Source organism: Molothrus ater, unplaced genomic scaffold, assembly GCF_012460135.2.
Source record: "Molothrus ater isolate BHLD 08-10-18 breed brown headed cowbird unplaced genomic scaffold, BPBGC_Mater_1.1 matUn_MA505, whole genome shotgun sequence".
In the NCBI taxonomy this organism is placed as follows: domain Eukaryota; kingdom Metazoa; phylum Chordata; class Aves; order Passeriformes; family Icteridae; genus Molothrus; species Molothrus ater.
The window spans coordinates 61,749-119,626 of record NW_023416570.1 but is presented as its reverse complement, the minus strand read 5'-3'; the positions used below and the strand labels follow the sequence as shown (position 1 = coordinate 119,626).

The following is a 57,878-nucleotide window of genomic DNA, read 5'->3' as shown; positions in this document are numbered from 1 at the left end:
CCCGGGCAGGGCGAGGCGCCGGGCCGGGCTCGGGGTGCAGCCGGGGCTCTGGGGGGCTTCCCCGCCTGTCCCTCTCTCTAGCCCTCCTTCCTTCTCCCCGTATTCGCCTTCTCTCGCTCCCTTTCCCCCATTCCCTCTCCCCCCACAAACCCGGCTCCTTCCTGTCCTGTCCCTAGCCCGCTACTCCCTTCCCGTCCCGCTTTCCTGCGCAGCCCGAGCTCCCTCGCCGCCCTTTCTCATGCCCTGCTCTCGCTCCTCTCTTCCCGTGCCCCCTTTCCTTCTTTGCCCCGCAGCCGCGGGGCTCGGGCTGCCGGAGAATAAAGCCCCGAGGGCCGGAGCCCGGCGGCCCTGGGCCCTTGCAGGAGTCCCCGCGCGGGGCCGGAGGCTCTCGGCGGATCCCCCCGTGCCGCTCAAGCAGCCCGGCCGACAGCGCCGGAGCTGCGGCTTTGCCGGCATCGCGCTGAGAGCGGCCCCCGCCCTGTGCCGGGCCGTCCCCGCCGTCTGTGCCGCTCCCTCTCTCGCTGCCCCCGGCCCGTGACAGCGAGGCTGGGCAGGAACCTCAAGCCTTCTGGGGGCTGCCCCCGCTTTCTTGTTGCAGCAGAATCCCTTGCTGGGGCCATGCACGTGTGGGAAGGGCTTGGGGGAAGCGCTGCGCTGCTGTCCAGGGCAGTCGGATTCGTTCTGAGCCTTCTTTGGGGGTCAGGAAAAGGGGGGGGGGGGGTGAAGACTCGGGGCTCTGATGCCGTTGGGGGCACCCCAAGGTGCCCAGGAGAGGGAGCCCCACTGCGGTGCAGGAGCAGGTGGGGGGCGGGCGAGGGGCGGGGGTCACGCTGTGTGCCGTCCCCCAGAGGGACCCAAAGCTGCCACCAAATGCACAGGGAGGGAGGGGTGAGTGGGTGTAGGATGCTAAAACCTGGCAAGGCGTTCGGTTTTCTAGGTATTGCTAAAGAATAGGAATTGGTCTCTAAACTCAGCTGGGGAGAAACCCTCTCTACGCACTCATTTGTTTCCAGGAATGTAGAAGTTTCCGACTGGAGATGGGTAGTAGTTCTGAAGATATTGCCGTGAGGTTTTGATCTAGGAACGGACCGAGCTGTGCCCTGGAACCCTCAGAACAGCTGCAGGGGCTGAAGGCGATAGAAGGGGCTCTCTGGCACCTTTTGCCTCCGTTCTCTGCCAGCGCCCAAATCGTGTCGCAGTCCCGGAAGAGGCGCTTGTCATCCCGAGAGCCAAAAGGAAGACGTGTAAAATCCCAGCTCTGCCTTGGGTTTCGTGTGGGTTTTGTACTTCGTATCGATGTCATTCCAGAGAGCAAGGAAAGAAGAAATGTGACCGGGTCCCACTATTACTGCGTGAAGGCTTTCTTGAAAGGCTGCTGTATTTCTATTGTCTTTTTCCACTCCAAGCTTGACTTTTCCCTTTGTTTTTCGAGCTCTGCTGCATTGGGTGTCCCAAGGAGGGCGGGGTTCCTCAGCAGGGCTCTTAGGAGGTGGCGCTGATTCTGCTTTTTCTGAAGGCGTCTCAAAGCGTGCTACCAGAATGACAGTTTTGTGCACTGGAAAGCTTTCCCTCAGTGCCATCAGCGCACGTCCGTGTCTGAATTGTGGAAGCAGACGGACTAAGAACAGCCAGCACCCGGAGCAGATGTCTGTTGGCTCTGTGTCTGTGAGAAGCGGGCTGTGTGCTGGACGGGGAGAGGCGCTGTTGGAGAGTGGCATCAGCGCCAGGTGTGAGCTGTGAGGATGATGGGGGGCTCGGAGCAGCCCCAGGTGTGAGCTGTGAGGATGATGAGGGGCCGGCTCCTGCCGGGGCGGGGGGGGGAGGCAATTTTAGGGGGAGGCTTCGCCTCAGCTCCCTTTTGCATGGAGCTGCTGAGAAGAGGGGTTCATGGGGGGCTCCCGGGGCTGTCTCATGGAAGGACTGCGAGAGCTTCTCGCAGCGTCTGGGCGAACACCTGGATGCGCGCTTGGAGACGCGGAGCATCGCTTCAAGGAGGTGCCGAGGGACGAATCTTTGTGCCGGGAAGCAGCAGCCGAACGGGTGAGCGCGTGTGGATTTGGAGCGGGGACTTTGGTCCTTTCCCTTTTCGATTTGATCTTGGCAGTCCCCCCTCCCCGGTTCCCCAGGACCAAAAACGGAGCTTGTGAAGACAAAAGAAGGAGAGGCAAGCAGCTACTCTCCTAATATTGTCTGTGTTCGAACTGGGAGGGATCCGCCTTCACCTGCGGTTCGAAGGGTGTTGATGGAAGGAAAACCTGCCTTTTCCCGGCTGTTAGGGGTATCCCAGGGGTGACAGGGAATCCCTGCGTTCCATTTGAACGGGAATGGGCAAAGTATTGTTGTCATCTGAGGGGTTTGATTTGAAGGCAGCCAGCCCATTTTCATCATCCTAAGGTTTAAATGGAGGGGACAGCGCTGGTGTCCCTCCTTTGCAAGGGTTTGAATTGAGGTCCAAATCCCCCTTTCCACACGGCTTGAAGGATTTCATTGGAGGAAAGCCCCTTCTTTTCTGCTCTCCCAGGGGATGAACTTGAAGGGGAGAACCCATTTCTTTGCCCTTGTTGAAGCGAGGTGAGCGCCGCCCGCGGCGTCAGTTTCGGGGTTCAGTTGCGGGAAGCCGCAGCTCTGGCAGCGTTTGCAGGGCTGCAGTCGGGGCTGTGCCGCTGCATTTGAGGGCGCTTCTTGTGGCCGCGGCCCGGCCCGGAGCGTTGCCGCTCGGGAGCGCTGCCGGCCCGGGCCGGGCGGTTGCCGAGGCGCACGGGGAATTTGGCGCGGCAGCGGCCGAGCCGCTCTGCCGGTGCGAGCCGCCGTGCGGAGCCGAGGGCGGCTGGCGCCGGGCCGGCCGAGGGCGGCAGAGGCGGCGCGGGCGCTGCTGCGCCGGCCCGGCCGGTGCCCGCCGCTCTGTCCGCTCCGGGCGCGGGGCTCGGGCGCCGCCGGGGTCCCCCGGGCAGGGGGAGCGGGCGGGGGCGGGGGGGGTCTCCGGGGCGGCGCCGCCCCTGCGCGCCGGAGGAGCCGCTTTGCCGCCGGGAGCCGCGCTCCGTCCGGGGCCGGCAGCGCGGGGTTCGGCTGCCGCAAGTTCTTGGGTGTCGTGGTTCGGAGGTGCTCTGTAGGGATCGATCGCACGGTTTTGTGTGGGTCGCAGTGGGTGTGCGCTAAGGGCTCTGGCGTTCTTCCTGACCGGTACGGTTCTCGGTTCAGGTGGTGACGATAAAGGTTTGGTTTGAATCGAGTTCTGTAGTCGGATATTTTTTTTGCCGGGCTATTCTGTTTTTAAAGGCGTGCAATGGTTTCTACGGGTCGTTGCGCGAAGCAGCGGCTCGGATTTTAATTCTGTCGCGGTGGCTTTTATTAGCGTGGGCGTGTAGCGTTTGTTTCGGTGGGTTCGAGGTGGCGTCGTGTCGTTAATAGCAGCGGGGTTTTTAAAATCTCTCTAATTGCGTTCGTGTTTATCGTCTTCCAGGGCTTTTATTGATTTGGTTTGTTTGATTGTAGTGTATGTTGTATTGTTACGGGATCATTTGGGAGATATTGTTAATGGTTACGTTTCTCTTTAGGCTTTGTGTTTATTTCTGGGTGGTATTTTTATTTTGATCGAATGAGGCTCTATGCGTTTATTCTTCAGCTGGGAATAATTTTTTTGTTGTAAATTAAAGTTGATTTGGTTTGGGGGACTTTTGTTTTACAAATGTATTTTCTTTTGGTTTTTTCCTTTCTTTTTTTTTTTTTTTTCTTTTCGTTTTTTGTTGTCCTTCGACGTATTTGGTGGTTGTTGATCAGTTTTATTTTTGGGAACGTGGGTATTTATATGGTGGGTCTTTTTAAGTAGTTGTTTGTTTTTGTTGTTTTGTTTTGGTTTTTTTTTAATTTGGGTAGTTATTTTCTTATTTTTTAGTGGTTGAGATTTTTTGGTTTTTTTTTTCTATTTCGTTCATTAGTTCGCTTTCTAAAGTTCTTTTGACAGAGTATTGCTTATTCTTTGAGTTAGTGTAGATGTAGAATTTTGGTTAGTTTTTAAAATGACGTTCAGGGTCAGTGGCACTGATTGGAGTTGAGCGAGTTGGTTTGGGTTTTTTTAGAGGCTTTTGTGATTTGCTGCGTGTGTTTCTCCAGGGTTTTCTTTTCGTTTGGTTCCATTTTTCTGATGTGATGAGAACTGTCAGTGAAAAGAGTGTTGTGTGTTTTTTTCGCTGGCAGTTGTTTGGCTGGTGGAGGTATCTTGATGGTTTTGGAAGACATTGGTGGGAATTCGATGCTGTTTGTTTTGTCCTTGTATTTAGGAATTGGATTTTAAATGTAAAATTCTAAGGATAGCTATCTTTAAACAAAACAAGTAGCTGTGCAGAAATGGGAATAAACTTTTATTTTGATCTATTCGATCTATATTTAAAATTTAACAGGTAACATAAGTCATGATATATTCCAATAAGATATTGTATTTTTTAATAGAGCGTTGTGTATGTTTATAGATATATCAATAGAGATGATAAATATAAACACAGCTCAAAGGAAATTTTAAATATAGAAATGTGTTGCGAATCTATGCAGATATATATATATAAAATTATTAAAGGATTGTAAATCTAAAGTGACATAAATCCATACAACACGTAATACAAGTGATACTGTATATATCTTATTATGATCTTTTATAGGAAATAGCCATAAATCTAGTACATCACTATGATATAATATCTAAAACATTATAGATATGGTAAATGTAAATACAACAATATTATTAAAAGTAGTTTAAAAGAAAGGAAGGTTTTGTTTTTTACTTGGCAAAAGCAGGGGTTTTATGATAAAAACTACAAATACAAATGATAGAAAGGTAGAAATCTACTTGTAAAAATATCTCATGACTACATCAAGATGGATATAAAAATTGAAAATATTAGAAAAAAGAAGTTGTAGCAGTAGATTTGGTACATAATAAAAATAATAATTTATCTATATGATGTGAATAATATATATGTGATATGTAATTATGAAGAGAATGCATCAGTATAAACTGTGACTATAAAAGTGAGTATAATTATGCAAGCTATAAATATAAAACGATTTCAATATAGTTTAAAAGAAGGGTTTTTTGGTATTTGTTTGGTTAGAGATGGGATTTTTTTTGGAATAATAAAAGTATGATAGAAATCTAAATCAAAGTATAGAAATATGCAATCAATATATAATGATATTGATAAAACCACAAAATATGAATAAATACAGATAATAGGAATAGGCATAATAGATTGTATAAACGACGTAACACATCAATGTCCGGTATAAATATGCGTGTGAATAGAACTAGGAAAACTAGAACTATAAAATTTATTTCAAGAAGGCTTGAAAGAAAGGGGGCTTATTTGGTTCTTGTTTGGTGAGAGGCAGGTTTTTGGCATTTATTTTTAGAGGAGTTTTTTGCGGGGGGGAATCGCCCCTGTTCTTTTTTGCCGCCATGGCTGCCCGCAGCCCCAAGGCGCGCGGCGCCCCCGGCTGGGGTGGGCGGCAGTGCTGCCGCCTTGTGGGCAGAGCGCGGTACTGCAGCCCGCCGCCGCCAGGCAGCCCTCTTGGGCGTGGCGCGTGGCGGAGTTTGTTTGACCTTCTAAAAATGGCGGCCCAAAGGGCGGGAAACCGGAGGACCCCGGTGTGTCTATCCGGACTGCCTGCACGGAGCACCGACGCCGCCGCGGCGCCGGCGGAATTTTTGTGGCGTTTTAGGTGTACCCGAGACGGGCTGTGCGGTCAGCGGCGCCGCGGGCGGGCGTATTTCGGCGGTTTTCTGACCGGCATCTGAGTAACCGCCTCTCTCGGCCGAGGGGGTCCTCCCACGGCCGCCATGTTGGGAGTGGCGCGTCACCAATGTCGCGGGAGTTTGTTTGACCTTCTCAAAATGGCGGCCAAAAGGGCGGGGAAACCGGAAGACCCCGGTGTGTCTATCCGGACTGCCTGCACGGAGCACCGACGCCGCCGCGGCGCCGGCGGAATTTTTGTGGCGTTTTAGGTGTACTCGAGTCGGGCTGTGCGGTCAGCGGCGCCGCGGGCGGGCGTATTTCGGCGGTTTTCTGACCGGCATCTGAGTAACCGCCTCTCTCGGCCGAGGGGGTCCTCCCACGGCCGCCATGTTGGGAGTGGCGCGTCACCAATGTCGCGGGAGTTTGTTTGACCTTCTCAAAATGGCGGCCAGAAGGGCGGGAAACCGGAGGACCCCGGTGTGTCTATCCGGACTGCATGCACAGAACACCGACGCCGCCGCGGCCCCGACGAGATTTTCTGTGGCGTTTCGATTGCGATGATGGCATTCCGGTTCGCCTGCAGGGTTCGGCGTCGCGGGAAATCGTTTCTAGGGCTCGAGGTGGGTGTCGGCATTTTGATCAGGCAGCTGGCAAAACGCCTACGCCTTGGGGTCTTTCCAAGGGGCGCTGGGGGCGTGGCCGGGGCGGGGCGCCGTGTTGACGAGGTGACGTCATTAGGCGGCACTCTGCCTGCAGTGCGCCCATGCAGACGGCAGGGGGCGCTGTGCATGCAGTGCGCCAAAGCAGGCGGTAGGGGGCGCTGTGCCTGCAGTGCACCCATGCAGACGGCAGGGGGCGCTGTATAAATAGAGTATTAAGTATCAACTATCTAGAAGAAGAAATAAAAGCTCTATGTCACCTGCAGCTGTAGAAAATTTCAGGCTCCCATGGAGGAAATAGTTTTCCTAAAATCATTACCGTTTTGGGGTTTTTTGCACTCCCCGGTAGCCTGAATGTTTCTACTGCTGCTTTTTTATTCTAAAGCTAGAATGGAAAGCCAAGATTAGAAATAGAGAGAGAAAAAGAGAGAAAGAAAGAAAGAGTGAGAGAGAAAGAGAGAAAGAAAGAGAGACAGAATGAGAGAAAGAGAGAGAGAAAGAGAGAAAGAAAGAGAGACAGAATGAGAGAAAGAGAGAGAGAAAGAGAGAAAGAAAGAGAGACAGAATGAGAGAAAGAGAGAAAGAAAGAGAGACAGAATGAGAGAAAGAGAGAAAGAAAGAGAGACAGAATGAGAGAAAGAGAGAAAGAAAGAGAGACAGAAAGACAGAGAGAAAGAAAGAGAGACAGAATGAGAGAAAGAGAGAAAGAAAGAGAGACAGAAAGACAGAAAGACAGACAGAATGAGAGAAAGAGAGAAAGAAGGAGAGACAGAGAGAAAGACAGAAAGACAGACAGAATGAGAGAAAGAGAGAAAGAAGGAGAGACAGAGAGAAAGACAGAATGAGAGAAAGAGAGAAAGAAGGAGAGACAGAGAGAAAGACAGAAAGACAGACAGAATGAGAGAAAGAGAGAAAGAAGGAGAGACAGAGAGAAAGACAGAAAGACAGACAGAATGAGAGAAAGAGAGAAAGAAGGAGAGACAGAGAGAAAGACAGAAAGACAGACAGAATGAGAGAAAGAGAGAAAGAAGGAGAGACAGAGAGAAAGACAAAGACAGACAGAATGAGAGAAAGAGAGAAAGAAGGAGAGACAGAAAGACAGAATGAGAGAAAGGGAGAAAGAAGGAGAGACAGAAAGACAGAATGAGAGAAAGGGAGAAAGAAGGAGAGACAGAAAGACAGAATGAGAGAAAGGGAGAAAGAAGGAGAGACAGAAAGACAGAATGAGAGAAAGGGAGAAAGAAGGAGAGACAGAAAGACAGAATGAGAGAAAGGGAGAAAGAAGGAGAGACAGAAAGACAGAATGAGAGAAAGGGAGAAAGAAGGAGAGACAGAAAGACAGAATGAGAGAAAGAGAGAAAGAAGGAGAGACAGAAAGACAGAATGAGAGAAAGAGAGAAAGAAGGAGAGACAGAAAGACAGAATGAGAGAAAGAGAGAAAGAAGGAGAGACAGAAAGACAGAATGAGAGAAAGAGAGAAAGAAGGAGAGACAGAAAGACAGAATGAGAGAAAGAGAGAAAGAAGGAGAGACAGAAAGACAGAATGAGAGAAAGAGAGAAAGAAGGAGAGACAGAAAGACAGAATGAGAGAAAGAGAGAAAGAAGGAGAGACAGAAAGACAGAATGAGAGAAAGAGAGAAAGAAGGAGAGACAGAAAGACAGAATGAGAGAAAGAGAGAAAGAAGGAGAGACAGAAAGACAGAATGAGAGAAAGAGAGAAAGAAGGAGAGACAGAAAGACAGAATGAGAGAAAGAGAGAAAGAAGGAGAGACAGAAAGACAGAATGAGAGAAAGAGAGAGACAGGAAGAGAGCCAGAGAAAGAAAGAAAGAGAGAGAGAACGAAATAGAAAAAGACAGAAAGAAAGAAAGAAAGAAAGAAAGAAAGAAAGAAAGAAAGAAAGAAAGAAAGAAAGAAAGAAAGAAAGAAAGAAAGAAAGAAAGAAAGAAAGAAAGAAAGAAAGAAAGAAAGAAAGAAAGAAAGAAAGAAAGAAAGAAAGAGACAGGAAGAGAGCCAGAGAAAGAAAGAACGAGAGAGAGAAAGACAGACAGAAAGAAAGAAAAGGAAAAAGGAAAGGAAGAAAAAAAAAAGAAGGAAGAGAAAGGAAGAAAAAAAAATGAAAAAGGAAAAGGGTGAGAGTGAAAAAGAAAGAGCGAAAGTGGAAAAGGGGGTGAAAAACAGAGTGAAAAAAAGAAAAAAGAGTTGGAGTGGAAAAGAAAGGACATTCGGGAGGGGCGGTGCTGCCTAAGGTGCTTCCGCGCCCAGGAGCGAAGGAGCCGTTTGATCCCCCGGCGGGACCGCAGCTCCCGGTGGCGGAAAACGGAGCGGTGGCTGTCAGTCCGAGACTACAACTCCCGGCAGGCCCTGCGGCCGTAAAGCGCGGCGTCTGACGCAACGGCCGACGCGCCATATGAATGGCTGGCGGGCCGAGGCGGCCGCGCGCCGGGCGCGGGGAGCTCCCGGCGCCTCTCCCGCGCGGGACGGAGCCGCGGCAGCGACGCTGGAGGGGCGAAGCCTCCGGCCGGCCGCCCGCACGGAGCCGAGCGGCGCGGAAGGGGCGTCCGCCCGGTGCCTCGGCCTCGCTCAGCGGTCCCGGTGGCGGGGGCTCAGCTCGGGCGGGGCGCGCTGCCGCCCGCCGATGGCGGAGCGCCAGGCGGTGCTTTGCTGCCGCGGGCCGGGAGCTGCAGGAGCCGCCCCGGGCGAGCGGCGCCGGGCGCTGCCGCGGTCACTGTGCGGCGGCTGGCGGAGGCGCGGGAGCCGCCGAGCTGCAGCCGTGTCCCTCGGGCTGCTGCCGCTGCTGCGGGCGGGGGCGGACGAGCGGCTGGAATGACACGGCTGCTGAGTGCCTCAGTGCTCGTGGCTCTTTCTTCCACGCAAACAGATGGAGCGGCATCGCTGAGCAGTAAAACACAGCGATGGCCCGGAGAATGGCGAGCGCAAGGAGCGCGCGGGCTGGATCCTTCTGCTGGCACAGGTGCGATCCGCAAACTCAGCCCCTTGTGCCCCTACCCTCCCGACCCCCAGGGGAAATGCTCTCCAGCCTCGAGCTGCTGCAAGACAAAACGTGTGATTTGACACTAGGGTCCGGAAAAGGTTTCCGTTTAGATTAGCAAATGCCTCAATTGTTCTTGGTTACATCCTAGGATCGGTTTTAGGCAGTGACTTTATACCGCTTGTCGGATTTTTCTTGTGCAATGGTAAGAAAATAGGCAGGTCTGATACTGTCTCGGTCTCTCTGCGAGCCTCTCAGGAACCCTGGGCCAGTCTCGAGTCGGCAGACACCAGGGAGGGCAGCCCCGACACGGCCGACAGCGGGGAGACACTGTCTGTGCCCCGAGGGTACTGAGGGCACCTGGGCTGGGCGCCTTTGCAGCACAAGAGACACCAGAGACATCGGTAGAAGAGAAAGGGCTGACTCTTAGCAGGGGTTAGTCCATGGTTTTATTCAGATCCCAAAGGAGCTCCTGCACCCCAGGGGGCCTCCTGCCGAGAGCCCCGGGAGATCCCCGAAGGTCACATTTCAAGGGAGGAGGAAACTAAAAGTAGATAACATTTTACCAACCAATAGGTATCTCTGAGGGATGGGAACTGGGGGATAGACATATAGGGCAGCGTATGGGACTAGGCCTGGGGGGCTGACCCCTGGCCTCTGGCAAATCACTCGACAACTTGGACCGAAACTTCTGGATGGGGGGGATGGGGGGGATGGGATGCTGAGTGATTGACAGAGAGCCAGGGTGGGGGTTTAGGGATGATCTCATCCTGGGAGAGGGATAACACAGATAAAGGGAGGGGAGTACAGTCTGGGATAAACCATTTGGGAAAAATATAGGAATACAAAACAAAACTACTTCAAAATATTACAAAATATAAAAACGCACTACAACATCTCCCTCTTTTCGTTTAAATAAAAAAGGAGAGGCACCTAGACATTAAATTTCAGCTCGGAGTGATATCAAGCATCAGCAAACCAAGGCTGTTTTATAAATTCTGCAGAGGTTTCTGTCTCTTCCTCAGAAGAGGTAGGAACAGTCACCTGATTGATCTCTAAAGGGGAAATAGCTTTCGATATCAGTTTGGTCACAATGCTCTTGATGATCCCAAAACTGATCAAAATAACAAGAAAAACAAACAAAACTAAAAATACAGATTTCAATATGGATCTGACCCAGCCCGAGAGTCCCCATTTTTGGGAAAGTCCGTCCATCCAGTCTGCTGTTTCTTGCTTGATGTCTTGGACCATTTGTTGCACCTTTCTGATGATTTTGTGGACATCCTCAGCTTTGGATGACAGATTCAGGCAAAGATTCAGGCAACAGAGACCTTCAAACACTTCCACATCTGACTTGGATGGATGGCTGTCAACATGAGCAGCAGAAGGATGGGGCTCATTCTGATGGTAGAGGGGCTGAGTTCAGATTAAGGGGAAACACTAAAAAGACACGGTTTTTTCAGGAAACTGAGTCAGGAAAAGGTTTTTTCAGCAGGGGCTGTTTCTTTGTCTCCTGTGGTAAAGTGGTTGGCTGTGATAGACTCTGCACAAGGCAGTGTAGGTGGTGGTGTGCCTGTTGGAAACTCCAAATAAAAATCATTAGTTTAAGAAAAGGATGGTTACTTTAGGGAAACTTCATGCTCCCTCTGGTATTCTAAAGGAACTCTGGGGATAGGGATTAGTGGAGGGAGACCATGGGAGAGGGGAGAGGGTGGTAGGAATTTGTGGGAACATAAAAAAGGGGTAATAACACAATGGAAGGGAAAAGGGGAAAGTGGGAGAGGGGTAGGAAGGCCACAGGAATTGGGGAAGGGTATTAGAAGTGGGACTTATCGGACTGAAAGGTTCTTTTATTATTGACATGGGCTTTTGAATGCAGGGCAGCTTGCCCGTGTTCTGTGCTCTTCTTGCTTTTAGGCTGTTGCTGGGGCTTGATGGTTGTTGGTTTTGGGTTCTATTTCCTTGGTAGACATGTGGAGGACTTCTATGATGCAGATAATATTTTACAGGTTTGTAGTCTGGAGCGTGTTTACTGCCTTGTACTGGAATTCCACCAGGTCCTGTCACATCGGCTGCTTGGGGGCCTTTTCTTCCTTGTACTATATTAAATTCCACAATTTCTCCATCTCCTAAACTGGGGAGATATTTCTTGGGGTTATTCTTTTTTATAGCAGTCTGATGAACAAACACATCTTCTTTGTTATCATTCCGGGTTATGAAACCGTATTTGTTTTTTACATTGAACCATTTTACTGTCCCCAAAATGTTCATGGCAAGGACTTTTTTACCTTTGCCAGTGGGTTTGTGTTGGTGTTGCTGGTGTGCTGCTGTATGAAATGCATTCCGCTCCTGGTGCTGACGGCTGTGCTCAGGCTCAGCCCTGTCCTGTGCTGGAATTGAACACACCCTATTTTTGTCATAGCGCTGGGAAAAGGAGCGCTCTTTATTCAGTTTTTTGAAAGGTTGTCTTTTGGGGAATTCTGATCTTCAAGGTTATTGTATTTAAAATCTAAAAACTGCTTTTTCAGAGGGCAGTCAGGCATCCAATGCCCTAACTTCCCACAAAGATGGCAAGGTCGATTAGAGTTGGAGATTCTCTCTTGTGGCATCGTGACGTGCTGAAGCTGGCTGGTGAATGGTGGATCAGGAGCTTCCACCGCTGCAATCCATCTCTGTGGTTTTGGTCTCTCGTCCTGGTCAGCAAGAGTGATGGTAACTTTCCTCTCACACACTTCTAGCATTGACTGTAGTGTTGGTGCTGGATCGAGAGGCAGGCTCAGGATGGCAGCTTTACACTTCTCATTGGCATTTTCTTTAGCAATCTCGGTGAGGATTTCCATCCTGGCTCTTTCGTTCTGAACTTGAAATTCGACAGCTTTTCTCAACCTTTCCACAAAACTCAAAAAGGACTCAGATGAAGATTGTGTTATTTTCAAATAATTTTCAAGTGGAACACCAGGACGGAGCCCGAAGAAAGCTTTCTCAGCTGCTCTAGCACATTCTTTGAAAACCTTTCTGGGAATGCCGTCTGCCTGACTTGCTCCATCCTCCCATTCCCCCTGTCCACAGAGATGGTCGAGAGATATCAATTTACCATAAACATCATGGGCAGTAGCTTCATCAGCCCACACAGCTGGTAAAATTTCTCTCAATCCTTTTTTCCATGCTGCATCCCACAAGAGATATTCAGACGAGGATAACAGGCAGGTAAAAAGGTGTTTGATATCAGCGGGTGTTAAGGTATTAGCAGAAAGTGTAGCTTTAAGGAGTCCTCTAAAATATTCACTTGATCTACCAAAGTCTTTTTGGGCTTTGGCAAGTTCTTTGACAGAATCAACAGAAAGGGGGCTATAATGTGGCTGAATCCCCCCGTTTAAATCTGAAATATATGACACAGGGGCTGCAGAAAGAACCAGTGATGTTTCCGGCTTCTGGCTGCCGAACTCAGCACCTCCGGTTTCTCTGACCTGGGAGCTGGCGGGCGGGCTGCGGGAGGCCGCGGCTGGTGGGCAAAGCCCTGAGGGGGCGGAGGGGGGCGGCGGGAGGGTGCTGGGAGGGAGGGTTTCAGGGGCGCGGTTTTCCGACCAGAATGGGCTGTTGGGAGAGCGTAAAGGATTGTGGAAAGAAGAAGGAGCAGGCATGGCCATGTGGTATCTACCATCATGGTCTGGGGAAGTTACTTGAAGCGGATCGGGGGTACAAAGGCGGGCACTAGAATTCCGGGACAGGGTATCACAGCTTGGGGAAGCAGGGAAAAGGGTAGGGTCCCGGGGAATTTGACTAGAACTGTCCGGGTTGGAGACAGGGAGCTTCTGAGGGAAGCTAGGGAGTGTAACTTTCTTCAGAATGCCCTGTGCCGGGGCTGAGGGTGAGGAAAGAGGGTTAGGAGAGGGAGAACATAACTTGGAGGGGGGTAGATCGGGTTTCTGGGAAACAGAGGTGTTGAAACTGTTCCCGGATGGCTGTTCTTGCATCTTTAAATTAGATTTTACAACATTTCTTATCTGCAGGGCTAAAAAAGCAAATTTTGACAAAGATTTGTCACCTGACATCCCTGCTCTCAATAACTCATTACCCATTTTGTCCCAAAAAGCCAAATCACTAATATTTTCAGTTGATACATCGGGAAAATGAAGGAACAGCCATCTAACAAATTGTTTAACATCTGTTTTTGAAAATCGGATTTTTTCACTCTTAAGAAAATTCAAAAGATGATAGTAGACACCTTTGTGAGATACAGAAAGCTTTGCACCCATTGTAGCTGTGATTTTAAATTTTGTATCTCAAATTTCACCAACCCAGGTGGGGGGGGGGAGGAAAAAAAGGCCTGCAGCTGGCAGCCTGCCAAAAATAGAGAAAAAAAACTTCGGCTCTCTGCAGCGAGCCTGAAAACAAAGGCAGGGAAACACCCCCCCTCCCGAAGAGGGGAGAAACGGGAAGAAGGTAAACTTACCAATCCAGCTGTGGGACAGGAAAACAGGAGGTCCTGGGATGGTGACTTCTACCTGAAACTGACTCTTGAGGGAAGAGTTTCTTGCACAGAGGAGCAATTCATTAAAACGGAGTGTGTTCTTCTGAGGTAGCTTGCCGGCCAAAGGCTTTGCGAACAGTCTGAAAGAACGTCCGAGCCCCGTCTGTGAGGTCCGGGGATGGTCTCAGAGCCCGACGTTGGTCGCCAAAATGTCTCGGTCTCTCTGCGAGCCTCTCAGGAACCCTGGGCCAGTCTCGAGTCGGCAGACACCAGGGAGGGCAGCCCCGACACGGCCGACAGCGGGGAGACACTGTCTGTGCCTCGAGGGTACTGAGGGCACCTGGGCTGGGCGCCTTTGCAGCACAAGAGACACCAGAGACATCGGTAGAAGAGAAAGGGCTGACTCTTAGCAGGGGTTAGTCCATGGTTTTATTCAGATCCCAAAGGAGCTCCTGCACCCCAGGGGGCCTCCTGCCGAGAGCCCCGGGAGATCCCCGAAGGTCACATTTCAAGGGAGGAGGAAAATAAAAGTAGATAACATTTTACCAACCAATAGGTATCTCTGAGGGATGGGAACTGGGGGATAGACATATAGGGCAGCGTATGGGACTAGGCCTGGGGGGCTGACCCCTGGCCTCTGGCAAATCACTCGACAACTTGGACCGAAACTTCTGGATGGGGGGGATGGGGGGGATGGGATGCTGAGTGATTGACAGAGAGCCAGGGTGGGGGTTTAGGGATGATCTCGAGGGATAACACAGATAAAGGGAGGGGAGTACAGTCTGGGATAAACCATTTGGGAAAAATATAGGAATACAAAACAAAACTACTTCAAAATATTACAAAATATAAAAACGCACTACAACAGATACTGGTTTCGCTTTTTTTCTACTTCATGTTCCATGAGCTGCTTTTATCCAAGCAATTGTTTTAAAGTTCTACTGTAGGCGTTTCTGGTTCACTTTTTTTTTTTTCTTTGCAGCACCCGTGACTTTTTTTTTTTTTTTTTTCTCTAAATCGGCAGCAAATATAGCTGAGTAAAATTACCTTGGTTTTCTTCCTTCTTAAATGTTTTTATTGATAATCCTATTTGAATATGCAGAACAAGTGGGTATGTCCTGTAATATATCCTAGCTTTTCTTGTTTACAGGGTACTCAGAAAATACTTTTCCCTTAGAGTCCCACTGAAACATTCTCAGTGCAATCTCCGTTAAGGTATGTGTTTACAAATAAGCCACCATCAGCTGAGATATTTGCCTGTGTACCTTTTCCTGTAATTCAGAGCTTGCGTTCTGTGGTTTTTATGATAAACCTATCAAACTTGCGAAACTGTTTTGCAAGTCTTAATCGTTGAAGGCAGCAAGAAGTGGTTTAAAAGCCTGTTCTTGAGCAGACAAAGGGAAAAAGTGTGAATTTGATGCTGAACTTGTCCTTTTTCATTTGACTTGCCTTGAATGATTTAGGAAGAGAGAGAACTAGAAAAAAGAGAGAAATAGAATTGGTTCTTGGGCCCTCCTAAAATGCTCCCCGTGATTCTGTGTGGAGCCAAAGTGAAGGGTGATGGAACAGAGCCCTGTGCTTTAGAAGGAAATCAATTTCAACCTGATCTCCACCCTGAGTCTCCCTAATTTCTGTTTTTAAATGCAAACTAAGTTTAGGAAGTGTTGGAAGTTAGTATTTTGGGGAAGAAATGGCAGTTGCACCAACCGTTCCATTTCCCAGAGGCTCTGGGAACGATTCATTTTGTAAGCGCTGTAACTGCAATCGGTTGGTGGTTCGGGGTTGGAATGTGCACTTGCCCTCCTCTAAAGCACTCGTTCCTTTGCATTTCAGTGCCAGGAGTCTTGAGAAACTGGAGAAGAGCCCAAGAGACATTTTTCATCCTGAGATACAAAAGGTAGGAAGTGACTTTTTTTTGTTTGGTTCTTTTTCTTTATGATTTCCTGGAAATAGAAGTAATTAAGTATAGATACTACTGGTTTGTTTCTTCCAGTAGCTAATAATAATAATATAATAATAATAATCGAATACTACTTAAACTGTCTCTTTATCCATTGAACTGGCCATTTCAAATCCAAACTTCTAAACACAAATAAAACCATCATCCTTGTAGAATCTTTAATAGGAGGGGGTTAAAGATGCTGTTTTTGTTGACAGGATTTATTGGTTCTTGAAGGGCAAGAGGTGAGTACAAGCCTAACTACTTCTTGCTCACAGACCCGTCCGGTGAGTACAGCTTTGTATTTTGATGGGCTTTTGATGACTTCTAAATCAATTGCTCGTTACAGTAAAAAGAAGTAATGTTTTTTTGAACCTGACAGCAAAAATAACTTGAAGCACCAACTTAATAATAATTGATCACCCATCTAAGTTAATGGTTTTATGCTATACTATCAAAGTTTAAAGGTAAATTATCGTGTAGTAGGAGATAGTATAAGATGTATGTTCTGATGTGTAGGATGTATGCAAAGATTAGAGTGTGGGATCTCAGCACATCATTCCTGATGTTCAGAGATGCCAGGAGAACCCTTGGGGTCTCGAAAATCCTGGAATGTTGCCAAGAGTGTCTGGTGGCTTGATTTTGATCCATCCACAGAAATAACAAGAGTTTGAGGACAAGAGAATCACTTTAGAATAAAAGGTGTAAAATAGACACGTTTAGAAAGTGAAATATAGATTTTAAAGTTTTTTAGGTACAGGGGGGTTATGGAGACAAGATGGAGGGATCAGGGCGTGTCTTGTCCTTCTTCTTCCTTCTTCTTGTCCTCCATCTCCTGTGGTGATGTTGGCATTTGGGGATTGGTTTATGGTGAAGGTGCACTTGCCAACATGGGTGAACAGCATTGGGAAATAAAGGTAAATATTGTGTACGTAGATATTAGTATAAAAAGACATGACCGCCCCGTGGGTGGTCAGAGAGTGCCTGTGACTGCTTGCAGATCAGACCTCTGTTGAGCAGACAGAAAATTTTGTAGATAAGAAATAATAAACAACCTGAAGACCGAAAAGCTGAAGAGTCCAGACTCGTCCTTTAAAACGCGTGCCACCCAAGAACCACACTACCCGTGTCGGGGCAGAGACAGACAGCCGAACCCGACATTTGGCGTCCCTGGGTGGGCACCCGGTGGGCACCCAGTGGGCACCCAGTGGGCACCCGGCGGACGACCCAGTGAGCTACTCGGCAGCAACCGGCGATCCAGCAGCATCCGGCAGCACTCGCTGAGCCACGGTGAGCTCTGTTGTGCACCTCTTGCACAGGGGCAGCCTTGAAGCTCCGAGTGGGCAGCTCCCGAACTGGACTCATTCCCAGGAGAGCACTGATAACTCCTTGGGAAAACAGCCAGAAAGCAGCCAGCAGAATCTGCAGAAGCGGCGGCCGCAGAGAACACCGCACTCCACCTCCACCGAAGAAAGTTCGTAGCAGGACAGCCCGGATCGGAATCGGAAAGGCGCCTCCGAATCCATCTCCTGTGACCTGCAGGCCAGAGACCAGGAGCCTTCGGACTGCTCTGACGACAGGAATTCGGTGAGAAGGTCAAGAATTAAGAACATGGGGGGTACACTTTCCCAGGAACAAATAGAAATTCTGTCCGACCTACAGGGCGTGGCAGACACACACACAAGGGGGATCCCAAAGAAAAAGCTTAGAGAATTATTGCTGTGGGTGCGGTGTAATTACCCGTACTCAGAAACAAGGTTGTTATTTGAAGTAGGCTTTTGGCAAGAAGTTAACAGACACCTATATTTTCTAGCCACCAATGATGATAAGACAGCCTTGAAATTGCTGTCTTCAGCAAGAATTATGTTAGAGGCGACCTCGACTCAGTTGAGAGGGTCAGCCAGGCAACAAGTTGTTGCGGGTCCCAAAAGGGCGGAGGGACCAGAGCAAGGCTCCAAGCAGAGATTGGCTCTGATCTCAATTAGCCCGGGGGAAAGGTGCCCGAGAAAAGGGGACCGGGAGAAATGTCATTGCCTTCAGTCCCACCATCCCGAGAACCCAAGGGAACCCCAAAACGCCCCGAAACTCCAGAGAGTGTGGGGGCTTCACCCTCTGACTCAGACACAGATGATGCCATTCCACTCCCTGATGAAATAAAGTTTTCTCCTAGCGATATCGAGGAATCAGAGGGAGAGGAGGTGGAAAAAGTGGCGGAGTCGGGGAGGGGGGTTCAAAGGGAACAAGCGGGGAGGGGGGATGCGCTCTCTCGCGGCATGCGCGGCGACGCGGAAGCGGCGGCGGCCGGCGGGGGGGGCGTGGAGGCGATGGGAGACACGGGTTCTGGTGCGGCTTTTGCGAGCACAACGCCGAAAGCAGCGGCGGCCCCATTTAGCGCGGTGTCAAAAAGCGCGCGGGTCGAGCAAGGCTCAAGGAACAGCCGGGGAGAGCTCTCAAACCAGCGCGGCGGCGTCAGACACGGGCAGCAAGGGCGGAGCAGCTGCAGAGCTCCAGCGAGTTGCCACGGAGGGACGCAGGAGACGCGCGGTAGTGACGTCAGACCCGGAAATCTGGACCCGGAGATCGGCACGAATCGCAGCGAGAAAGGGGGCACCCGCGGGGGGGGGGCTGCGCGCTTCGGTGGGGGGTGTGGATACAGCGTCAGAAGAGAGCAGGAGAGCACAGATCCCAGAGGCAGAGAAACGAGTACGCAGACGGAGGAGGAAACTCAAGTTGTGAACAGCGACTCGGAAGAAAAACGAAAAGAATAAAAACTTTGGGGGGTTTTTTCCTTTGTGGCTTTGAGTGGGAGCATGACAATGAAATTTTATAAGGGTGAAGTCATGAGCTTCATGATGCTCATGCTTTCATCTGTTGCTTTAAGCAATAGAGCAAATCTACCTGTCAGTCAGCCAAAACAAAATGTTTGGGAAGCGTTAGCCCAGGCAGCAAATTTAGAAAGTATCTGCCTGACACATTCGAAACCAGGGAAACCATTCACAGCATGCATGGTTGGGTTGCCAGTGGGCGAATGGCCAATTCCAGGACATTCTCCAATGGAGATTTCGCAGGTCATCAAAGATCCTGTGAAGGAATGGTGTGCTTGGACACATCTTTTACCTGTGGCTTCTACCGAACCGCAGGAACTGGAAATTTTTGGGTCCACAACAATGGAGCTATGCATGAAATTCGAAATTTCGAATGTGTCAAGGGCAAACAAAAGTGTTGATGTCACACCAAATCACGAATATTATAGAAACGCATCAGCCTGGTGCAATCACACAGTGACGACAGCCAAAGGATCAATCCAGGTTCCAGTGCAATTGCCACGTGGGTTGTTTTTAATTTGTGGGGACAGAATTTGGCACGGCATTCCTGCAAATGCCAAGGGAGGTCCATGCAGCATTGGGAGAATTTCAATGTTGTCACCAGATTTGAAAGTATTAAGAGAGCAAAAACACAAAGAAAAAAGGTCCTTGCAACATTACAGTGCAAACTGTGATGATGAAGTGTACGCTTGGGACAAGGCAAGGAGAATTGCAGCAGCAATTTTCTCACCTCAGACAGCGTCGGGGGTGGCCTTGACTCAACTGGACCACATGGGTTGTTGGTTGAGCAAGCATGCTCAATCAGTCTCTCTCGCTTTGAGTGATATGTTAAAAGACGTAAGCAGTGTGAGAGAGGCAACTCTGCAAAATAGGGCAGCAATCGATTATCTATTGCTCGCTCATGGACATGGATGTGAAGAGTTTGAAGGAATGTGCTGCATGAATCTCTCAGATCATTCAAGATCAATTCATGAAAGTATTCAAAACATAAAAGACAGTATAAAGAAACTAGGCGAAGTCACTGGATCATGGATTGATGATTTGGCGGGATTTTTTGATCTTTCTCCCTTATGGAGAGGGTTTTTAAAAATGGGATTTTATATTTTAATAATTCTCTTAGTCCTCATGCTCATCGTCCCATGCATCTTTTTGTGTGTGAGACGTGTCATGAGTCAAGTTGCCAAAGAAGTCGTCTTGGTGCAAACAGAAGGGGGAGATGTGGGATCTCAGCACATCATTCCTGATGTTCAGAGATGCCAGGAGAACCCTTGGGGGTCTCGAAAATCCTGGAATGTTGCCAAGAGTGTCTGGTGGCTTGATTTTGATCCATCCACAGAAATAACAAGAGTTTGAGGACAAGAGAATCACTTTAGAATAAAAGGTGTAAAATAGACACGTTTAGAAAGTGAAATATAGATTTTAAAGTTTTTTAGGTACAGGGGGGTTATGGAGACAAGATGGAGGGATCAGGGCGTGTCTTGTCCTTCTTCTTCCTTCTTCTTGTCCTCCATCTCCTGTGGTGATGTTGGCATTTGGGGATTGGTTTATGGTGAAGGTGCACTTGCCAACATGGGTGAACAGCATTGGGAAATAAAGGTAAATATTGTGTACGTAGATATTAGTATAAAAAGACATGACCGCCCCGTGGGTGGTCAGAGAGTGCCTGTGACTGCTTGCAGATCAGACCTCTGTTGAGCAGACAGAAAATTTTGTAGATAAGAAATAATAAACAACCTGAAGACCGAAAAAGCTGAAGAGTCCAGACTCGTCCTTTAAAACGCGTGCCACCCAAGAACCACACTACCCGTGTCGGGGCAGAGACAGACAGCCGAACCCGACATTAGAGGACCCAAATTGTTATGTCTTCTGTTTGACTGTTTACCAAATAATATTTGGTTTTATTTTCCAGGGATCGGTGAATTTTAAATTTGGAATCCTCTATGCTAAGGATGGTCAGCTTACAGGTGATGAAATGTTCAGTCATGGTGAGTTTTCCACCTTCTCCTTAATTGTTTTGCTCATCTGAAAAAAAAAAAAAAAAAAAAAAAAGGTATGTTTATTATTTGTTACCCTGTTCTGTCCGTTTCCTCAGTATTTGCTGGAGCTCTGCTTACCCAAGCTTTGGGTTAAAACAAGCTTTGGGTTCCTTCTGTCCCACTGGGTGTTGCCCAGTTTGGTTGCATCTGGTGAAATTCACCCTGAGCCCTTACAGAACCAGCTCAAACCACGTGAGAGCCATTCGCAGCTCTCTCAGGACACCCGGAGGAGGATGGGTGAGGTTTCTGACCATCTGGCAAGTGTACTTCTATCAAAACTCGGCCTGTGACATTGCTGGGGAAAACCCTTCTGTATCCTGGAGGGTTCCTCAAACTCTGTTGAGGATCCAGTTAGCAGTTGCTCACCTGGATGGTTCCAGCTCCTCAAGTTAACACTTGTACTCTTGCCCTGTAGTTTAGATCTATTGTAGTTTTGTTATTTTGCACGATTTTACGTCTTTGGAAAATAACGTGCGTTTCACTCTTTGGAACCTCTCGGATCATTCTTTGGTGCAGCACCACCTAATGGGACACTTGGCTGCTGTGCTGAAGGGCTTGGTTACTAGGATTGTAAATCCCGGAGAGTTTGTAAGTCTTCTGTCCCCAGGGAGGTATCACGCTTTGTTCACTCTGTTTGTCAGGTGCTGCTTCTCGTCGGAAGTATTAACTTCAAACTGCCCTGTTCTTTTTTTAACTTTTTTTCCTGGTTCTCTCCGTAGGGCAGGGAAGGACTCTCGTATCCCGGTCGTCAGACTCAGCGCTGCCCGAGAAGATACAGAGAGTGTAAAAATCATAAGAAGCAAATAGGACTGCAGAGGAAACAAACTGGAGAGAACAAAAGGTGATATTGTTCTCCTTAGCCTGGATTAGAAACATCCCCTGTGCTTTGATGCCGGTGGCTGCCAGGGGCTCGTTAGGTCTTTTTAGGCAGGTGTAGGTGTTCACTTGTAGGTTCTATTTTTTGGCAAAGGACCATGAGAGAAGTTTATTTCTACATCCAAATAAACATTCATCTTATCTGAACATAACCTGTCATCCCATTTCTGACGTTAAGGACTCCTGTATAAATACTTGGGGAGGTTTTCTTTGTCGTTTCTGAATGGTTCCATTTTGGTTCCATCTACCTGCCGGATACTTGAACGAGTCTGAGGTGGTTTAATTGCATACTGCTTCCTTGAAATTCTGTTGGTCTCTGCTTGGAACCCTTCTTGTAGTGCTCAATGAAAGACTTCTGATGGTGTTTTCTTGCCTGTTTGTGTTTAAGGTCGTGCTCTGATGCATTTACAGAAACCATGGCAGGAGAGAGTCAGCTGCTGGAGAAGAGGAGACAGTATTATCCCTGGGCAGCATAGAACTGCGCTACTGCTGTGTCATCAGCTGTGTCTGCACTGAAAGTAGCCACCTTCACTTGTAGGTAGCTCCTTGGTGCTTTAGGACACGCTGAGGGATTTATTCCTTTTGGGATCCACGATGAGAATTCCCAAGAGAGGTAGTAATAAGGTATGAGATTGGAAAAAAGCCTGTGTCCTTGGAATGTTGTTGTTGTCGTCAAAAGTTAATTTTTCCTTCTTTCTTAGCCAGTAGTCAGCTTTTTGCTTTATTTTTTGTGGGATCAGTACTTGATTGTTTAAAAAATGGCTTCAAAATAACTGCAGCGGCTGGCCACCAGGACCTTGTTCAGATTTGCCTATTTGCTTGTAGCTAAAACGTTTCCATATTGTTTCTCGTTCTATTGAAGAAACTGCTGCCCAGTCAACTAAGAACTGAACATCTATCTGTCTAGGACATGGGGAGAGGATTTAGGTCGTGTCTTTGTTTCCAGAAAAAAGTTCCAGTGTAGTTTCTAACTAGAGGAAAAGGGGGGGTGAAGACTCGGGGCTCTGATGCCGTTGGGGGCACCCCGAGGTGCCCAGGAGAGGGAGCCCCACTGCGGTGCAGGAGCAGGTATGTTATCACGTACTAGAGAGCAAATGATAAATAGAAAGAGGAAAATTATAAATATAAAAATATTTTTTAAATCGTTAAAGAAAGCGGTTTTTTTTACTTGTCAGTAGGCAGGGTTTTGATGATAAAAATGATAAATACAAAGAATATGAAGGTAGAAATCTAAGTCTAGAAATATATCATAAATACGTACAGATAAAGTTTAAAACTAGAAGAAAAAATCAGTTGCAGCAGTAGATACGATACATAATATAAATAATAATTTAAATACATGTCTAGAATTTTATAGCTATTATAGATAATTATTAATAGATTGCATCAAAAGAAACCATATATATAAATGTGAGTATAACTATACAAAGTATAAAAATATTTCGATACCGTTTAAAAGAAGGTGTTTTCGTGTATTTTTTTGGTTAGAGATGGGGTTTTTATTTGGATTAATAGAAGTATTCTAGAAATATAAATCTAACTATAGAAAGATACAATCGATAGAGAAAGATATTTCTAAAAACACAACCGAACGACGCCGCCTTCGGGGGAATCGCACGAGCTCGGCCGAAGCAAGGCGAGAGCGGCCGACCCTGACGGCCTCGAGCGAACCGGGGCGAGCGGAGCCGAGGCGCGCCCAAGGCACCGAGCGGCTGGGAGTTGGGCCGAAGCGAGGCGAGCTCTGCCGAAGAGGCGAATGCAGGCGCCAAGAGCCGAGTTGAGGCGACAAGAGCCGACTCGAGCCGAGCGTCTCCGGAGCGAGCCGAGCTCCGCCGAGCGCAGCATCCCGGGCAGGGCGAGGCGCCGGGCCGGGCTCGGGGTGCAGCCGGGGCTCTGGGGGGCTTCCCCGCCTGTCCCTCTCTCTAGCCCTCCTTCCTTCTCCCCGTATTCGCCTTCTCTCGCTCCCTTTCCCCCATTCCCTCTCCCCCCACAAACCCGGCTCCTTCCTGTCCTGTCCCTAGCCCGCTACTCCCTTCTGTTCCCCCTCTCTCCTTCCTCTGCCCAGCCTCCCTGTACCCTCGTCCCGGGCTTTCCCTTCCCGTCCCGCTTTCCTGCGCAGCCCGAGCTCCCTCGCCGCCCTTTCTCATGCCCTGCTCTCGCTCCTCTCTTCCCGTGCCCCCTTTCCTTCTTTGCCCCGCAGCCGCGGGGCTCGGGCTGCCGGAGAATAAAGCCCCGAGGGCCGGAGCCCGGCGGCCCTGGGCCCTTGCAGGAGTCCCCGCGCGGGGCTGGAGGCTCTCGGCGGATCCCCCCGTGCCGCTCAAGCAGCCCGGCCGACAGCGCCGGAGCTGCGGCTTTGCCGGCATCGCGCTGAGAGCGGCCCCCGCCCTGTGCCGGGCCGTCCCCGCCGTCTGTGCCGCTCCCTCTCTCGCTGCCCCCGGCCCGTGACAGCGAGGCTGGGCAGGAACCTCAAGCCTTCTGGGGGCTGCCCCCGCTTTCTTGTTGCAGCAGAATCCCTTGCTGGGGCCATGCACGTGTGGGAAGGGCTTGGGGGAAGCGCTGCGCTGCTGTCCAGGGCAGTCGGATTCGTTCTGAGCCTTCTTTGGGGGTCAGGAAAAGGGGGGGGGGGGGGGTGAAGACTCGGGGCTCTGATGCCGTTGGGGGCACCCCAAGGTGCCCAGGAGAGGGAGCCCCACTGCGGTGCAGGAGCAGGTGGGGGGCGGGCGAGGGGCGGGGGTCACGCTGGGTGCCGTCCCCCAGAGGGACCCAAAGCTGCCACCAAATGCACAGGGAGGGAGGGGTGAGTGGGTGTAGGATGCTAAAACCTGGCAAGGCGTTCGGTTTTCTAGGTATTGCTAAAGAATAGGAATTGGTCTCTAAACTCAGCTGGGGAGAAACCCTCTCTACGCACTCATTTGTTTCCAGGAATGTAGAAGTTTCCGACTGGAGATGGGTAGTAGTTCTGAAGATATTGCCGTGAGGTTTTGATCTAGGAACGGACCGAGCTGTGCCCTGGAACCCTCAGAACAGCTGCAGGGGCTGAAGGCGATAGAAGGGGCTCTCTGGCACCTTTTGCCTCCGTTCTCTGCCAGTGCCCAAATCGTGTCGCAGTCCTGGAAGAGGCGCTTGTCATCCCGAGAGCCAAAAGGAAGACGTGTAAAATCCCAGCTCTGCCTTGGGTTTCGTGTGGGTTTTGTACTTCGTATCGATGTCATTCCAGAGAGCAAGGAAAGAAGAAATGTGACCGGGTCCCACTATTACTGTGTGAAGGCTTTCTTGAAAGGCTGCTGTATTTCTATTGTCTTTTTCCACTCCAAGCTAGACTTTTGCCCTCGTTTTTCGAGCTCTGCTGCATTGGGTGTCCCAAGGAGGGCGGGGTTCCTCAGCAGGGCTCTTAGGAGGTGGCGCTGATTCTGCTTTTTCTGAAGGCGTCTCAAAGCGTGCTACCAGAATGACAGTTTTGTGCACTGGAAAGCTTTCCCCTCAGTGCCATCAGCGCACGTCCGTGTCTGAATTGTGGAAGCAGACGGACTAAGAACAGCCAGCACCCGGAGCAGATTTCTGTTGGCTCTGTGTCTGTGAGAAGCGGGCTGCGTGCTGGACGGGGAGAGGCGCTGTTGGAGAGTGGCATCAGCGCCAGGTGTGAGCTGTGAGGATGATGGGGGGCTCGGAGCAGCCCCAGGTGTGAGCTGTGAGGATGATGAGGGGCCGGCTCCTGCCGGGGGGCGGGGGGAGGCAATTTTAGGGGGAGGCTTCGCCTCAGCTCCCTTTTGCATGGAGCTGCTGAGAAGAGGGGTTCATGGGGGGCTCCCGGGGCTGTCTCATGGAAGGACTGCGAGAGCTTCTCGCAGCGTCTGGGCGAACACCTGGATGCGCGCTTGGAGACGCGGAGCATCGCTTCAAGGAGGTGCCGAGGGACGAATCTTTGTGCCGGGAAGCAGCAGCCGAACGGGTGAGCGCGTGTGGATTTGGAGCGGGGACTTTGGTCCTTTCCCTTTTCGATTTGATCTTGGCAGTCCCCCCTCCCCGGTTCCCCAGGACCAAAAACGGAGCTTGTGAAGACAAAAGAAGGAGAGGCAAGCAGCTACTCTCCTGATATTGTCTGTGTTCGAACTGGGAGGGATCCGCCTTCACCTGCGGTTCGAAGGGTGTTGATGGAAGGAAAACCTGCCTTTTCCCGGCTGTTAGGGGTATCCCAGGGGTGACAGGGAATCCCTGCGTTCCATTTGAACGGGAATGGGCAAAGTATTGTTGTCATCTGAGGGGTTTGATTTGAAGGCAGCCAGCCCATTTTCATCATCCTAAGGTTTAAATGGAGGGGACAGCGCTGGTGTCCCTCCTTTGCAAGGGTTTGAATTGAGGTCCAAATCCCCCTTTCCACACGGCTTGAAGGATTTCATTGGAGGAAAGCCCCTTCTTTTCTGCTCTCCCAGGGGATGAACTTGAAGGGGAGAACCCATTTCTTTGCCCTTGTTGAAGCGAGGTGAGCGCCGCCCGCGGCGTCAGTTTCGGGGTTCAGTTGCGGGAAGCCGCAGCTCTGGCAGCGTTTGCAGGGCTGCAGTCGGGGCTGTGCCGCTGCATTTGAGGGCGCTTCTTGTGGCCGCGGCCCGGGCCGGAGCGTTGCCGCTCGGGAGCGCTGCCGGCCCGGGCCGGGCGGTTGCCGAGGCGCACGGGGAATTTGGCGCGGCAGCGGCCGAGCCGCTCTGCCGGTGCGAGCCGCCGTGCGGGGCCGAGGGCGGCTGGCGCCGGGCCGGCCGAGGGCGGCAGAGGCGGCGCGGGCGCTGCTGCGCCGGCCCGGCCGGTGCCCGCCGCTCTGTCCGCTCCGGGCGCGGGGCTTGGGCGCCGCCGGGGTCCCCCGGGCAGGGGGAGCGGGCGGGGGCGGGGGGGTCTCCGGGGCGGCGCCGCCCCTGCGCGCCGGAGGAGCCGCTTTGCCGCCGGGAGCCGCGCTCCGTCCGGGGCCGGCAGCGCGGGGTTCGGCTGCCGCAAGTTCTTGGGTGTCGTGGTTCGGAGGTGCTCTGTAGGGATCGATCGCACGGTTTTGTGTGGGTCGCAGTGGGTGTGCGCTAAGGGCTCTGGCGTTCTTCCTGACCGGTACGGTTCTCGGTTCAGGTGGTGACGATAAAGGTTTGGTTTGAATCGAGTTCTGTAGTCGGATATTTTTTTTGCCGGGCTATTCTGTTTTTAAAGGCGTGCAATGGTTTCTACGGGTCGTTGCGCGAAGCAGCGGCTCGGATTTTAATTCTGTCGCGGTGGCTTTTATTAGCGTGGGCGTGTAGCGTTTGTTTCGGTGGGTTCGAGGTGGCGTCGTGTCGTTAATAGCAGCGGGGTTTTTAAAATCTCTCTAATTGCGTTCGTGTTTATCGTCTTCCAGGGCTTTTATTGATTTGGTTTGTTTGATTGTAGTGTATGTTGTATTGTTACGGGATCATTTGGGAGATATTGTTAATGGTTACGTTTCTCTTTAGGCTTTGTGTTTATTTCTGGGTGGTATTTTTATTTTGATCGAATGAGGCTCTATGCGTTTATTCTTCAGCTGGGAATAATTTTTTTGTTGTAAATTAAAGTTGATTTGGTTTGGGGGACTTTTGTTTTACAAATGTATTTTCTTTTGGTTTTTTCCTTTCTTTTTTTTTTTTTTTTCTTTTCGTTTTTTGTTGTCCTTCGACGTATTTGGTGGTTGTTGATCAGTTTTATTTTTGGGAACGTGGGTATTTATATGGTGGGTCTTTTTAAGTAGTTGTTTGTTTTTGTTGTTTTGTTTTGGTTTTTTTTTAATTTGGGTAGTTATTTTCTTATTTTTTAGTGGTTGAGATTTTTTGGTTTTTTTTTTTCTATTTCGTTCATTAGTTCGCTTTCTAAAGTTCTTTTGACAGAGTATTGCTTATTCTTTGAGTTAGTGTAGATGTAGAATTTTGGTTAGTTTTTAAAATGACGTTCAGGGTCAGTGGCACTGATTGGAGTTGAGCGAGTTGGTTTGGGTTTTTTTAGAGGCTTTTGTGATTTGCTGCGTGTGTTTCTCCAGGGTTTTCTTTTCGTTTGGTTCCATTTTTCTGATGTGATGAGAACTGTCAGTGAAAAGAGTGTTGTGTGTTTTTTTCGCTGGCAGTTGTTTGGCTGGTGGAGGTATCTTGATGGTTTTGGAAGACATTGGTGGGAATTCGATGCTGTTTGTTTTGTCCTTGTATTTAGGAATTGGATTTTAAATGTAAAATTCTAAGGATAGCTATCTTTAAACAAAACAAGTAGCTGTGCAGAAATGGGAATAAACTTTTATTTTGATCTATTCGATCTATATTTAAAATTTAACAGGTAACATAAGTCATGATATATTCCAATAAGATATTGTATTTTTTAATAGAGCGTTGTGTATGTTTATAGATATATCAATAGAGATGATAAATATAAACACAGCTCAAAGGAAATTTTAAATATAGAAATGTGTTGCGAATCTATGCAGATATATATATATAAAATTATTAAAGGATTGTAAATCTAAAGTGACATAAATCCATACAACACGTAATACAAGTGATACTGTATATATCTTATTATGATCTATTATAGGAAATAGCCATAAATCTAGTACATCACTATGATATAATATCTAAAACATTATAGATATGGTAAATGTAAATACAACAATATTATTAAAAGTAGTTTAAAAGAAAGGAAGGTTTTGTTTTTTACTTGGCAAAAGCAGGGGTTTTATGATAAAAACTACAAATACAAATGATAGAAAGGTAGAAATCTACTTGTAAAAATATCTCATGACTACATCAAGATGGATATAAAAATTGAAAATATTAGAAAAAAGAAGTTGTAGCAGTAGATTTGGTACATAATAAAAATAATAATTTATCTATATGATGTGAATAATATATATGTGATATGTAATTATGAAGAGAATGCATCAGTATAAACTGTGACTATAAAAGTGAGTATAATTATGCAAGCTATAAATATAAAACGATTTCAATATAGTTTAAAAGAAGGGTTTTTTGGTATTTGTTTGGTTAGAGATGGGATTTTTTTTGGAATAATAAAAGTATGATAGAAATCTAAATCAAAGTATAGAAATATGCAATCAATATATAATGATATTGATAAAACCACAAAATATGAATAAATACAGATAATAGGAATCGGCATAATAGATTGTATAAACGACGTAACACATCAATGTCCGGTATAAATATGCGTGTGAATAGAACTAGGAAAACTAGAACTATAAAATTTATTTCAAGAAGGCTTGAAAGAAAGGGGGCTTATTTGGTTCTTGTTTGGTGAGAGGCAGGTTTTTGGCATTTATTTTTAGAGGAGTTTTTTGCGGGGGGGAATCGCCCCTGTTCTTTTTTGCCGCCATGGCTGCCCGCAGCCCCAAGGCGCGCGGCGCCTCCGGCTGGGGTGGGCGGCAGTGCTGCCGCCTTGTGGGCAGAGCGCGGTACTGCAGCCCGCCGCCGCCAGGCAGCCCTCTTGGGCGTGGCGCGTGGCGGAGTTTGTTTGACCTTCTAAAAATGGCGGCCCAAAGGGCAGGAAACCGGAGGACCCCGGTGTGTCTATCCGGACTGCCTGCACGGAGCACCGACGCCGCCGCGGCGCCGGCGGAATTTTTGTGGCGTTTTAGGTGTACCCGAGACGGGCTGTGCGGTCAGCGGCGCCGCGGGCGGGCGTATTTCGGCGGTTTTCTGACCGGCATCTGAGTAACCGCCTCTCTCGGCCGAGGGGGTCCTCCCACGGCCGCCATGTTGGGAGTGGCGCGTCACCAATGTCGCGGGAGTTTGTTTGACCTTCTCAAAATGGCGGCCAAAAGGGCGGGAAACCGGAGGACCCCGGTGTGTCTATCCGGACTGCCTGCACGGAGCACCGACGCCGCCGCGGCGCCGGCGGAATTTTTGTGGCGTTTTAGGTGTACTCGAGTCGGGCTGTGCGGTCAGCGGCGCCGCGGGCGGGCGTATTTCGGCGGTTTTCTGACCGGCATCTGAGTAACCGCCTCTCTCGGCCGAGGGGGTCCTCCCACGGCCGCCATGTTGGGAGTGGCGCGTCACCAATGTCGCGGAAGTTTGTTTGACCTTCTCAAAATGGCGGCCAGAAGGGCGGGAAACCGGAGGACCCCGGTGTGTCTATCCGGACTGCCTGCACAGAACACCGACGCCGCCGCGGCCCCGACGAGATTTTCTGTGGCGTTTCGATTGCGATGATGGCATTCCGGTTCGCCTGCAGGGTTCGGCGTCGCGGGAAATCGTTTCTAGGGCTCGAGGTGGGTGTCGGCATTTTGATCAGGCAGCTGGCAAAACGCCTACGCCTTGGGGTCTTTCCAAGGGGCGCTGGGGGCGTGGCCGGGGCGGGGCGCCGTGTTGACGAGGTGACGTCATTAGGCGACACTCTGCCTGCAGTGCGCCCATGCAGACGGCAGGGGGCGCTGTGCATGCAGTGCGCCAAAGCAGGCGGTAGGGGGCGCTGTGCCTGCAGTGCACCCATGCAGACGGCAGGGGGCGCTGTATAAATAGAGTATTAAGTATCAACTATCTAGAAGAAGAAATAAAAGCTCTATGTCACCTGCAGCTGTAGAAAATTTCAGGCTCCCATGGAGGAAATAGTTTTCCTAAAATCATTACCGTTTTGGGGTTTTTTGCACTCCCCGGTAGCCTGAATGTTTCTACTGCTGCTTTTTTATTCTAAAGCTAGAATGGAAAGCCAAGATTAGAAATAGAGAGAGAAAAAGAGAGAAAGAAAGAAAGAGTGAGAGAGAAAGAGAGAAAGAAAGAGAGACAGAATGAGAGAAAGAGAGAAAGAAAGAGAGACAGAATGAGAGAAAGAGAGAAAGAAAGAGAGACAGAATGAGAGAAAGAGAGAAAGAGAGAAAGAAAGAGAGACAGAATGAGAGAAAGAGAGAAAGAAAGAGAGACAGAATGAGAGAAAGAAAGAAAGAGAGACAGAATGAGAGAAAGAGAGAAAGAAAGAGAGAAAGAAAGAGAGACAGAATGAGAGAAAGAGAGAAAGAAAGAGAGACAGAATGAGAGAAAGAGAGAAAGAAAGAGAGACAGAATGAGAGAAAGAGAGAAAGAAAGAGAGACAGAAAGACAGAGAGAAAGAAAGAGAGACAGAATGAGAGAAAGAGAGAAGGAAAGAGAGACAGAAAGACAGAAAGACAGACAGAATGAGAGAAAGAGAGAAAGAAGGAGAGACAGAGAGAAAGACAGAAAGACAGACAGAATGAGAGAAAGAGAGAAAGAAGGAGAGACAGAGAGAAAGACAGAAAGACAGACAGAATGAGAGAAAGAGAGAAAGAAGGAGAGACAGAGAGAAAGACAGAAAGACAGACAGAATGAGAGAAAGAGAGAAAGAAGGAGAGACAGAGAGAAAGACAAAGACAGACAGAATGAGAGAAAGAGAGAAAGAAGGAGAGACAGAGAGAAAGACAAAGACAGACAGAATGAGAGAAAGAGAGAAAGAAGGAGAGACAGAAAGACAGAATGAGAGAAAGAGAGAAAGAAGGAGAGACAGAAAGACAGAATGAGAGAAAGGGAGAAAGAAGGAGAGACAGAAAGACAGAATGAGAGAAAGGGAGAAAGAAGGAGAGACAGAAAGACAGAATGAGAGAAAGGGAGAAAGAAGGAGAGACAGAAAGACAGAATGAGAGAAAGGGAGAAAGAAGGAGAGACAGAAAGACAGAATGAGAGAAAGAGAGAAAGAAGGAGAGACAGAAAGACAGAATGAGAGAAAGGGAGAAAGAAGGAGAGACAGAAAGACAGAATGAGAGAAAGGGAGAAAGAAGGAGAGACAGAAAGACAGAATGAGAGAAAGAGAGAGACAGGAAGAGAGCCAGAGAAAGAAAGAAAGAGAGAGAGAACGAAATAGAAAAAGACAGACAGACAGAAAGAAAGAAAGAAAGAAAGAAAGAGACAGGAAGAGAGCCAGAGAAAGAAAGAACGAGAGAGAGAAAGACAGACAGAAAGAAAGAAAAGGAAAAAGGAAAGGAAGAAAAAAAAAAAAAGAAGGAAGAGAAAGGAAGAAAAAAAAATGAAAAAGGAAAAAGGTGAGAGTGAAAAAGAAAGAGCGAAAGTGGAAAAGGGGGTGAAAAACAGAGTGAAAAAAAGAAAAAAGAGTTGGAGTGGAAAAGAAAGGACATTCGGGAGGGGCGGTGCTGCCTAAGGTGCTTCCGCGCCCAGGAGCGAAGGAGCCGTTTGATCCCCCGGCGGGACCGCAGCTCCCGGTGGCGGCAAACGGAGCGGTGGCTGTCAGTCCGAGACTACAACTCCCGGCAGGCCCTGCGGCCGTAAAGCGCGGCGTCTGACGCAACGGCCGACGCGCCATATGAATGGCTGGCGGGCCGAGGCGGCCGCGCGCCGGGCGCGGGGAGCTCCCGGCGCCTCTCCCGCGCGGGACGGAGCCGCGGCAGCGACGCTGGAGGGGCGAAGCCTCCGGCCGGCCGCCCGCACGGAGCCGAGCGGCGCGGAAGGGGCGTCCGCCCGGTGCCTCGGCCTCGCTCAGCGGTCCCGGTGGCGGGGGCTCAGCTCGGGCGGGGCGCGCTGCCGCCCGCCGATGGCGGAGCGCCAGGCGGTGCTTTGCTGCCGCGGGCCGGGAGCTGCAGGAGCCGCCCCGGGCGAGCGGCGCCGGGCGCTGCCGCGGTCACTGTGCGGCGGCTGGCGGAGGCGCGGGAGCCGCCGAGCTGCAGCCGTGTCCCTCGGGCTGCTGCCGCTGCTGCGGGCGGGGGCGGACGAGCGGCTGGAATGACACGGCTGCTGAGTGCCTCAGTGCTCGTGGCTCTTTCTTCCACGCAAACAGATTGAGCGGCATCGCTGAGCAGTAAAACACAGCGATGGCCCGGAGAATGGCGAGCGCAAGGAGCGCGCGGGCTGGATCCTTCTGCTGGCACAGGTGCGATCCGCAAACTCAGTCCCTTGTGCCCCTACCCTCCCGACCCCCAGGGGAAATGCTCTCCAGCCTCGAGCTGCTGCAAGACAAAACGTGTGATTTGACACTAGGGTCCGGAAAAGGTTTCCGTTTAGATTAGCAAATGCCTCAATTGTTCTTGGTTACATCCTAGGATCGGTTTTAGGCAGTGACTTTATACCGCTTGTCGGATTTTTCTTGTGCAATGGTAAGAAAATAGGCAGGTCTGATACTGTCTCGGTCTCTCTGCGAGCCTCTCAGGAACCCTGGGCCAGTCTCGAGTCGGCAGACACCAGGGAGGGCAGCCCCGACACGGCCGACAGCGGGGAGACACTGTCTGTGCCCCGAGGGTACTGAGGGCACCTGGGCTGGGCGCCTTTGCAGCACAAGAGACACCAGAGACATCGGTAGAAGAGAAAGGGCTGACTCTTAGCAGGGGTTAGTCCATGGTTTTATTCAGATCCCAAAGGAGCTCCTGCACCCCAGGGGGCCTCCTGCCGAGAGCCCCGGGAGATCCCCGAAGGTCACATTTCAAGGGAGGAGGAAACTAAAAGTAGATAACATTTTACCAACCAATAGGTATCTCTGAGGGATGGGAACTGGGGGATAGACATATAGGGCAGCGTATGGGACTAGGCCTGGGGGGCTGACCCCTGGCCTCTGGCAAATCACTCGACAACTTGGACCGAAACTTCTGGATGGGGGGGATGGGATGCTGAGTGATTGACAGAGAGCCAGGGTGGGGGTTTAGGGATGATCTCATCCTGGGAGAGGGATAACACAGATAAAGGGAGGGGAGTACAGTCTGGGATAAACCATTTGGGAAAAATATAGGAATACAAAACAAAACTACTTCAAAATATTACAAAATATAAAAACGCACTACAACATCTCCCTCTTTTCGTTTAAATAAAAAAGGAGAGGCACCTAGACATTAAATTTCAGCTCGGAGTGATATCAAGCATCAGCAAACCAAGGCTGTTTTATAAATTCTGCAGAGGTTTCTGTCTCTTCCTCAGAAGAGGTAGGAACAGTCACCTGATTGATCTCTAAAGGGGAAATAGCTTTCGATATCAGTTTGGTCACAATGCTCTTGATGATCCCAAAACTGATCAAAATAACAAGAAAAACAAACAAAACTAAAAATACAGATTTCAATATGGATCTGACCCAGCCCGAGAGTCCCCATTTTTGGGAAAGTCCGTCCATCCAGTCTGCTGTTTCTTGCTTGATGTCTTGGACCATTTGTTGCACCTTTCTGATGATTTTGTGGACATCCTCAGCTTTGGATGACAGATTCAGGCAAAGATTCAGGCAACAGAGACCTTCAAACACTTCCACATCTGACTTGGATGGATGGCTGTCAACATGAGCAGCAGAAGGATGGGGCTCATTCTGATGGTAGAGGGGCTGAGTTCAGATTAAGGGGAAACACTAAAAAGACACGGTTTTTCAGGAAACTGAGTCAGGAAAAGGTTTTTTCAGCAGGGGCTGTTTCTTTGTCTCCTGTGGTAAAGTGGTTGGCTGTGATAGACTCTGCACAAGGCAGTGTAGGTGGTGGTGTGCCTGTTGGAAACTCCAAATAAAAATCATTAGTTTAAGAAAAGGATGGTTACTTTAGGGAAACTTCATGCTCCCTCTGGTATTCTAAAGGAACTCTGGGGATAGGGATTAGTGGAGGGAGACCATGGGAGAGGGGAGAGGGTGGTAGGAATTTGTGGGAACATAAAAAAGGGGTAATAACACAATGGAAGGGAAAAGGGGAAAGTGGGAGAGGGGTAGGAAGGCCACAGGAATTGGGGAAGGGTATTAGAAGTGGGACTTATCGGACTGAAAGGTTCTTTTATTATTGACATGGGCTTTTGAATGCAGGGCAGCTTGCCCGTGTTCTGTGCTCTTCTTGCTTTTAGGCTGTTGCTGGGGCTTGATGGTTGTTGGTTTTGGGTTCTATTTCCTTGGTAGACATGTGGAGGACTTCTATGATGCAGATAATATTTTACAGGTTTGTAGTCTGGAGCGTGTTTACTGCCTTGTACTGGAATTCCACCAGGTCCTGTCACATCGGCTGCTTGGGGGCCTTTTCTTCCTTGTACTATATTAAATTCCACAATTTCTCCATCTCCTAAACTGGGGAGATATTTCCTGGGGTTATTCTTTTTTATAGCAGTCTGATGAACAAACACATCTTCTTTGTTATCATTCCGGGTTATGAAACCGTATTTGTTTTTTACATTGAACCATTTTACTGTCCCCAAAATGTTCATGGCAAGGACTTTTTTACCTTTGCCAGTGGGTTTGTGTTGGTGTTGCTGGTGCGCTGCTGTATGAAATGCATTCCGCTCCTGGTGCTGATGGCTGTGCTCAGGCTCAGCCCTGTCCTGTGCTGGAATTGAACACACCCTATTTTTGTCATAGCGCTGGGAAAAGGAGCGCTCTTTATTCAGTTTTTTGAAAGGTTGTCTTTTGGGGAATTCTGATCTTCAAGGTTATTGTATTTAAAATCTAAAAACTGCTTTTTCAGAGGGCAGTCAGGCATCCAATGCCCTAACTTCCCACAAAGATGGCAAGGTCGATTAGAGTTGGAGATTCTCTCTTGTGGCATCGTGACGTGCTGAAGCTGGCTGGTGAATGGTGGATCAGGAGCTTCCACCGCTGCAATCCATCTCTGTGGTTTTGGTCTCTCGTCCTGGTCAGCAAGAGTGATGGTAACTTTCCTCTCACACACTTCTAGCATTGACTGTAGTGTTGGTGCTGGATCGAGAGGCAGGCTCAGGATGGCAGCTTTACACTTCTCATTGGCATTTTCTTTAGCAATCTCGGTGAGGATTTCCATCCTGGCTCTTTCGTTCTGAACTTGAAATTCGACAGCTTTTCTCAACCTTTCCACAAAACTCAAAAAGGACTCAGATGAAGATTGTGTTATTTTCAAATAATTTTCAAGTGGAACACCAGGACGGAGCCCGAAGAAAGCTTTCTCAGCTGCTCTAGCACATTCTTTGAAAACCTTTCTGGGAATGCCGTCTGCCTGACTTGCTCCATCCTCCCATTCCCCCTGTCCACAGAGATGGTCGAGAGATATCAATTTACCATAAACATCATGGGCAGTAGCTTCATCAGCCCACACAGCTGGTAAAATTTCTCTCAATCCTTTTTTCCATGCTGCATCCCACAAGAGATATTCAGACGAGGATAACAGGCAGGTAAAAAGGTGTTTGATATCAGCGGGTGTTAAGGTATTAGCAGAAAGTGTAGCTTTAAGGAGTCCTCTAAAATATTCACTTGATCTACCAAAGTCTTTTTGGGCTTTGGCAAGTTCTTTGACAGAATCAACAGAAAGGGGGCTATAATGTGGCTGAATCCCCCCGTTTAAATCTGAAATATATGACACAGGGGCTGCAGAAAGAACCAGTGATGTTTCCGGCTTCTGGCTGCCGAACTCAGCACCTCCGGTTTCTCTGACCTGGGAGCTGGCGGGCGGGCTGCGGGAGGCCGCGGCTGGTGGGCAAAGCCCTGAGGGGGCGGAGGGGGGCGGCGGGAGGGTGCTGGGAGGGAGGGTTTCAGGGGCGCGGTTTTCCGACCAGAATGGGCTGTTGGGAGAGCGTAAAGGATTGTGGAAAGAAGAAGGAGCAGGCATGGCCATGTGGTATCTACCATCATGGTCTGGGGAAGTTACTTGAAGCGGATCGGGGGTACAAAGGCGGGCACTAGAATTCCGGGACAGGGTATCACAGCTTGGGGAAGCAGGGAAAAGGGTAGGGTCCCGGGGAATTTGACTAGAACTGTCCGGGTTGGAGACAGGGAGCTTCTGAGGGAAGCTAGGGAGTGTAACTTTCTTCAGAATGCCCTGTGCCGGGGCTGAGGGTGAGGAAAGAGGGTTAGGAGAGGGAGAACATAACTTGGAGGGGGGTAGATCGGGTTTCTGGGAAACAGAGGTGTTGAAACTGTTCCCGGATGGCTGTTCTTGCATCTTTAAATTAGATTTTACAACATTTCTTATCTGCAGGGCTAAAAAAGCAAATTTTGACAAAGATTTGTCACCTGACATCCCTGCTCTCAATAACTCATTACCCATTTTGTCCCAAAAAGCCAAATCACTAATATTTTCAGTTGATACATCGGGAAAATGAAGGAACAGCCATCTAACAAATTGTTTAACATCTGTTTTTGAAAATCGGATTTTTTCACTCTTAAGAAAATTCAAAAGATGATAGTAGACACCTTTGTGAGATACAGAAAGCTTTGCACCCATTGTAGCTGTGATTTTAAATTTTGTATCTCAAATTTCACCAACCCGGGGGGGGGGGGGGGGAGGAAAAAAAGGCCTGCAGCTGGCAGCCTGCCAAAAATAGAGAAAAAAAACTTCGGCTCTCTGCAGCGAGCCTGAAAACAAAGGCAGGGAAACACCCCCCCTCCCGAAGAGGGGAGAAACGGGAAGAAGGTAAACTTACCAATCCAGCTGTGGGACAGGAAAACAGGAGGTCCTGGGATGGTGACTTCTACCTGAAACTGACTCTTGAGGGAAGAGTTTCTTGCACAGAGGAGCAATTCATTAAAACGGAGTGTGTTCTTCTGAGGTAGCTTGCCGGCCAAAGGCTTTGCGAACAGTCTGAAAGAACGTCCGAGCCCCGTCTGTGAGGTCCGGGGATGGTCTCAGAGCCCGACGTTGGTCGCCAAAATGTCTCGGTCTCTCTGCGAGCCTCTCAGGAACCCTGGGCCAGTCTCGAGTCGGCAGACACCAGGGAGGGCAGCCCCGACACGGCCGACAGCGGGGAGACACTGTCTGTGCCCCGAGGGTACTGAGGGCACCTGGGCTGGGCGCCTTTGCAGCACAAGAGACACCAGAGACATCGGTAGAAGAGAAAGGGCTGACTCTTAGCAGGGGTTAGTCCATGGTTTTATTCAGATCCCAAAGGAGCTCCTGCACCCCAGGGGGCCTCCTGCCGAGAGCCCCGGGAGATCCCCGAAGGTCACATTTCAAGGGAGGAGGAAACTAAAAGTAGATAACATTTTACCAACCAATAGGTATCTCTGAGGGATGGGAACTGGGGGATAGACATATAGGGCAGCGTATGGGACTAGGCCTGGGGGGCTGACCCCTGGCCTCTGGCAAATCACTCGACAACTTGGACCGAAACTTCTGGATGGGGGGGATGGGATGCTGAGTGATTGACAGAGAGCCAGGGTGGGGGTTTAGGGATGATCTCATCCTGGGAGAGGGATAACACAGATAAAGGGAGGGGAGTACAGTCTGGGATAAACCATTTGGGAAAAATATAGGAATACAAAACAAAACTACTTCAAAATATTACAAAATATAAAAACGCACTACAACAGATACTGGTTTCGCTTTTTTTCTACTTCATGTTCCATGAGCTGCTTTTATCCAAGCAATTGTTTTAAAGTTCTACTGTAGGCGTTTCTGGTTCACTTTTTTTTTTTCTTTGCAGCACCCGTGACTTTTTTTTTTTTTTTTTCTCTAAATCGGCAGCAAATATAGCTGAGTAAAATTACCTTGGTTTTCTTCCTTCTTAAATGTTTTTATTGATAATCCTATTTGAATATGCAGAACAAGTGGGTATGTCCTGTAATATATCCTAGCTTTTCTTGTTTACAGGGTACTCAGAAAATACTTTTCCCTTAGAGTCCCACTGAAACATTCTCAGTGCAATCTCCGTTAAGGTATGTGTTTACAAATAAGCCACCATCAGCTGAGATATTTGCCTGTGTACCTTTTCCTGTAATTCAGAGCTTGCGTTCTGTGGTTTTTATGATAAACCTATCAAACTTGCGAAACTGTTTTGCAAGTCTTAATCGTTGAAGGCAGCAAGAAGTGGTTTAAAAGCCTGTTCTTGAGCAGACAAAGGGAAAAAGTGTGAATTTGATGCTGAACTTGTCCTTTTTCATTTGACTTGCCTTGAATGATTTAGGAAGAGAGAGAACTAGAAAAAAGAGAGAAATAGAATTGGTTCTTGGGCCCTCCTAAAATGCTCCCCGTGATTCTGTGTGGAGCCAAAGTGAAGGGTGATGGAACAGAGCCCTGTGCTTTAGAAGGAAATCAATTTCAACCTGATCTCCACCCTGAGTCTCCCTAATTTCTGTTTTTAAAATGCAAACTAAGTTTAGGAAGTGTTGGAAGTTAGTATTTTGGGGAAGAAATGGCAGTTGCACCAACCGTTCCATTTCCCAGAGGCTCTGGGAACGATTCATTTTGTAAGCGCTGTAACTGCAATCGGTTGGTGGTTTGGGGTTGGAATGTGCACTTGCCCTCCTCTAAAGCACTCGTTCATTTGCATTTCAGTGCCAGGAGTCTTGAGAAACTGGAGAAGAGCCCAAGAGACATTTTTCATCCTGAGATACAAAAGGTAGGAAGTGACTTTTTTTTGTTTGGTTCTTCTTCTTTATGATTTCCTGGAAATAGAAGTAATTAAGTATAGATACTACTGGTTTGTTTCTTCCAGTAGCTAATAATAATAATAATAATAATAATAATAATAATAATAATAATAATAATAATAATAATCGAATACTACTTAAACTGTCTCTTTATCCATTGAACTGGCCATTTCAAATCCAAACTTCTAAACACAAATAAAACCATCATCCTTGTAGAATCTTTAATAGGAGGGGGCTAAAGATGCTGTTTTTGTTGACAGGATTTATTGGTTGTTGAAGGGCAAGAGGTGAGTACAAGCCTAACTACTTCTTGCTCACAGACCCGTCCGGTGAGTACAGCTTTGTATTTTGATGGGCTTTTGATGACTTCTAAATCAATTGCTCGTTACAGTAAAAAGAAGTAATGTTTTTTTGAACCTGACAGCAAAAATAACTTGAAGCACCAACTTAATAATAATTGATCACCCATCTAAGTTAATGGTTTTATGCTATACTATCAAAGTTTAAAGGTAAATTATCGTGTAGTAGGAGATAGTATAAAATGTATGTTCTGATGTGTAGGATGTATGCAAAGATTAGAGGACCCAAATTGTTATGTCTTCTGTTTGACTGTTTACCAAATAATATTTGGTTTTATTTTCCAGGGATCGGTGAATTTTAAATTTGGAATCCTCTATGCTAAGGATGGTCAGCTTACAGGTGATGAAATGTTCAGTCATGGTGAGTTTTCCACCTTCTCCTTAATTGTTTTGCTCATCTGAAAAAAAAAAAAAAAAAAAAGGTATGTTTATTATTTGTTACCCTGTTCTGTCCGTTTCCTCAGTATTTGCTGGAGCTCTGCTTACCCAAGCTTTGGGTAAAACAAGCTTTGGGTTCCTTCTGTCCCACTGGGTGTTGCCCAGTTTGGTTGCATCTGGTGAAATTCACCCTGAGCCCTTACAGAACCAGCTCAAACCACGTGAGAGCCATTCGCAGCTCTCTCAGGACACCCGGAGGAGGATGGGTGACGTTTCTGAGCATCTGGCAAGTGTACTTCTATCAAAACTCGGCCTGTGACATTGCTGGGGAAAACCCTTCTGTATCCTGGAGGGTTCCTCAAACTCTGTTGAGGATCCAGTTAGCAGTTGCTCACCTGGATGGTTCCAGCTCCTCAAGTTAACACTTGTACTCTTGCCCTGTAGTTTAGATCTATTGTAGTTTTGTTATTTTGCACGATTTTACGTCTTTGGAAAATAACGTGCGTTTCACTCTTTGGAACCTCTCGGATCATTCTTTGGTGCAGCACCACCTAATGGGACACTTGGCTGCTGTGCTGAAGGGCTTGGTTACTAGGATTGTAAATCCCAGAGAGTTTGTAAGTCTTCTGTCCCCAGGGAGGTGTCACGCTTTGTTCACTCTGTTTGTCAGGTGCTGCTTCTCGTCGGAAGTATTAACTTCAAACTGCCCTGTTCTTTTTTTAACTTTTTTTCCTGGTTCTCTCCGTAGGGCAGGGAAGGACTCTCGTATCCCGGTCGTCAGACTCAGCGCTGCCCGAGAAGATACAGAGAGTGTAAAAATCATAAGAAGCAAATAGGACTGCAGAGGAAACAAACTGGAGAGAACAAAAGGTGATATTGTTCTCCTTAGCCTGGATTAGAAACATCCCCTGTGCTTTGATGCCGGTGGCTGCCAGGGGCTCGTTAGGTCTTTTTAGGCAGGTGTAGGTGTTCACTTGTAGGTTCTATTTTTTGGCAAAGGACCATGAGAGAAGTTTATTTCTACATCCAAATAAACATTCATCTTATCTGAACATAACCTGTCATCCCATTTCTGACGTTAAGGACTCCTGTATAAATACTTGGGGAGGTTTTCTTTGTCGTTTCTGAATGGTTCCATTTTGGTTCCATCTACCTGCCGGATACTTGAACGAGTCTGAGGTGGTTTAATTGCATACTGCTTCCTTGAAATTCTGTTGGTCTCTGCTTGGAACCCTTCTTGTAGTGCTTAATGAAAGACTTCTGATGGTGTTTTCTTGCCTGTTTGTGTTTAAGGTCGTGCTCTGATGCATTTACAGAAACCATGGCAGGAGAGAGTCAGCTGCTGGAGAAGAGGAGACAGTATTATCCCTGGGCAGCATAGAACTGCGCTACTGCTGTGTCATCAGCTGTGTCTGCACTGAAAGTAGCCACCTTCACTTGTAGGTAGCTCCTTGGTGCTTTAGGACACTCTGAGGGATTTATTCCTTTTGGGATCCACGATGAGAATTCCCAAGAGAGGTAGTAATAAGGTATGAGATTGGAAAAAAGCCTGTGTCCTTGGAATGTTGTTGTTGTCGTCAAAAGTTAATTTTTCCTTCTTTCTTAGCCAGTAGTCAGCTTTTTGCTTTATTTTTTGTGGGATCAGTACTTGATTGTTTAAAAAATGGCTTCAAAATAACTGCAGCGGCTGGCCACCAGGACCTTGTTCAGATTTGCCTATTTGCTTGTAGCTAAAACGTTTCCATATTGTTTCTCGTTCTATTGAAGAAACTGCTGCCCAGTCAACTAAGAACTGAACATCTATCTGTCTAGGACATGGGGAGAGGATTTAGGTCGTGTCTTTGTTTCCAGAAAAAAGTTCCAGTGTAGTTTCTAACTAGAGGAAAAGGGGGGGTGAAGACTCGGGGCTCTGATGCCGTTGGGGGCACCCCGAGGTGCCCAGGAGAGGGAGCCCCACTGCGGTGCAGGAGCAGGTATGTTATCACGTACTAGAGAGCAAATGATAAATAGAAATAGGAAAATTATAAATATAAAAATATTTTTTAAATCGTTAAAGAAAGCGGTTTTTTTTACTTGTCAGTAGGCAGGGTTTTGATGATAAAAATGATAAATACAAAGAATATGAAGGTAGAAATCTAAGTCTAGAAATATATCATAAATACGTACAGATAAAGTTTAAAACTAGAAGAAAAAATCAGTTGCAGCAGTAGATACGATACATAATATAAATAATACTTTAAATACATGTCTAGAATTTTATAGCTATTATAGATAATTATTAATAGATTGCATCAAAAGAAACCATATATATAAATGTGAGTATAACTATACAAAGTATAAAAATATTTCGATACCGTTTAAAAGAAGGTGTTTTCGTGTATTTTTTTGGTTAGAGATGGGGTTTTTATTTGGATTAATAGAAGTATTCTAGAAATATAAATCTAACTATAGAAAGATACAATCGATAGAGAAAGATATTTCTAAAAACACAACCGAACGACGCCGCCTTCGGGGGAATCGCACGAGCTCGGCCGAAGCAAGGCGAGAGCGGCCGACCCTGACGGCCTCGAGCGAACCGGGGCGAGCGGAGCCGAGGCGCGCCGAAGGCACAGAGCGGCTGCGAGTTGGGCCGAAGCGAGGCGAGCTCTGCCGAAGAGGCGAATGCAGGCGCCAAGAGCCGAGTTGAGGCGACAAGAGCCGACTCGAGCCGAGCGTCTCCGGAGCGAGCCGAGCTCCGCCGAGCGCAGCATCCCGGGCAGGGCGAGGCGCCGGGCCGGGCTCGGGGTGCAGCCGGGGCTCTGGGGGGCTTCCCCGCCTGTCCCTCTCTCTAGCCCTCCTTCCTTCTCCCCGTATTCGCCTTCTCTCGCTCCCTTTCCCCCATTCCCTCTCCCCCCACAAACCCGGCTCCTTCCTGTCCTGTCCCTAGCCCGCTACTCCCTTCCCGTCCCGCTTTCCTGCGCAGCCCGAGCTCCCTCGCCGCCCTTTCTCATGCCCTGCTCTCGCTCCTCTCTTCCCGTGCCCCCTTTCCTTCTTTGCCCCGCAGCCGCGGGGCTCGGGCTGCCGGAGAATAAAGCCCCGAGGGCCGGAGCCCGGCGGCCCTGGGCCCTTGCAGGAGTCCCCGCGCGGGGCCGGAGGCTCTCGGCGGATCCCCCCGTGCCGCTCAAGCAGCCCGGCCGACAGCGCCGGAGCTGCGGCTTTGCCGGCATCGCGCTGAGAGCGGCCCCCGCCCTGTGCCGGGCCGTCCCCGCCGTCTGTGCCGCTCCCTCTCTCGCTGCCCCCGGCCCGTGACAGCGAGGCTGGGCAGGAACCTCAAGCCTTCTGGGGGCTGCCCCCGCTTTCTTGTTGCAGCAGAATCCCTTGCTGGGGCCATGCACGTGTGGGAAGGGCTTGGGGGAAGCGCTGCGCTGCTGTCCGGGGCAGTCGGATTCGTTCTGAGCCTTCTTTGGGGGTCAGGAAAAGGGGGGGGGGGGGTGAAGACTCGGGGCTCTGATGCCGTTGGGGGCACCCCAAGGTGCCCAGGAGAGGGAGCCCCACTGCGGTGCAGGAGCAGGTGGGGGGCGGGCGAGGGGCGGGGGTCACGCTGGGTGCCGTCCCCCAGAGGGACCCAAAGCTGCCACCAAATGCACAGGGAGGGAGGGGTGAGTGGGTGTAGGATGCTAAAACCTGGCAAGGCGTTCGGTTTTCTAGGTATTGCTAAAGAATAGGAATTGGTCTCTAAACTCAGCTGGGGAGAAACCCTCTCTACGCACTCATTTGTTTCCAGGAATGTAGAAGTTTCCGACTGGAGATGGGTAGTAGTTCTGAAGATATTGCCGTGAGGTTTTGATCTAGGAACGGACCGAGCTGTGCCCTGGAACCCTCAGAACAGCTGCAGGGGCTGAAGGCGATAGAAGGGGCTCTCTGGCACCTTTTGCCTCCGTTCTCTGCCAGCGCCCAAATCGTGTCGCAGTCCTGGAAGAGGCGCTTGTCATCCAGAGAGCCAAAAGGAAGACGTGTAAAATCCCAGCTCTGCCTTGGGTTTCGTGTGGGTTTTGTACTTCGTATCGATGTCATTCCAGAGAGCAAGGAAAGAAGAAATGTGACCGGGTCCCACTATTACTGCGTGAAGGCTTTCTTGAAAGGCTGCTGTATTTCTATTGTCTTTTTCCACTCCAAGCTTGACTTTTCCCTTTGTTTTTCGAGCTCTGCTGCATTGGGTGTCCCAAGGAGGGCGGGGTTCCTCAGCAGGGCTCTTAGGAGGTGGCGCTGATTCTGCTTTTTCTGAAGGCGTCTCAAAGCGTGCTACCAGAATGACAGTTTTGTGCACTGGAAAGCTTTCCCTCAGTGCCATCAGCGCACGTCCGTGTCTGAATTGTGGAAGCAGACGGACTAAGAACAGCCAGCACCCGGAGCAGATGTCTGTTGGCTCTGTGTCTGTGAGAAGCGGGCTGCGTGCTGGACGGGGAGAGGCGCTGTTGGAGAGTGGCATCAGCGCCAGGTGTGAGCTGTGAGGATGATGGGGGGCTCGGAGCAGCCCCAGGTGTGAGCTGTGAGGATGATGAGGGGCCGGCTCCTGCCGGGGGGGGGGGGGGGGGGGAGGCAATTTTAGGGGGAGGCTTCGCCTCAGCTCCCTTTTGCATGGAGCTGCTGAGAAGAGGGGTTCATGGGGGGCTCCCGGGGCTGTCTCATGGAAGGACTGCGAGAGCTTCTCGCAGCGTCTGGGCGAACACCTGGATGCGCGCTTGGAGACGCGGAGCATCGCTTCAAGGAGGTGCCGAGGGACGAATCTTTGTGCCGGGAAGCAGCAGCCGAACGGGTGAGCGCGTGTGGATTTGGAGCGGGGACTTTGGTCCTTTCCCTTTTCGATTTGATCTTGGCAGTCCCCCCTCCCCGGTTCCCCAGGACCAAAAACGGAGCTTGTGAAGACAAAAGAAGGAGAGGCAAGCAGCTACTCTCCTAATATTGTCTGTGTTCGAACTGGGAGGGATCCGCCTTCACCTGCGGTTCGAAGGGTGTTGATGGAAGGAAAACCTGCCTTTTCCCGGCTGTTAGGGGTATCCCAGGGGTGACAGGGAATCCCTGCGTTCCATTTGAACGGGAATGGGCAAAGTATTGTTGTCATCTGAGGGGTTTGATTTGAAGGCAGCCAGCCCATTTTCATCATCCTAAGGTTTAAATGGAGGGGACAGCGCTGGTGTCCCTCCTTTGCAAGGGTTTGAATTGAGGTCCAAATCCCCCTTTCCACACGGCTTGAAGGATTTCATTGGAGGAAAGCCCCTTCTTTTCTGCTCTCCCAGGGGATGAACTTGAAGGGGAGAACCCATTTCTTTGCCCTTGTTGAAGCGAGGTGAGCGCCGCCCGCGGCGTCAGTTTCGGGGTTCAGTTGCGGGAAGCCGCAGCTCTGGCAGCGTTTGCAGGGCTGCAGTCGGGGCTGTGCCGCTGCATTTGAGGGCGCTTCTTGTGGCAGCGGCCCGGCCCGGAGCGTTGCCGCTCGGGAGCGCTGCCGGCCCGGGCCGGGCGGTTGCCGAGGCGCACGGGGAATTTGGCGCGGCAGCGGCCGAGCCGCTCTGCCGGTGCGAGCCGCCGTGCGGAGCCGAGGGCGGCTGGCGCCGGGCCGGCCGAGGGCGGCAGAGGCGGCGCGGGCGCTGCTGCGCCGGCCCGGCCGGTGCCCGCCGCTCTGTCCGCTCCGGGCGCGGGGCTCGGGCGCCGCCGGGGTCCCCCGGGCAGGGGGAGCGGGCGGGGGCGGGGGGGTCTCCGGGGCGGCGCCGCCCCTGCGCGCCGGAGGAGCCGCTTTGCCGCCGGGAGCCGCGCTCCGTCCGGGGCCGGCAGCGCGGGGTTCGGCTGCCGCAAGTTCTTGGGTGTCGTGGTTCGGAGGTGCTCTGTAGGGATCGATCGCACGGTTTTGTGTGGGTCGCAGTGGGTGTGCGCTAAGGGCTCTGGCGTTCTTCCTGACCGGTACGGTTCTCGGTTCAGGTGGTGACGATAAAGGTTTGGTTTGAATCGAGTTCTGTAGTCGGATATTTTTTTTGCCGGGCTATTCTGTTTTTAAAGGCGTGCAATGGTTTCTACGGGTCGTTGCGCGAAGCAGCGGCTCGGATTTTAATTCTGTCGCGGTGGCTTTTATTAGCGTGGGCGTGTAGCGTTTGTTTCGGTGGGTTCGAGGTGGCGTCGTGTCGTTAATAGCAGCGGGGTTTTTAAAATCTCTCTAATTGCGTTCGTGTTTATCGTCTTCCAGGGCTTTTATTGATTTGGTTTGTTTGATTGTAGTGTATGTTGTATTGTTACGGGATCATTTGGGAGATATTGTTAATGGTTACGTTTCTCTTTAGGCTTTGTGTTTATTTCTGGGTGGTATTTTTATTTTGATCGAATGAGGCTCTATGCGTTTATTCTTCAGCTGGGAATAATTTTTTTGTTGTAAATTAAAGTTGATTTGGTTTGGGGGACTTTTGTTTTACAAATGTATTTTCTTTTGGTTTTTTCCTTTCTTTTTTTTTTTTCTTTTCGTTTTTTGTTGTCCTTCGACGTATTTGGTGGTTGTTGATCAGTTTTATTTTTGGGAACGTGGGTATTTATATGGTGGGTCTTTTTAAGTAGTTGTTTGTTTTTGTTGTTTTGTTTTGTTTTTTTTTTTTAATTTGGGTAGTTATTTTCTTATTTTTTAGTGGTTGAGATTTTTTGGTTTTTTTTTTTTTCTATTTCGTTCATTAGTTCGCTTTCTAAAGTTCTTTTGACAGAGTATTGCTTATTCTTTGAGTTAGTGTAGATGTAGAATTTTGGTTAGTTTTTAAAATGACGTTCAGGGTCAGTGGCACTGATTGGAGTTGAGCGAGTTGGTTTGGGTTTTTTTAGAGGCTTTTGTGATTTGCTGCGTGTGTTTCTCCAGGGTTTTCTTTTCGTTTGGTTCCATTTTTCTGATGTGATGAGAACTGTCAGTGAAAAGAGTGTTGTGTGTTTTTTTCGCTGGCAGTTGTTTGGCTGGTGGAGGTATCTTGATGGTTTTGGAAGACATTGGTGGGAATTCGATGCTGTTTGTTTTGTCCTTGTATTTAGGAATTGGATTTTAAATGTAAAATTCTAAGGATAGCTATCTTTAAACAAAACAAGTAGCTGTGCAGAAATGGGAATAAACTTTTATTTTGATCTATTCGATCTATATTTAAAATTTAACAGGTAACATAAGTCATGATATATTCCAATAAGATATTGTATTTTTTAATAGAGCGTTGTGTATGTTTATAGATATATCAATAGAGATGATAAATATAAACACAGCTCAAAGGAAATTTTAAATATAGAAATGTGTTGCGAATCTATGCAGATATATATATATAAAATTATTAAAGGATTGTAAATCTAAAGTGACATAAATCCATACAACACGTAATACAAGTGATACTGTATATATCTTATTATGATCTATTATAGGAAATAGCCATAAATCTAGTACATCACTATGATAGAATATCTAAAACATTATAGATATGGTAAATGTAAATACAACAATATTATTAAAAGTAGTTTAAAAGAAAGGAAGGTTTTGTTTTTTACTTGGCAAAAGCAGGGGTTTTATGATAAAAACTACAAATACAAATGATAGAAAGGTAGAAATCTACTTGTAAAAATATCTCATGACTACATCAAGATGGATATAAAAATTGAAAATATTAGAAAAAAGAAGTTGTAGCAGTAGATTTGGTACATAATAAAAATAATAATTTATCTATATGATGTGAATAATATATATGTGATATGTAATTATGAAGAGAATGCATCAGTATAAACTGTGACTATAAAAGTGAGTATAATTATGCAAGCTATAAATATAAAACGATTTCAATATAGTTTAAAAGAAGGGTTTTTTGGTATTTGTTTGGTTAGAGATGGGATTTTTTTTGGAATAATAAAAGTATGATAGAAATCTAAATCAAAGTATAGAAATATGCAATCAATATATAATGATATTGATAAAACCACAAAATATGAATAAATACAGATAATAGGAATCGGCATAATAGATTGTATAAACGACGTAACACATCAATGTCCGGTATAAATATGCGTGTGAATAGAACTAGGAAAACTAGAACTATAAAATTTATTTCAAGAAGGCTTGAAAGAAAGGGGGCTTATTTGGTTCTTGTTTGGTAAGAGGCAGGTTTTTGGCATTTATTTTTAGAGGAGTTTTTTGCGGGGGGGAATCGCCCCTGTTCTTTTTTGCCGCCTTGGCTGCCCGCAGCCCCAAGGCGCGCGGCGCCCTCGGCTGGGGTGGGCGGCAGTGCTGCCGCCTTGTGGGCAGAGCGCGGTACTGCAGCCCGCCGCCGCCAGGCAGCCCTCTTGGGCGTGGCGCGTGGCGGAGTTTGTTTGACCTTCTAAAAATGGCGGCCCAAAGGGCGGGAAACCGGAGGACCCCGGTGTGTCTATCCGGACTGTGGAATTGTGGAAGCAGATGGACTAAGAACAGCCAGCACCCGGAGCAGATTTCTGTTGGCTCTGTGTCTGTGAGAAGCGGGCTGTGTGCTGGACGGGGAGAGGCGCTGTTGGAGAGTGGCATCAGCGCCAGGTGTGAGCTGTGAGGATGATGAGGGGCCGGCTCCTGCCGGGGGGGGGGGGGGGGGGGGGGGGCAATTTTAGGGGGAGGCTTCGCCTCAGCTCCCTTTTGCATGGAGCTGCTGAGAAGAGGGGTTCATGGGGGGCTCCCGGGGCTGTCTCATGGAAGGACTGCGAGAGCTTCTCGCAGCGTCTGGGCGAACACCTGGATGCGCGCTTGGAGACGCGGAGCATCGCTTCAAGGAGGTGCCGAGGGACGAATCTTTGTGCCGGGAAGCAGCAGCCGAACGGGTGAGCGCGTGTGGATTTGGAGCGGGGACTTTGGTCCTTTCCCTTTTCGATTTGATCTTGGCAGTCCCCCCTCCCCGGTTCCCCAGGAACAAAAACGGAGCTCGTGAAGACAAAATAAATGAAGGAGAGGCAAGCAGCTACTCTCCTAATATTGTCTGTGTTCGAACTGGGAGGGATCCGCCTTCACTTGCCGTTTTATGGGTGTTGATTGAAAGAAAACCTGTCTTTTCCAGGCTGTTAGGGGTATCCCAGGGGTGACAGGGAATCCCTGCGTTCCATTTGAACGGGAATGGGCAAAATATTGTTGTCATATTATGGGTTTTGCTGGAATCCATAAAGTTAAAGGGTTTTGAGAAAATGGTAAAAAAGCAGGCCCCAAAAACCTAGCAAAGACAGAGAAATGCCAGGATAGCAGAATGAGTTTTATGCTGCAGCTTAGACATGAGAAATAGAATAATAAGCCTATGTGGTTTGTCCTTTTTGGTTGCAACAAATTTACTTGATGTATATTTTAGAATGCTTACATGAATATGTTAGTTTGTTAGCCATTGTGTTAGAAAATATGCCGCTATTGTTTTAACCAAAGCTATGTATTCTCCATGTAATTGGGTAGAAGTAATGTGAATATGCTTTTGCTCTATGTGTGATTGGCTGAAACTTGGGAAGATTTTGCTTTATGCTGTGTTGTAACATTATGTTTCTTTGGCATTCTGTTTAAATCAGTGAGCTGTTCACATCGAGTGTCTCCATTGTTAAGTGTTGAGACTGATGTTGAAATATACCAGCTCAAGACACTGATTTTTGAGTGGCCCATCCTGTTCGAGTCTGTAAATAGTTGCCAGTGGCAGGTTTGATTTGAAGGCAGCCAACCCATTTTCATCATCCTAAGATTTAAATGGAGGGGACAGCGCTGGTGTCCCTCCTTTGCAAGGGTTTGAATTGAGGTCCAAATCCCCCTTTCCACATGGCTTGAAGGATTTCATTGGAGGAAAGCCCCTTCTTTTCTGCTCTCCTAGGCGATGAACTTGAAGGGGAGAACACATTTCTTTGCCTTTGTTGAAGCAAGGTGAGCCCCATCCGCGGCGTCAGTTTCGGGGTTCAGTTGCGGGAAGCTGCAGCTCTGGCAGCGTTTGCAGGGCTGCAGTCGGGGCTGTGCCGCTGCATTTGAGGGCGCTTCTTGTGCCTGTGGCCTGGCCTGGAACATTCCCGCTCAGGAGCCCTCCTGGCACGGCCTGGGCAGTTGCCGAGGCACACGGGCAATTTGGCACGGCCTGGCTCTAGTGAATTTGTGATCAGTGGTGTGTGTGTGTCTGTGTGTGTGAGCATATCAGAGTTTTTGCTGTAACAGGCACAGCCTTTTGCAAGGCAGTAAAGTGAGTGTCAGTAGAAGCAATGCTTTAATTAGATTGTGCAAGAAGAGAACTAAAATAGACTGAGATTTTGTAAAATAGAGTTTAGATAGAAGAGATGAATGAATTTATGGGACTTCAGTGTGTAATACAGTAAGTTTAGACTGAGAACAACCCGCCATAGAGGTTAAGTAATAAATGCCGAAGTGATAAATGGAATAGCCTGCAGGCAATTCCCGGGAGTTTTTGGTGCATTGAGAGGCTGGCACCTTATGTGCAAGAGTTTGTGAGAGGCACTAGTATTGCTGTACTGTGTCTTAAGCGTACATTAAAGGTTCCTGATGAAGCCAATTCAGAACCTGAGATCTTAAAGCTTCTGTGTGAACAATCACATCTGATACCTGCCACCTGGAGATCTGTGTGTGAGGAAAAACTGAGAAAAGACACTGTGAGGCTTGGGGGGAAACAAGATAGCATAAGGAGAAGGAGATAATGAGAACTAACCAGAGCAAAGAGGTTCCTGAACCAGCCCCTTTTGGGATGGGCTGGCTGGGACAAGGCTGTCAGTAGGGGCAGCTCAGAAAATAAAAATATTTATAATACCTCATTGCAGTTAAAGCTGTTTTAAAATGGAAAAGTAAACGGGATAAGGTCCCGTATGCTGATGTGTTTTTTTTGCTTTAAGAAATCACCCAGAATGGTGGATTAACTGTGGGGTCAGAGCTCCCTCTGACCTACTGGTGTAGCTCTTGAACAAAAAAAAAAAAAAGAAAAAAACAAAGGAAAGAGAAGGCAAATCAAACATGTTGTTCAGTATGCAGCATAAGATAGCAATGTATGAAGTCAGACAAAGATTATCACGCTGAAATGCAAAGAGATTACAGTTCGCAAAATGAGTACATATGATTTGTTGAAGGCTCCTCATGAGGTAAGGGAGGAAGGATAAGGATGACCTCCCCAAAAGGGAAGAGGACTCAGGCTCCAAAGGTATACCCATTCGCACTCATCCCCCTCCTGGCAGTCCGATTTCATCCAGAACTAGGAGGTAACAGACCCCTCTGCAAGAGGCAGTGAGATCAGAAGAAAGAAAAAGGTGGAATTTTAGTTGATACAGGGGCCATATATTCAGTTTTAAATAAAGCTTTAGTACCTGTGGAGAATGTTTATGTTGTAGTGTGGTGAACAACTGGCCAGTCTGAGAAGGCATACTTTTGCAAACCTTTAAAGTAACATGTGTACTTAGAAGCTTTTGTATACGCTCAATTCACTAAACAATCTCAAATGAGTAGGTTATTCTGGAGGCAAATGATATAAAGATGTTAGGCTTAACATTAACAGCCATTGAAATTAAGAAAGACATTAGGAAAGAGATATTAGAATAAGTAAATAAGTATTTTTGGGGTATGTTCCTCTGCTGTACCAGGGAGAGTGAAAAATGCCCCCCATGGTAATCAGGCTTAAGGAAGGAACACAACCAGTAAGAATTAAGCAGTACCCCCTCAAAAGAAGATAGGAAAGAAATCAGCCCAATAATTGATAGTACTGGATTGAGGGCTGTCAATAAGATAACCAAGAATTTATACCCTGTGGTAGCAAATCCATATACTTTACTAACTTGTTTAACACCTGAGTTAACCTGGTTTACTGTTTTAGACCTGAGAGATGCCTTCTTTTGCCTCCCCATCCACGAAGCCAGCCAGAAAATTTTTGCGTTCGCGTGAGAAAGCCCTAGAAGCAGTGCAAAACACAGCTCACATGGTCCATGTGCCTGAAGGCTTCAAAAATTCCCCCACTCTGATTGGAGAACAACTTGCAAAGATCCAGAGTCCTGGTAAGCTCCACAAGAAGAAGGGAGGCTGTTACAGTACACAGATGATCTTCTAGTAGCCACTCGGACAAAGGAAGCACGTGTGGCCTAGACGGTAAGCCTTTCAAATTTCCTAGGACTCCAAGGATACAGAGTATCAAAGAAAAAGGCACAGGTAGCAAAACAGAAAGTAATCTACCTGGGGTACGGAGCGAGTGCCGAGCAGCGGACTTTAGGGCAGGGAAGCCATAAGCCAAACCCCAAAAGCCCAGACAACGAAGGAACTCCGAACCTTCTTAGGCACGGCAAGGTAGTGCCAGCTGTGAGTTTATAATTATAGACCGCTCGTCAGACCCCTCTATGCTCTTATTGCCACTGGAAACAGAGATCTCCAGTGGCCAAAAGAAGCCACACGGGCCTTTCACCAGCTAAAGAGTGCCCTCATGTCAGCTCCAGCTTTGGGACTTCCAGATGTAAGTACACCATTCTTTCTATTTTCCCATGAAAGATAAGGAATTGCCCTGGGAATACTGGCTCAGGACTTGGGTCCATACCAGAGGGCAGTTGCTTACTTCTCTAAGCAACTAGATGCAACAGCAAAGGGATGGTCAGGTTGCCTCAGGCCGTAGCAGCAGTCGTGCTGAGCATTTAAGAGGCACGCAAGTTTACCCTGGGACAAAAATGACCGCGCTAATGTCCCACACGGTGTCCGCAGTACCGGCAGTAAAGGGCAGCCACTGGTTCTCACCACAGAAGTTCCTGAAATACCAGGCCATCATGGTAGAGCAAAGTGATGTAGAGATAGTAGTGACTGATATTGTCAACCCAGCTTCTTCTCTCAGTGGAATCAAGGAGAAGCAGTACGGCACGATTGCCTAGACACCACTGAATCTACTTACTCCAGCAACTCAGACTTGAAAGACGCTCCTCTGGATGATGCAGAGACCTAGTTCACTGACGGGAGCAGCTACGTTGCCAGTGGAAAGCTACATGCTAAGTACACGGTGACTACCTGCAGAGAGGTAATAAAGTAATAGAGTCTGGACCCATACCGACAAGTGCCTCTGCACAGAAGGGCGAGATAAATGCCCTGACCCATGCCTTAGAAATAGAAAAGAAAATAAACATCTATACAGACTCGAGGTATGCATTCAGAGCTGGGCATGCACATGGAGCCATCTGGAAGGAGAGGGGACTGCTAACCTCACAAGGAAAGAAGAGACAATCCGGCTGCTGGAAGCGGTTCAACTGCCTGAAAAGGCATATTAAGGCACACCAGAGAGTGAGCTCAGAATTGGAGGAAGGAAACGAGCTGGTGGATGGAGAGGCAAAGAAAGCAAAAGGTGAGGTAATTATGGACAGATTTTCCTTGAAGGTAAGCCAGAATATAATAATACTAATCAAAAGAGACATGCAACCACAAGGGGTGGGCTACCATTGAAAGAGAGCTGGTAATCCCTTCCCATTTTTGTGGTCACTAGCGAAGGAGGAGCGCTAGAAAACACACTAGGGCCTAACTAGTTAAAAGCTTTTATAAAGTGTGGCTCCTTTCCCAGAATGACCAAGGCTGCCAGTGATACAGAGTGCATTGAAATGAAGTGTTGACTTTTAAGTAGTAGTTTCCACAGGCTTTCTAGGACACGTATCTGATTGAAAGAATCGTTGCCAGGAATTTATATGCCACTGTTACTCAGGTAAACCGACAGCGTGATCCTCGCCTCCAGACTAACCCCAAAAATACCCCCAGGCCGAAACTCGGTCAGACCGGGAGAGACCACGGGCTGGACAGCAGCAGCAAATTGACTTTTCAGAACTCCCAAGGAAAGGGGTGGTATCAGTATTTATTGGTATTAACAGATACATTTTCCGGGTGGCCAGAGGCATTCCCCACCAGAACTGTCAAAGCTCAAGAGGTGACCAGGGTATTATTACAAGAAATAATACCACGCTTCAGAGTTCCAGCCACAATATCCTCGGCTAGAGGATCACATTTATTCTCCAAAGTAGCGCAACAGATTAGTAGCCACCTGGGCATAGATTGGGAACTTCACACTCCATACCGCCCCCGGTAAAACAGCCAGGTAGAGAAAATGAATCATTTGATTAAGCAGCAGATTGTAAGACTGGGGCAGGAAGTTAATCTACCCTGGCCCCAAGATCTTCCACCGACACTATTGCAAATTTGAACTAAACCTCGGGCTAAAGGAAAGCTGAGTCCTTTTGAAATGCTTTATGGAAGACCATATGGAATACAAAAGGGAATGTCCACCCACACTGGGGAGATAACACTGGCCACCTACACAGTGGCTTTAAGCAAACAGCTTAGAGAAATTGAGAAACACGTGGCTGGAACTCAGAGCAGAGAGCTAGATAGACCAGTACATAACATACAGTCTGGAGATTATGTATATGTTAAGCCTCTTGCAGAAAAGACTTTGGAACCACAGTGGGAGGGACCCTTCCAAGTGCTTCTCACCACCTTCACCACAATCAAGATCAAAGAGCAGAATGCCTAGATCCATCACTCTTGAGTGAAGAAGGCCCCAGGAGCCCCTCAGAGAGTGACATCAGGAGACATCGAACTGAGATTAAGCTTACTCGGACAAAATGAGTATATTGTGGCCGGGGGTAGTTTGTAATTTCATTTACAGAATTGTTTTGTATATAATTATAACCAGAGTCTTAGAATTAGAGAGTGCCTCTATCCAAAGTGATGCTGAATGGCCTTGGTCCCAGGCTTTTAATCAGTATACTAGATCCATGGGAGAACTTGCTGAGATAAAAGATCTAAACCTATCCACTGTAGTAATTCATGAAGATCAGGTATATGAGGAGCAGGAGCGGCAGGAACGAGAACTGTGGACACTTCAAGAGATCAGGAGAGAAGAAATCAAAGTAGGGTCCTGGGTGGTCAATCGGATGGCTTATGAGAGACCAGATGCAATTAGTGTCTCAACCTCTCCGGTATAGAGGCACCACAGGAAGTTTGCGATAGCCTAAGCGAATCAGACTGTTGGTGTAATTTCACCTTGATACAGCCTGTAGAAGTGACCTGCCTTTAGGCTCAGGATGCTATCAGGCTCTCATTTAAGTTTAAAATAGACACTGCACTTTATGCAACAGCGGGACCTTATACAACCCACACTACTAATCAAATAGTTCAGACGCAACCCAAATGTGAACCTGAAGCATATGAAATAGCCCCTTACATAGTGAGGAATGAGGGCGAACAACAACTGTTCTTCAATCCAGAATGGCCTCTCAAACGTGTTGAGTTGCTAATGCAAATTAACATCTCAAAAATCCAACCAGCCTGCTGCTCTTTCCTAAGAACATCCTTTAAGAGCTAGACAACACGGTTACAAAGATAAGTATACCCCAAGAGCAGAATAAGAAAGGATCTAACTGAGATATTAAAGACAGGATTGAGATTTTTAAATGGAATTGATTCAGAAATACTGATGAATAAGCTGGCCACTGCAGCAGGTAGCCTAGCAAAATTGAAGCAGCCTTTACAGTCATCTCTATTGGCATTAGGAACTAGCCAGTGGCAGATTTCAAAAGTCCTACCCAAGTGAGAAAAGGCCAGGTACCAAGACCACAAGTTAATAGAAGAAGCGCTTAGTACAGTTCAGGATAATGTGTCTTTAGCTTTCAGTTGTATACAAGCACTGTTATAGATGCAAGCAACAGCAGCTCTGATCATATGGGAAAGGGGTGAAGGTAATTTTCCAGCTGAAATTTGGAAAGTTGTCCGAGATAATGCAATTGATTTTGAAAAGAAGTTACAATCCCCGTGGACTATGGTAAATTTCACCTATTATCCTGCCTCTAATGTGGCCACTGCCTTTGTGCTTACCATATGTAATGCCATGGTTTACGTTATCCATCCCGTCATTGCGCTAAGATTAAATCATGAAATAAACAGCGCTCTACCCTTTAGAACAAGTAAACTTAAAATCCTGCATTACTAGAGAACAGCTGGGATTAATTTGTTAAAGCAATACTATGAATTCCCAAGATGTGTGTCTAGACACTGAACAGAGTATTTGCCACTTTGAAATTCATCCAGTCACTGACCAGAAAACTGTGCTCGTATATACTGATAAAGGTTGCGTGTGCCCGAGAACTGCTTGTGCTGCTGTAAAAATTGATAACAACGATGTTATTTTGTCTAGCAGAAATCATTTTAATTTTTGTCTTTGTAATTCGTTAAGATTACCGAGTGCGGTTTTCGTACTTGGCCCGAGTGACATCCCACCAGTTGATTAAAACCAATTACACAATGTATCACAGACTATCACTTACTCCTATTGGAATGGACCTTACATTGCTACAACAATTAATTAAGCACCAAGACCTACTGGGGATCTTGAAGAAAAACGCAAGAAAGCGGAGAGAACTGTCCAACACGATACAAAAGGAAATAACCAGAATTCTGCAAAGAATAAAACAAAATGCAGATCATCACCGGTGGCATGTGATCTTTGGGTGTCACCAACTGCAAATGCAATCTTTAATAAGTTGTGTCATCCCATTGTAGTTTTGTTAATATTAGTTAGAAGAAGTTTAAGATTATCCATTATACAGCTAATTTGGAATTAGAGAACGCTACAGCGAGTAGCTGCGTTAACCTCCTTATCAAACGTACACGGTAAAGCACTAAAGTACACTTATTGTCATAGGAATTTGCATGAAGTAAAAGAATTTACTTCTTCCTTTTAGGAAAGGGGGGAATGAGGCAGAGTGGAAATTTTCCAGGGTAGAAATCCATTTTGATTTAGATCAAATGTACATTTTTGAGTTGAGTCTGTGGTTAGAAAACATAGCCATTTAGCCTGACTGCAAAGCCGAGGCTCAGAGAAACTACTTCAGAGAAGGACAGAGATAAGGGGTGGGGGAGACAGAAGGTGATAGAGAGAGACAGAGAGACTGCTGTGAGAGCAGGTCAACCTGACCTAGGAATTCTTTCTGATAAAGAAAAACTAGCAGAAAATATAACGCAAAATTCGTAAAAATTAATACGTACGAACCTATTGTGAAATTGTATGCATATGTATTTGAGAGGGGGATAAAAAGAGACCTGAAGTTCCCCGAGGTACGCATGTCATTTTAGGGGAACGATACTCATATGCGTCCAGGGCTGTAATAAACATACAGGCTTTACAACTTTCACCAAAGTTGTGGAGTTTTGATTATCTCCGCAAAACACCGGCGTTCAGCAGCCCGTGCCCCCGAGCGGCCGGCAGGCTCCTGAAATTTCATATTGCGCAGGATGCCTCCGAGATCCAAGCTGCCACCTGTGCCAAGTCGAGCTGGTTTGAGAGTCCCAAGCGCCTCCTGCAATCTGCCATCAGGAACCTGCCCTGGTGAGTTTTGTTTACCTGGGAAAGGGGCAGCGTTGGTGTTCAGGGAGGCGGCCCTGAGCGGCCGGCTGGGTCCTGAACTTCCGCATTGCGCAGGATGCCTCCCAGACCCAAGCTGGTCCCAGTGCCCACTTGAGCTGCATTTAGAGGGCCAAGTGCCTCCTGCCATCTGCCATCATGAACCTGGCCTGGTGAGTTATGCTTACCTGTGTAAAGGACTGACATTGGTGTTCATGGCTCAGGGGCCCTTAGTGGCCAGCAGACTCCTGAAATTGTGCATTGCGCAGGATGCCTCCCAGACCCGAGCTGGAATCTGTGCCAACTCAAGCTGGTTTTAGAGTCCCAAGCGCCTCCTGCAATCTGTCACCAGGAACCTGGCCTGGTGAGTTTTCTTCTTCTGGGAAAGGGCCAGCCTTGTCGTTCAGGGGCCGCGGTCCGGTGCGGCCGGCCAGCTCCGTAAATTCCGCATCGCGCAGGATGCCTCCTAGACCCAAGCCACCACCACCGCAAAGTCAGGCCGGTTTGACAGTGCCAAGCGTCTCTGCAATCTGCCACCAGGAACCTGGGATGGTGAGTTTTCCTATTCTAGGAAAGGGCTGGTGTTTTTTTCGGAAGGCCTGTGGTTGGAAGTGGCCTGCTGCCTGCTTAAATTCCGCACTGTGAAATATGCCTCCCAGACCCAAGCTGCCACCTGTGCCGATTCGGGCTACTTTTAGAGGGCCAAGTACCTCCTGCAATCTGATATCAGGAACCTGGACTGCTGAGTTTTGTTTGCCAGGGAAAAGAGCCAGTGGGTTTTTTTGGGGCCTAAGGCCTCGAGTGGCCTTCTAGCTGCTGAAATTCCACATTGCGCAGGATGCCTCCGAGACGCAAGCTGCCACGACCGCTAAGTCAGGCTGCATAGACAGTGCCAAGCGCCTCCTGCAATCTGCCATCAGGAACCTGGCCCGGTGAGTTTCTTCTCTGAGAATATGCTGGCGTTGTTGTTTGGGG

General features: G+C 48.2%; 2 protein-coding genes and 1 long non-coding RNA gene across 5 annotated transcripts; all 3 read left to right on the top strand.

The window, feature by feature from the left end:
- The first annotated feature begins 6,489 nt into the window (after nt 1-6,489).
- Nucleotides 6,490-16,296, top strand: LOC129047099 (translation initiation factor IF-2-like). Its single transcript, XM_054518252.1, has 4 exons — nt 6,490-6,536; nt 8,763-9,358; nt 15,681-15,744; nt 16,005-16,296. Exons 1-4 carry the CDS (start codon nt 6,490-6,492, stop codon nt 16,033-16,035), a joined length of 738 nt encoding a protein of 245 aa, XP_054374227.1. The 3' UTR covers nt 16,036-16,296.
- Nucleotides 16,297-20,456: 4,160 nt separating this feature from the next.
- On the top strand, nt 20,457-22,665 carry LOC129047106 (uncharacterized). The gene is made up of 3 exons (XR_008509069.1): nt 20,457-20,596; nt 21,367-21,488; nt 21,912-22,665. It is a non-coding gene; the product is annotated as an uncharacterized LOC129047106 (long non-coding RNA).
- Nucleotides 22,666-31,857: 9,192 nt separating this feature from the next.
- On the top strand, nt 31,858-41,909 carry LOC129047104 (GTPase-activating Rap/Ran-GAP domain-like protein 3). 3 transcript variants are annotated; one of them, XM_054518256.1, is made up of 6 exons: nt 31,858-32,398; nt 38,712-38,775; nt 39,067-39,093; nt 39,451-39,526; nt 40,292-40,413; nt 40,837-41,909. In XM_054518256.1, the coding sequence occupies exons 1-5, from the start codon at nt 32,340-32,342 to the stop codon at nt 40,357-40,359; spliced, it is 294 nt and encodes a 97-aa protein (XP_054374231.1). In that variant the 5' UTR covers nt 31,858-32,339; the 3' UTR covers nt 40,360-40,413; nt 40,837-41,909. The 3 variants fall into 3 exon arrangements, 1 of the variants encoding a protein (XP_054374231.1); XR_008509066.1 differs by lacking the exon at nt 31,858-32,398 and adding an exon at nt 37,890-38,092 and having other exon boundaries at nt 39,067-39,135; XR_008509065.1 differs by lacking the exon at nt 31,858-32,398 and adding an exon at nt 37,875-38,092 and having other exon boundaries at nt 39,067-39,526.
- Nucleotides 41,910-57,878: the final 15,969 nt, after the last annotated feature.

What these genes read in the sequence shown, in the direction of transcription:
- LOC129047099 (XM_054518252.1), top strand. Translation starts at nt 6,490, where the DNA reads ATGCAGACGGCAGGGGGCGCTGTGCATGCAGTGCGCCAAAGCAGGCG. An exon ending in GGATCCTTCTGCTGGCACAG is followed by an intron (nt 9,359 to 15,680) that starts GTGCGATCCGCA and finishes TTTGCATTTCAG; the next exon opens with TGCCAGGAGTCTTGAGAAAC. An exon ending in TTCATCCTGAGATACAAAAG is followed by an intron (nt 15,745 to 16,004) that starts GTAGGAAGTGAC and finishes TTTTGTTGACAG; the next exon opens with GATTTATTGGTTCTTGAAGG.
- LOC129047104 (XM_054518256.1), top strand. Translation starts at nt 32,340, where the DNA reads ATGGCCCGGAGAATGGCGAGCGCAAGGAGCGCGCGGGCTGGATCCTTC. An exon ending in GGATCCTTCTGCTGGCACAG is followed by an intron (nt 32,399 to 38,711) that starts GTGCGATCCGCA and finishes TTTGCATTTCAG; the next exon opens with TGCCAGGAGTCTTGAGAAAC. An exon ending in TGATGAAATGTTCAGTCATG is followed by an intron (nt 39,527 to 40,291) that starts GTGAGTTTTCCA and finishes TTCTCTCCGTAG; the next exon opens with GGCAGGGAAGGACTCTCGTA.